Source organism: Phyllostomus hastatus, unplaced genomic scaffold, assembly GCF_019186645.2.
Source record: "Phyllostomus hastatus isolate PE091 unplaced genomic scaffold, TTU_PhHast_1.1 phas_contig_17, whole genome shotgun sequence".
Lineage (NCBI taxonomy): Eukaryota > Metazoa > Chordata > Mammalia > Chiroptera > Phyllostomidae > Phyllostomus > Phyllostomus hastatus.
Window position 1 is genome coordinate 8387933 of NW_025333664.1, and position 59836 is coordinate 8447768.

The 59836-nt window shown below is 54.8% G+C and overlaps 1 protein-coding gene and 1 pseudogene across 1 annotated transcript; both read left to right on the top strand.

The window, feature by feature from the left end:
• The first annotated feature begins 9942 nt into the window (after positions 1 to 9942).
• On the top strand, positions 9943 to 10402 carry LOC123814993 (annotated as a pseudogene).
• A 3878-nt stretch (positions 10403 to 14280) lies between these two features.
• On the top strand, positions 14281 to 53704 carry PTGIS (prostaglandin I2 synthase). The gene is made up of 10 exons (XM_045833410.1): positions 14281 to 14506; positions 25088 to 25211; positions 26930 to 27108; positions 29340 to 29483; positions 31830 to 31981; positions 40102 to 40283; positions 45693 to 45861; positions 46901 to 47082; positions 48396 to 48547; positions 51385 to 53704. The coding sequence occupies exons 1-10, from the start codon at positions 14433 to 14435 to the stop codon at positions 51527 to 51529; spliced, it is 1503 nt and encodes a 500-aa protein (XP_045689366.1). The 5' UTR covers positions 14281 to 14432; the 3' UTR covers positions 51530 to 53704.
• Positions 53705 to 59836: the final 6132 nt, after the last annotated feature.

Sequence of the window (59836 nt, forward strand, 5' to 3'; positions counted from 1 at the left end):
TTGGCCATCGCCCCTGGGGGAGGGGTGCTCTTGGCATCTAACAGGTGGAAGCCAGGGGGGCTGCTAGACATCCTACGAAGCCCGCGGCGGTCCCCCCGGAAACGCGCCCTCTAGCGGCGAGTGTCCACGGCGCCCTGGCTGAGGCCTCGTTCTGTGCAGCCACACACACCAGCTCAGATGGACTCGCGGGAAACACCGATTTTGGGGGGGTATGTGTTTTTAAATAAATGATGTCATGCTGTATATATCATTCCGTGTTTGCTTTTCTGTCTTAATAATAAATCTTGGGGTTTTTTTGTGCATGTCAGCCTAGGCAGACCTCCCCCCGTTTTCAGCAGCGGTGCATTCCAGAAGATGGACCAACCGCCGCTTTCTTGGCCAGCGCCCCCCACCCCAGTTGACACGTCGATTGTTCCCGGGTTTCGATGATGGAAAAACTGCCTCCATGAACGTGTTTGGATTTTCATGTACACGAGCCAATCATTTATTTTATTTTTTTGTTTTATTTGTTTTTTTTTTTTTTTTTCAGTTCAGCCAGGATGAGCTGGGGTTTGAGCACTGCCACAAAAGCACCTGGAACTCTGAAGAGACTTGAACAAGATTATCTCAAAGATCCCTGTGGCCCAGACAGTCCCTGGATCCGTACGTGGGTAACCCCCCCTCCCCCGCCCCCCCCAGCTACAGGAGGTGCCCTCTCTGAGAAGCCAGGGAGCTCAGGGAGACGCTGGGCAGGGAGAGGGAGGGGTGCCGGGTGCGAGGGACAGCCAGAGCCAAGGCCTGGAGGCAGGGGCGTGGGGGGTAAGCCTGGCTGGGTCACGGCAGAGGCGGTCCCCAGACTTGCGAGGCAGCAGCGTTGCTTAGAGACAGATCAGAAAAGCGGGAGCTCAGGCCCCGCCCCAGACCTACTGAGTCGGAACCTGCTTTTTAACAAGACCCCCAGCGGTTTCTGACGCGCCGTCCCGAGGGAGAAGAACCAGTCTCAGCTTAGACACACCCAGAAACACGTTTTCACCCCGCCCGAGGTAAGAGTGGCCCGAACGGCCGCGTCCCTCTGTGTGCACAGCTCTCGCACACCCTCCCACACTCCCCCCCCCGCCCCCGTGGAGGATCAAAGAGGGGGACGAAAAGGCAAGCACACGCTCGTGCTCCCAAGCACACACGCACACAGCGCTGACGTCATGAACCCTTCGAGGGATGGCTAGCAGGCACGTATCTCTTTTGTGAACTCAGTTTCGTAGCCAAAACAGGCGTGAAGGCTCCAGGCAATTCTCCCACCCAGATGTGCAAGCTCTAGGGGTCACGCAAGCCCAGAGGTCAAAGGTGACACTGCAGCCGCGTCAGGGACAGTCGGCAGTAAAACCGGATGAAGGATGAGGGCTCTTACCCTTCTCCAGCGTCTGGGGGAAGAACCCCTCCATGGGGGCCTGTCATTTCTCATGGAGAGCCGAGGTCGCTGCGGCTTAACCTGCCAGGACCTTGACCTCGATTACTCAGCTTACCCAGAGGCCACCCTCTTTGGCGGCTCAGAGCCAGGCCTTTCACGGCAGCCACCTGTACAAACAAGCACTTTTGGGTCTATAAGTGGCTTCTTCTCTGGGCAAGATTTTTTTTTACTTAATTGTCCCCTCACTCCAACTCCCATGCTTCAGAGGATCACGGCCACATAAAGGAAACAGTGTTTTACTCCGTGCCCCTCAGAACCCCAAACCCCAAACCTCCCCTGAAGGAGATGACGGCGGCATTGCCACCGGGTCCCGAGCTGGGTGGCTTTGGAGGTCAAGCTGAGGGGACAGGCGTCCTGGGCTTCAACTATTTCCTTCTGATCGCTGACCTCTGGCCTCTGGCCTTGACCTTTCCCTGGAGTCTGTCTCCCCAAATCTCACGGATCCACCTCTAAGCGCCCCTCTGCCCACACAGGAAGGAAAAGAGCGCTCACGGTGTAAACATTTAGCCTGAAGGTCTTGGAGGGAGTTCCTGAGAGGCCCCGGCGGTGGGGTTCCAGGCTCGGCCGGCCTCAGAGCCCCTCCCCTTGCTGCCATCTTGGTCCTTCTTGCCTGTCCCCAAGGCCCTATCTCCCCGGCCCCACCATCCGAGGTAATGGATGGTGGCTCCTGGGGGAGGCTGGGTGGTGGTGGGTGAATTTGGGTCCCCTACCATCTCCGTCACGGCCCCCAAGGCCGTTCCCAGGAAGCGCACAGTCAACGTGAATGCAGTTCACCTCCCTAGCAGGCTGCCCTTGGACCAGACCGCTGCCCAAGTCCGCCCCATAGAGACAGCCTGGGTCTGCGGCCGCAAAAGCCGACCCCTGCGCTGCAGAGGTTAACTAACACCTGGAGCTCCGGGCCAGAACCGGGTCCAAGTCCTGCTGCTTCCTAGCCAGGTACGCGTGGGCAAGGTGCCTGGGCTCTGTCCGCCTGCGTTTCCTCCGTGTACGTAGAACGAGGCTAAGGCAGTGGGTCCTAATGGGGTGATTTTGCCCCCTGGGGACATTTGCAGTGTCTGGAAACATTTTGGCTTGTCACCTCTGGGGAGAGACCAGGGATGCTGCTAAATATCCTACAGTGCCCAGGACAGCCCCGCAACACAAAAGTGTCCAGTACACTGGTCAGGGGTGTCCAGGTTATGAAACGCCAGGGTCCAGTGACCCCCCCCACCCCATAGGGATGTTGGGAGGATGAAGGTCACACAGCAGTTGACACAGGCAGGGGCTTGCGCTGCTAAGTGCCGATCCGTGGCTGCTAATCCGGTCATCCTCCCCATCCCCTCAGACGGCATCCTCTTCTCTCCGGCCCCACGCCATTTCCTAGCACAACTCCAGGGGGCGTCCTTCAGGGTGTGGTGCACAGAAATGGTGCCACCTGGTGCTGTGCAAAGGACACACCTCGCCTAAGCCGGTTTCCACACCTCAGCGCCACAGCCCAGCCCCACAGCCCAGCCCCAGGCCCCTGGCCCAGAGTCCTGCAGAGCCAGCTGCTCTGGTCTCCCTGCCTCCCGGCTGGCTGCCCTTCATTGCATCTTCCATACCACGGCCACAGTGAACCCCTCACTACCAGTGGGGCTTTTTCCCAAAGGATTTATTTACTTTTAGAGAGGGGGGAAGGGAGGGAGAAAGAGAGAGAGAGAAACATCTATTTATGAGAGATACATCAGTTGCCTCTCACATGTTCCCAAATGGGGACCTGGCCCTGATTGGGAGTCGAACTGGTGACCTTTCAATTTGCAGGCCCATGCTCAGTCCACTGAGCCACACTGGCTGGGGCTCATAACCTGTGGTTTTTGAGCGCTAAGAATGTCCTAACTGCTTTTATGTGTATTATCTTACTTAATCCTTAGAGGGACCCTGAGAAGCAAGTACTAAGACCATCTCCTTTTTAGAGGAGGGGAAACTGAGGCTCAGAGAGGCGCAGTAACTGGCCCAAAGTCACACAGCAAGTTAAGTGGCGGAGCTGGGATTTGCAGCCAGGCCTGACTGAGTCCAGACCTTTGAACAGGAATCATCTCTGTACTCAGTACAATAGTGGGTGTGCTTCAGAATCACCTCGGGGTGGGGGTGGGGTCTGTGAAAATGGAGACCCCAAGAATGTGCATTTTGACAACCTCCTCCCAGTGCCCCCTCACCCCCACCACCCTGGGTGATTCTGATGCTAATGGTCTGTGCGCCCCACCTGGGAAAAGACTCCCAGAGCCTGTTTTCCCTCCTCCTAAAACCATCAATTGTTCCCTTTCCCCCCTGGGAACCATGTTTAAAGTTCTGGGCACGTAACTCTCGCTCCTTCGCCTTAGTTTCTGAGTTTGCGGCCTGTCTCTGAGGCCTGGGCACCGGCACAGGCTGCACCCCCTGCTCCCCGCCTGCTTGCAGCGCACTGCACGCCTCCCCTCTTCCTCTGGGGTCTCTGCAGGGGCTGGGCTGGCGGTTAGCAATCCTGGGTCTCAGCTTCATCGGCAGCATCACGCAGCAGAAACTTGGACGCGGCCTTCACTCGTGGGGGGCCTCAGCCTCCCCACTGGAGCTGCGAGGATTTGACTGGAGGCTGGCTCGGGGAGCAGAGCTGTCCAGACGAGGGTTTTACCACCCTTCCCGGCAGGTGCTCAGCGCTAAGCCAGGCCCCCGCCAAGTTCCTGGGAAGTCCTGTCCCGCACAGCAACTTGTTTTGCCCCGTCAGTTTTCCCCCGCCTTATTTCCAGCTGGCTTGTTCATAATATTTAGACACTTGGCCTCGAGCTGAGAAATCTAGTGACTCAGAGAGAAAGCAGCTACGGCCGGCCCCTGACCCCTGAATCCTCTGCCCCCAAAGGGATGTGCCCTCCCAGCCAGAGAAATGTGCTCTCCGCACCAGCAGCTCCCCGTGGAGGGAGGAAAAAGCAGGCCCTTAGAGGAGCAGAGCCTCCCTAAAGCCACACCGCTGGCCCGGCCAGCAGCATGCGCGCATTAAATGTTTACCGAGCACCTGCTTGGCGGGAGTCCCGTGACAGGTGCTGAGAGACAGCGGTGACCAGGACAGGGCAGGGAGCTGTCCTCGTGGGGGTTTTAGTCGTGGCTGAAGGGTCTTGATCACATTCAAAGCTGACACAAAGCTCTTTCCATGAGCCGGTCACCACTGTACATGCTCTGTGTGACTGGTTTGTGTGGCCCTCCTGCTGGCCCAGTGAGGAGGTTTGCTGTCCTTTTGCAGTAAGGAGACAGAGGCACCGTGGGGTTAAGGCAATGGCCGAGGTCCCACAGCTAGTGTAGTGGGCTGCACGGGGGACCTCCAAGATACCGGGTCCTAACCAGTCCCCGGACCCAGCGAATGTCACTGTGGATGATAAAATCTTGGCAGATGTGATTAGATGAAAGCTTTTGAGATGAGAAGACTATCTGGATTGTCCAGAGGGGTCCCAGTGCCACCACGTGCATCCTTTTTAGAGGAAGGCCGAGGAAGACTAGGCAGATGCACGGAAGAGGAGAAGGCGGCGTGAAGATAGAGCCCGAGATTACAGTAACGACAGCCAGAGATGACAGAGATTACCGTGATGTCGCAAACGAAGGAATGCGGGCGGCCACCAGGAGGCGGGAGAGGTGAGGGATGGTTCTCCCTGGGAGCCTCCAGAGGGGGCACAGCCCCCCGACACATCTCGGTTTCGGCCCCGAGAAACCGACGTTGCCCTTCCGGCCTCCAGAACTGCGTGAGAACACGCTTCTGCTATTGCACACCACCAGGTCCGTGGTGATTTGTGGCAGCTACAGGAAACCAATACAACAAGTAAATGGTCAAGCCAGGATTTGAGCCTTGGCAGCCTGTTAATTTTCAGTTTTACAGACACACCTTACTTCTGTTCCTTTGGCTTTTGTCAGTCCTAGTCTTGCGAGGTGGTAAATGTGATTACTCAAAAGTGAATTCTTGCTTTTTCTAATTTTTTTCTGCAGCTGGGAGGCAGGCGTGAAGGCAGGAGCTGGAGCAACTACCTTGTGCCCAGGGACTGGAGTTGCATGTTGGGTATGGCTGAGCCTTCTCACCAACCCTGGATGAGTGACCTCTAAATTGTTACACTACAGGCAGAAATAAACTTCTATGTTGTTGAAAAGGAAGGAAGGAAGGAAGGAAGGAAGGAAGGAAGGAAAAGGAAAGGAAAAAAAGAAACTTCATTATCCGAGTTCCTCCCACAAATGCCTGAGTTCATAGCTGTCTTCAAGTTTTATGGAGAGTGAAATGAACAGCACCTACCTTAACAACCATTTTTTTGGTTAGTTTTCTTGTGTAATGAGCCCTCAGTTCCATCTTGGAGTCAAGCAAGACAAACATGTGTCTCTAGACAAACTTATATAGACCTTCTTTTTCTTTTTCTCCTCCTCTTCCTCTTCCTCCTCCTCTTTAAATATCAGGGAATAGGCTGATGCATCTCAGTACATTTCCCTTTTTATCTTAGCTGCCAGGAAACTCAATTAAAATCATTCAGCTGTCATGATTGTCTTGTCTCAGGTGCATGGAAACATCCATGTGTACGCCCCATTGGACCAGGGTGCGTCACTTAGCATTGTGGTTGTCCGGGGAGACTTGGTAAAATAGGCCAAGGTTCAAATTCATCTCTCCCTCCCTCTCTCCAGTTTCCCTGCTCTAACACGGGGATGATAATCACAGAGCAATAGCTTCCCAAGATTCATCCTGCCCTTCTGGTAATAGAACCCTTCTCTCATTTTAGGAAGCGCCCCTCCCCCACTCAGCCCTCAAGGTCTAGGGCGGCCCCTGCAGGGGCCTGGGCTGTCTTTCATACGGTTCCTTATCCTCAGGCAGACTGGCCCCGGCTTGTCCTCACCATGGCTCTGCAGGGTCCAAAAGAGAGAGAGGGGAACCGGTGAGGACTCTTGAGGCCAGTGCTGGGGACAGGCGCAGCACCACTGCCCTGCGTTCCATTGGCCGGAGAAAGTCTCGAGGCCAGCCTGGACTCAGCACATGTGAGTGAAATAAACTCACATGGCAAAGGGCTTGGGCCCAGGGAGTTCATTAATTAGGGGATCAATGCAGTGAAACTACCCCCATCCCCACCCCCACCGCTAGAAGTGGGCGGGAGACCCCGGCCTGGCCAAATGAGCATCCCAGATGGCTCCAGGGATTAGTAAAGGGGGCTGCATCTGACTTAAATAAGGCAAACCCCATACAGCCCCAGACTTTCACTTAGACAACTGACAAAGAGACTCCCCCTCCAATGGGGCTGCTGGGCTGGCAGGGTGCCGGGCTGCTCAGAGCCCTCTCATGCAGCACAGGGGGAGGCTGCCTGAGGGTGGAGCCAACACAGAGGCAAGCAGAGCTGAGAGATGGAGTGACAGGAGTCCCAGCAACATCCTTGGAGCTCCTGGATCCTGCTGTGCTTGAAGCTGCATTTTCCCCAGCTCCCTGAAGCTAGGATTCTACTCCTGGACTTTCCCTGCTAGTGCCAATAAATGATAGGTTTTTTTGTTTTTTGGGGGGGGTTTGCTTAAGCCAATTTTGAGTTGAGTTCCTATCACTAGCAATTACAAACATCTTAACTATTACTTGTAGACGAATGGCTCTTATACCGAACCATAAGGTAGGGAGAGGGAGTTTTTCCTTTCAGGATCAAGTGACAAGGGTCAAGTGGAGCACAGGACCTTTGGAATCGTGTCCCCTCACTGGGAATGGGAACACACGGTTGATCGGAACGGAGAAAAGCCAGGCTCCAGAGTGGGACACCCTGGAGTCTCATGCCGCCGGCCTTGCTTGCAAGCTCCCCAACTTTGGGTAAGAGGGTTGTGATTCCGCCCGCCCCAGGTGGGTATAAGGGTTCCAGGAGCTCACACACCTGCACGAGTATAGTGCAGAGGGGGCACGCTCTAAACGGCAGTAACGAGCCTCAGTCTGTCTCCCTGGAGCTCCGTTTCCCTGGGACCAAGGTGGACGCAGGCAGGCACCTTCCTGGAGAGAATGGGGGTGGGGTGGGGGGACGCTTGCCCCCGCAGCACCTGCGTGAAGCTGGTCCTCCCCCAGTGGTTATGTTATTGGCCTGGCTTAAGAGTTTGTATTTCTTGCCACGTGAAGCTCATGAAAAGATCAGACAGTGGACAGGGGACAGTAGGTGAACTTTTGGTTGTGTTTGCGCTATACCAGACACTGGTTACAGGAGTCCTCCCCCAGGGAAACTGAGGCCCCAGGAGGTTAAGTGACTTGCCTGAGGCCACGCTATCAGTAAGTGGCAGAGCTGGGATTTGAACCCAGGCCCTCTGTCTCCAGAACATCCCTGCTCCCAACCACTGTACTAGATGACCTCTCTAGAGACTATAAAAAGCTTTTCTTTGCCTGGCCAGAGTTAAAGCGAGGACATTAGCAACCCTACTCATGTCCATGTAAATAGGGCCTTGATTTTTATGTGTACGAAGGAGCATTCCAGCACTTACCGACGAGCCATCTCGGGCTGCCCCCAACCTGGACATGTTTTATTTGGTCCAGGCAAGGGTTTTACATATTGGAAAAATAACCTTTTTCCCCCTGGCTTCTCTTAAACACAGGGGTGGGGCTGAGGGGCAGGGCTGGATCTGAAGGGGGGTCTGTTCGTTGCAGAGGGAGGGGGAGGAGAAGGCCTCGACCCCTGAATGAGGCTCAGTCTGAGGCGGTTTCCTGTGCTCTGGGGAGACCTCGTCTGGTCCCGGCACAGCCCCCAGGAGCCAGCCCTTCATCCTGCGGGAAGCACAGTGCCCTCCTGTTCCCCCGCCCGCCCCGCCCGGAGCCCGGCAGGGGAAAGGCGGTGGCGGGGGGGCGGGGGATGCTGGGATGCTGGCTGGAGACGACTCCGGGGTTCCTAGGCTCTGTGTCCCCGCCAATCCCCTGTCCCCCTCTGGGCTTTCCATCTCTCGTCTGTCTGTAAGACGGGCTTGCGGCCATCCCTGCCCGACTTCCCACCTGCCCGCCCCACTTTCCGATCCTCCTCCTGGAATCTCCTTTAGCACTTTGTTTGTCCATCAAGGTCAGTGGGTGGGCACATGATCCAAACTCGGCCAATCGAATTCTCTCTCGGGATAACCAGGCACTTAAGGGGAACTAAGGCTAAGATAGGGAAATAGTTGGTGCCCCGAAGGTTCTGCCCGCTCCTGGTTCCTGCTCCCAGTGCCCTTGGTTCCAGCTTCTCACTCCCTGGAGGTGACCTGCGGCTGTCCTTTCCAAGTCCCAGCTGGTCAACTCCTTCCTCCCTCCCTCCCTCCCTCCCTCCCTTCCTTCCTTCCTTCCTTCTTTCCTTCTTTCCCGCCCTCCCTCCCTCCTTTCTTCCCTCCCTCCCACCCTCCCTTCCTTCCTTCCTTCCTTCCTTCCTTCCTTCCTTCCGCCCTCCCTTTTTCCCAGCCTCCTCTGGCTTCCTCTTCACTTTCCTCCCTGGCATTTTCCCCGATACATTTTGCCTCTCTGAGCCTTGGTTTCACCATCGGAACACTGGGAATAACGATGGTATCCGTTTTATAGGGTCTTGTGCAGATGAGAGGGGTTAATACAAAAAAGTGTTTCTTTCAGATGGCCTAAGATACCAGCGAAGTTAGAGCTTTCATTGGAAAAATATTTTAAACAGCCCCTCCCTTATGGGTCTGGTGTTCGGCTTTGAAGGAGACCGCACGCATAATATTTTCCTTTCTTGACACAACTTGTTTGTGGCCTTTAAGGATGCAGACACGAGCCAGATCTGGTTCCTGGAAGGGATGAGGCGGGGGGTGGGGTGGGGTGGGAGGAAAGGGCTGACCTTTCCCAGACACAGCCCCCCGTTTTCTGAAGGAGTCGGGTCTTGACATGACCCTCACGGCCCTCCAGAGGCCCGATAAGAGGGCGGAAGCTTGGCAGGGTCAAAGGGCTGTGCAGACGTCTTGTCTCTACTGGGCCGGGAACCTCTGGACGCCCTGAGACTCCCGCAGGAGGACGTCCAGGTGATTGTCACTGGGTGGTGGCCTTGGTCCAGCTGGACAGAGGAGGGGATTTCCTGCGAGTCCACCTGCCACATGGGCTTTGCCGCCCCGTGAAGCTGTGGAGATGTGCCCATGGCACGGATGAGGCCAGGCAACTCGCTGAGGGTCACGTGGCAAATGAGCGGCAATGTTGGGGTTTGCATGCAGCCCTCAAGCCCTCGGATGTCCCCACCCTTTCTCCTTGGGCTCCTCGGGGCGGGGGGAGGAGGCCTGCTCTCATCTCCACTCCTGAGGATGTACCAGTCTTGCCCCCAGCAGGGCCCGGTCTGTCCTCGTGCATCAGGGGAGTTTGGTGCATCTGCTACTTTCTAGACCCTGCCTGTCCCTGCAAGACGTTGTAGCCAAGACAGCTGGACACTGTACCAGCATGAAAATGCAGAAAGCCCGAGCTGTAAAAGAAGAAGCAGAAGAAGGCAGCAAAAAATAATAAGATGAGGCAACATCGCGAAAGCGCGCCGGGGGCCGGCACTGTGACAGGTGTTCAGACGTGTTATTCGTTATGTCACATGGTCCTCACCACAGCCATAACTGGAAGATCATCTTGGCTAGAAGTGGTTTTGGCTGCATGTAAGAGAAAATCTGACTCACGGCGTACTTACTTGATTATCTCATTAAACAAGTCTAGCTCTTCCTGCGGGCGTACCCACGGTGGCCAGCGCGGCAGGCGCGACCTGCAGAACGCCGCGGCCGGCAGGTCTGTGAACCTGTACGCGCCGTGGAAATGCTCCGCCAGCAACCGCATCACCGGCGCCGAGGGCCAGGCGGCCATCCAGGTGATGAACGTGGCCCGGGTTGACGAGGAGACACGCGGGTTCAAGGGCCAGTTTAAAACCTCTGCTATCTGCCATGGGCGGGCTGGGCGCGTCCGGTGACTCCCTTCTCCGACTGGCCGAGGCCCATGGCATCATCTCAAAGGACTTCCGACGGGCGAGCATTACAAATGTGAAATTTGTCATAAATAAATAGTGAGTCATCCTCCCACCCCCAAAAAAGGAGTCTAGAGGCAGGTGGTTCCAGGGAGGGCTGCCCTGCCGCTCTGGTTTGGGGCTGTGCCGTGTTCCTTGCCTTACCTCCTAATACCCCCACCACCATCACGTCCCCACACAAGGGCACCCCAAAAAGAGGGAGCAAACAGGGTGGGAAAATGTGCCAGAAGGCACCCCGTGGCCACCCTGGGTCAATCCTCAGCAAAGAGGGGTTTCCCTGGCTGGCTCACACCGGGGGTAGTTCATCTCCGGGGAAGGGGAGGGGCCACCTTCCTAAACACCCACCCGATTCCTGAACAAAAGCGGGGTCTGTTAGCAAGGCAGAAGCCGGGGGCCCTGGAAACACCCTCCCCTTGGTGTATGAGCGCTGGTCTCCTTCCCTGGGGGCATTTTGCCCCCGGGTGAGGGGGGAGGAGGGACATGCTATCTAGGACCCCGGTCTGCACACAAGCCAGGGGTGTGGGGTAGAAGAGTTAACATTTATTGAGCACCTACTGTGTGCCAGGCCCCTCAGTGGGTGATTTCATCCTCTCCTCATTGATTTCTGTCCTCACAGTAGCGCTGTGAGGAAGGAACTTGTTCACCCCATCTCACAGATGAGGAAACTGAGCCTGAGCCCGAGCCCTGATCACGCGTGAGGGGAGAGTCTGAACTGGAATAAGCCCCGAGCGTGGTCCCTTCACTAACACTTAACTGTGTGTCAGGCACCCTGATAGGCATGTCACCTCGATTAGGACATCTGCCTAATGACGATTTACCTAATGAGGCGCTGAAGCTTGGGGAGGTGCAGCAGACTGCCCAGGGTCCCACAGCCTAGGACTGGCTGAGCCGGACTGTGAGCCCCACTGCCAGAAGGTCGCCCGTGGGCCCCCAAATTTGGGGAAAAGCCCCCAGCCTGTTCTGTAGCCTTTTTGGGACTGTTGGCTTCAGCAGACAAGCTGGATATATAAACAAGAGGTTCGGGGAAACTCCTTTTCCCTTTTGAGGTCCCGAATCCGCTGAGACCACATGCGCGTCACCTAGCTGCCTTGACACCCATCATTAAACAGGTAAACAATTAAACCTTTGACATGATAGCAGGAAATGTTAAGTACTGGACAGGAAAATAAAACAGGGTAAGGCAATAGAGAGTGATGGGGTGACCGCTTTAGGCCGGTGGTCACGGAGGGCTTCTCCGAGGAGGTGACAGTCGAGCAAAGACAGAGGGACGAGGGATGTGATGGAAAGGGCCCTCTGTGCAAGTCTCCAACAGAAGAGCACTCCAGGCAGAAAGAAGAGCGAGTGCAAAGGCCCAGCGGTGGGAGCGAGTCTGGCACGCTCACGGAAGGACGGGAGAGGTGCGTGGGTGAAGCTGGGTGGGTGATAGGGGGGGCCAAGAGGCCAGGGAGGTGAAGGTGGAGGAGGCAGATCGTGCAGGCCCTTGTAGCACCTTGTAAAGTCCTCAGCTGTGCTCTGAGTGAGCTGGGGTCATGGAGGGCTCTCAGCGGCGCTCAGGGACAGGATCTGACTCGGGTGCTAGTGATTTAGCACCTGACTGAGGCAGGACAGTAAGCGGCTAGGAAAATTCCTGGGCGAGTGGAATGGGGAAACTGAGACAAGGAAATGAAAGAAGGCCCATCAGTTGGAGCAACTTACAGCCACCCGGTGAATCACGACACCTTATCTCCCCTAACCGAGGACACAGGAGAGCAAGTGGTTTATACTTTTCCTCCCTAATCACAGGACACATACCCTCCCTGGCCGTAAACCGCAGGTGTCCGGGAAGAGAGGAAGGCTGAGGCAAATGGAGAGATAACACGAAACAAAGGGAGCCAGCCTGGGAAGAAGCTGCGGACGCCCCTTTCAGCTCCCCTGCCCTTAATCTCCAAAGACACCGCACGTCTGTGCTTCTCCTTGGAATTCCCCCCTCCCCAATTCCCACGTTCCCCCTGTGTAAACCTGCCTCTGAAAGCTCAAGGAGAGGTGGGTGTTAGGGTTTTTACCTGCCACCTTCTCAGACTGCTGGCCTCTGAGATTAATAAAGGCGAGATTATAATCCAATCTCTGTCTCTGCTTTTTGGCTGAGCGGCGACAGGCAGCATGAGGCCTGGACCCAGAGCCAACCTCCCCCCCATTTCAAAACCGGAGAAGTCCGTGAAGAGTCCGGGTTCACGCTGCCCGTCGCTGCCAGAACCAGTACATAGAGACAAGCAGCGAAAGCATCTTCATGGGCTGTTCAGCGGCCAGTGACCTGAGAAGATGGCAGGCAGGCTGTGTGCCCTCAAAAACCGTCCTCACATTTCCTCTCCAGTTGGTCCCTGTGCAAGAAGACGAAGGGGTAGGTGAGGGGTCTGGAAGAAAGTTTAATTGGGCAAGAGCTGCAGCCGGGTTTTCTGGTACTTCTTTATCTGTCCATCCACAGCTTGTGATCTGCATTCCTTCTCTGGAAGGCAGTGGCTCCGTTGCGGGGCTGTCGCCTGCTCACAGACCCGTGGGCGCACAAAGGTTGAACTGCTGGTCCACCTCCCGGAGTCACGTAGGTCCTGTCATTCTAATTCCCGGAATAACAGCTTTCCACAGGCATTAATCATTTCAGCTTATCAACTCCGGCGAAGGCTACAACCTTTAACTCTTGAGTCCCGCCGTCCCTAACATGATCCTTTTGACTAGGGGGTGGGTGAGGGGGGGAGCATGGGCTGTGGAGAGAGGAGGGCTGAAGCCAGCAGCCTGGGCAGGAGTAGCCGCTCCTAAGAGGTCTATTGGGAAGAGGACAGGACGCCTGCCTACGTTCCCCCGCACTGAGCAGTAGACACAGGACTAGAAGCAAAGCTTCTGGGTCCCGGCTGCACACTCGGCCCACGGTCTCACAAAACTCCACCGTCCCGAGCACTCAGTGTGTGTGACTCCCTCTTACAGACGAGCGCTCCTCAATTCCTCGCACCCACCCTGAGCTAAATACACCCCCGTCAGTCTGGTCCCAGGGAAGTAATTGGCCCCAGAAAGGGTAAGTTACCTGTGCAAGGTGGGCCAGGGTGGAAATGGGGGCCAGCGGTTGCAGGGAGTGGGGAGCGTGCCACAAACCTAAAAAAACCACCTTGGAGCTAGGAGCCCGGGTTCTCCCCAGCACCCAGGAGTGGTCTCCTGTGCAGCCCACGGAGGCGCCTGGAGGCTGGCACCTTAACTGCCAGGTGATGCTGACCATGGCTCCCACACCCGGAGCCCCTGGAAGGCCCAGGTACAGGGCTGGGAGCTTCACACTCACTGGTGCGGCCCTCACAGCAGGTGGGGACTGGGGAGATGGAGCCCATCCAAGAAGCTCTAATAACCCCCTCCCCGCAGTGATGCGGGTAGTACACCTGTGGGTAGAGTCCAGCCTAAACGCGCCCACCACACCCCGGCGCCACAGGCCCTCCACAGTACAGCCAGCTAACGGTCTCTGAGTGGTCCAGGTGGGGATGGATGAGGAGGGGGCTGGGTAGTGGAGGCGGTGTAGGTGGAAAGTGATGGGAAGTCCCCCATGCATCCACCAGTCACCCTCCCATCCTCGTACTCCCTTCCCTGTCCCCATATTTCCCCTCCCCCTCCCCCACACCGCCTTTCTTCCTTCACACAATTTCCCCCTCCTTGCACATCCTCCCCCTTTCCGTCACACCCCCCCCACCCCGCCGCCCCACCACAACCCTTCCTCCCACCCGCGTCTCCCCTTTCCTCCATCCCACATTTCCCATTCCCCCCCCCCACACACACACATTCCTGGCCCGGGGGGTGGGGGCCTGTGTCGGCCCGAGCCGGGAGGAGGGGGCCTCTAAGAACGCCCACAGCGACCCCTCGGGACCTGGGAGGGATCGACAGCCCCACCCCTTACCCCTAAATGGGCCCGGCCTGTGGGCTGGAGAGAGGGCGCAGGGGCGGGGAGAGGCACCTGGGTGGGCCGGGCCGCCCCCGGGCCGCCCCCCGGCCGTCCCCGAGCCCGCCCGCAGTCTCTCGTGCTGGGTCGCTGCAGACTCGCCCTGGACTGTGCTCCTCGGACCATGCCCTGGGCCGTGCTCCTTGGCCTCCTGGCTGCGCTGCTGCTGCTGCTGCTGCTGAGCCGCCGGCGCACACGGTGAGTGTCCCCCAGCCCCCGGCGGCCCGCGCCGCCCCGGCAGGACAAACGGGGCGTCTTCGATCCCGGGCCCGGGCTGCAGCTGAGGGTCCCGGAGCCCGCGGCAGCCCTAGCCGGAGCGCCTTCCCCCTCGCCCCCGCCCCAGTGCTGGGGAGGGGGCTTCCACTGCCACCCACACCCCCCGAGCGAGCCCTTCCGAGTTGGGAGTCGAGGCCCCTAGCACAAGGGGCTCCCGCGCGTATCCCTCGGAGGGCTTGGGCCGGGCGCCACCCCACCTCTGCAAAGCAGTGGGGTGGGACGGCTCAGGAAGGTGTGGGGACCCGGGCTAGGTCCCAGGGGGCTGACACCCACAGCATAGGCTCGGTCCCGAGCGCTGGGACCTGCGCTGGGGGTCCAGGTGAGGACCAGGGTCTGTGGGTCGGGAAAGGTGCGTGGACGGGCTCGGTGGAAGCAGTCCTCTCCCGCTCTCCAGCCGCTACCTGGATCCAGCACCTACTCGGCTGGCGCAGACCCCGGCCTCGCTCTCTGCGGTCGGGCGGTGTAGCCGCCTCCTCCTCCCTGTTCCACGGATGGGAGAAACGGGGCTGGGGGAGGCCCTCTGACCAGCCCCGAAACCGGCTTCCGCGGGAGTCCCCGACCTGGACCAGGGGGCTGGGTGTTTCCCTCTGCCCTGGGAGAAACGGAGGCCCGGGAAGGTGTCTCCCCTGCCTGAGGGTCCCGCGGGCTGGGCAGAACCAAGGTGAAATGTCCCAGCTTCCTAGTCCCAAAGGTTTTTCTGCTCCATGGAGAATCTGCAGCTTAGGCAAAAAAGGAAAGAACTCATACCCCTCGAGTCAGGGAGGTGGCAGCAGGCCTTTTTCCATCTCCGAAACACTCAAGAAATGAACTTGCACAAGGAATAGCTGAAAGCCTTTGACTTAAAACAAATATCCCGTTAGGGATAAGCCTGTCTAACCGCCCTTCCGACAATTCTGGACTTCTGCTGTTGATCTGTCTGGGGCGCCCTTCCAGATTTTTAGAGTACACTTTTCATCTTAGACCAGCGTTCTATTTACAAAAAAAAAAAAGTTGCAAAGAATAGTGCAGAGAGTTCCCAAAGGCCCCTCACCCAGTTTCTGCTCTTGTTAACATTTTCGCCGTATAATATACACTTGTCAAAACTAACAACCAACTCTGGTCTGTTACAACTAACCAAACTGCAGGCTTTATTTGAATTCCAGCAGTTTTTCCATTCATGTCTTCTTTCTGCTCCGGGATCCAGTCCAGGGTATCATATCACCTCGGCCTCCCCTGCTGTTTTTACAATTACTCGTATGCATGTTAGGCCGTTGGGCTTGAGCCAGTAGATAAGACAGGGCAGTGTAAGAGAGAGAGAGAGAGAGAGAGAGAGAGAGAGAGTGTCTGTGTGTGTGTGTGTGTTTAAATCAGAGTGCCTGAAAATTCCAGAAACCTTCTGGAAACTTTTTAACCAGTAAGTTAGCTGAATTTCCAAACAAGAAGTTCGTGATATTTTTCTTCAACCCTCAGACGCATTTCCAGGTGAAACTGAACACTGCATATTCAATCATTGGCCTGGAAAAAAAAAAGAAAAAAATAGTGCTGTTACTTCACAAAAAAGAAAGGGGAAAAAAAAAGATAGCAAATACGTTTCCCTACGATGAACTGAATGATTTTCTCAAGTTGTCGGGCTCTCCGGGCGCTCTGTGCGGAGGTGTGTGCAGACTGCGTGTTGACTTTCCTCTCGCTCCAGATTTCAGCGCCGGCATCTCTCCAGGTTGCTACGTGGAGACCTAACTCAGCCTTTTGATTTTCCGTGTAGGATTCCGTAGTATGAACAGTGGCTGCCTTCTTTATGCCTTTCTACTCCTGTCCCTACTGGTGGCTTTTTTGGTTGTTTGCCGTGTGTTTGCGATTTCAGATGCTGAGCTGTGGTTTTCCTGTGGGGCGTCCTGGTCTGCGCTTTTCTTGGGGTGACTGCATTTTTCTTGGGGTGATGGCGGCAGCCGTGGGAAACAGGGGACCTGGGTGCTCAGTGGATGACAGTTTCCAGCCCCTAGGAATAAGAAGTTGAGAACCACTCTCTGCCTCAGTTTCCCAGTCTTTAAAGTGGGGCTGATGATAATGATAGTAGAGAGAGTGGAATTGCTGGGTTAGCAGGAATGCCAATTAAACATTACTTTAGCTACTGCTTGCTAGATCCAGAGAACTAACTTATCTTTGAGGGTGAGTTGCTTATTTTGATACCTGTTGGCAGTTTAGGGTGGTCAGCAAGTGGGTTCAGGGGAGAAGTATGGGTGCAGGGGTCACTGACAGCTGGGGGACAGTTGCATGGACCCTGGGGAGAACCGACAGGGACCTCAGTTTAAGCCCCCAATCTCATATCCTCCTCCCGACTCAGTGAGGGGTGCTCTTTGACGCCCATTGGACAGAGGAGGAAACTGAGGCTGACAGAGGCCGAGCAACTTGCCCAAGGTCTGCCTGGATTAACAGTCTGGGCTGCATGAAATTTTAATTCCCAGGAAAAATGACTTCTCACTCTTTGCACACATTACATTTGTGATCTGAATGCTCAAAGGCCTTAGAGCCCTGATGTCATGGCTCAGTGGGATGGGTGTCGTACTGTGAGGGCACCGGTTCGATTCCCAGTCAGGGCACATGCCTGGGTTGCAGGCCAGGTCTCTGGTTGGGGTCGTGAGTGAGAGGCGACTGATCGATGTTTCTGTCCCTCTCTCTCTCTCTCTTCCCCTCCCTTCCCCTCTCTCTAAAATTAAATAAATACATGGCTGGCGTAGCTCAGTGGATTGAGCGGGGGCTGTGAACCAAAGCATCGCAGGTTCAATTCCCAGACAGGGCACATGCCTGAGTTGCAGGCCACGGCGCCCAGCAACCACACATTGATGTTTTTCTCTCTCGTTCTCTCTATCTCCCTCCCTTCCCTCTCTAAAAATAAATAAATAAATCTTTTTAAAAATTAAATAAATAAAATCTTTAAAAATCGTGTTAGAGCCACGTGATGTTAAGATAGTGAGAGGTACAGCCTCTGCCAGAAGATTCTTCAGACAGGACACATAACCAGGTGCTGGAAACAGAAGTGGATGACACTGATGCTGTGTAGACGGCGGTCCAAAGTTTGGGTCAAAACGGGCAAGGCCCCGCACTGCCCTGGGGTCACGCCTTCCTCCTGACTGACCCCCGATGTAACTAACACTCATCACCCCGTCTTGCAGCCCGGGCCTCGAAAGGCTGAGCGACCTCCTGAGGATCACACAGAAATCCTTTTCCACATCTAGCCCGTTCCCAAGTTTATGCTTTTTCCGGTAAAAAGAAAAAAAGCACTACTTCATTCCATCAGCAACTCTCTACGCATGGCTTTGTTCTGTTTACAGTGAAAACGATTTACTTATGAAAAATTTCATCTAAACGGAAAAATAGAAAGAATAGGATAAGAACCCCCATGGACCCATCCCCTAGATTTGATGGTTGCCAACATTTCGAAACAAAATACAGGTGTCACACTGTCTTACCATTAAATACCTCAGCGTGCATGTCAAAAAACAATGACAATCGCAATTCTGTTTTCTTGAGAAGATAAAAAATAATTCTTACTGCCGTCTAGTTCCCAATCCAAATTCAGATTTCTGCAGTTATGGCAAGAATTTTTAAGCCCCGCGTGCTAACCGAGAGAGCATCCGCCTGGGAGGGGCGGTGAGCTGGGAGTTAGGAATCTGACTTCAGTGCCCACCGAGGCCGTGGGCGGCCACGCGAGCATGAGACCTTCTTGCTTTCCCCGCCTGCGTTTCTCCATCTGTCCGTCCTCTGAGCTGGCTCACGTTGCTGGTCTCCCTCGCCCCAGCCGCTTCGCCAGGCTGAGTGCATCTCTTCCTCTTTGGGCTTGCGTGACTGCTGTAGGAGCCTTGGGAGAGGTCTCCTGGGCGGGACACTCCTTTTCGGGGAGACCGGAGGCCACAGGTGGCCTCAGGTGGGGGTTCCTGGTGGCTCAAGGGCTGATCTTGGCCCTTGCAGGATATGGAATTTCTAAGAACAAATCAAGCTGCCTCCTTCCGACATGTACTAACCAGAGGTCACCAAATGGTGGTCTGTGGCTGGATTCAGCCCCAGGTGGGTGTGGTGTGTACCACCCAGCACAGGGGGAGAGACCTGGGGACTCCACACACAAAACAGTTTCTTGTGAAAAAAATTGGAAGATCTAAAAATTTTTGCTTGGGATTTAATAGGAGAGTCCTTGCTAGACCTTGCCACAATCCCCACCCCTCTCTGTTGCCTCTCCAACATGCAGCTGTTGTATCTATCCCTGTACAGGTTTTTTCTTCTGTTGAGAAACAATTCTCTGAGTCTGTGTCTATTATATAGAGAAACAGGAAAACAAAACTAGAGCAAGGTGGCCACGTGCTTTTTCTATGCAGCGGGAGGCCGTGGGAGGGAGTAGTGAGAGGAGGTGAGGGAGGCCCTGGGCGAATGGCGACCAGCCCCCTTCTGTTCTTCCAGTAAATCCTCCCAGAGCCTGAGGCCCCGGATGGAGTTGAAACTACTGGACAGAGAGGTTGGGCAATGCACGGGCATTGCACAGCAAAGCGAGGCTGCCTCGGGCAAGCCGGAACGTGGATTATCTGTGAGCTGCTTAACGTGCGCTAGCTCCCTTAGCCCTCCTAGGGACTCTGGGAGGCAGGTGCTGCCACTGAGCACCAACTATGTACATGATTCGTTTGTCTGACGCATATTTATTAAGCACCTACTGCGGGCCCAGCATGCGGCCAATGACTGCTCGCCCTCATGGAGCTTCCGTCCAGGGAAGGTGCGATCCTTTGAGACACAGAGGTGGGGAGATCCACCCTGACCCTCTCTCCTGATGTGCAAAGGGTCAAGTGGAGAGAGACAGGACAGGTGGTGGGGTTGGCAGAGGGGCCTGCCAGGGAGGAATGGGCAGTTTTTGGAGGCCCGCACGTGATGGGAATTAAAACGCAGAAAAGGTGCCTTGGTGTCCGAACGAGGGAGGGCAGGCGGCAGTCAGCTCTGTGGGCGGGAGCCTGGCAGTGCGCGAACACAGTGAGAGTGTCGGTGGGAGAGGCGAGAGACCGCAGACCCCAAAATAGAGCCTCCTTCGCCCTCCCTGGCCAGGCTGAGTCACACTGGAATGCGGCCTGGGTCAGAGCTAGATCAGGAGCTGGCGGAGCCCGCGCCACGCCAGGGGTCAGACGCCTGGCCTCCCAGCTTCCTGCCTTTGTCTGCACCTCCTTGGGACTTTTCTAGGGAAAGATGAAAGCTGCCAGAAATAACACCTGGCTTGCTGGGGAGCTCAGGCCGGAATAAAGGGTAGGAAAGGGAGCCCCGGCCCCACCCGCCCCCAAAGACCTCTGAGGGGGAAATCTCAGGCCCTGCATGTGCGCAGGTCGCTGAAACCTCTCTGTGCCTTAGTTTCCTCATCTGCAAAGTGGGGGTGCAGATGTCCACTTGGGGAGACTGGGGCCAGGCTAGCCTCCCTGCAGCCAGACCAGCCTGGGTGAGAAACCCAGATCCTCCACAGCAGGGCCCGGGTGAGTGACTTAGCCCCTTGGCCTCAGTTTCACCTGCTGTAAAATGGGCTTGATAGTAACAATTCCCTCCTCATAGGGTGGCACAGCCAGGGCTCACGAAGTGTTGGCCATTATTACCAAGCGAGGACACCTGTGGGAAAACGCACAGCACCCCACAATTGTTTTTCCTCCATAAGCGGCGCCCGGGATTCTATGGGTCCGGCTCCTCAGGCCCCCAGCTGGTCCCCAGCGACGAGATACCGGGCATTTGCCGTTCCGCCTATAACCCCCGTGATCTGCACCCCAGCCTGACTCGGTCAGCCGTGTGGCCAACCCTGTATTGCAGAGGAGGCGACCGAGGCATGGAGAAGCAGAGCCACACAGCCAGCAAGTGTGTGGCTGGGATGTGAAGCCAGAAAGTGTGGTGCTGATGTCGGGCTCGTAACCCCCACGCCCTCCTGCCAGACACGCGGCTGCCCTGCCCGGTGTCCCTGGGCCGGTGCATGTCGGGCTAATGGGCTACTCCGACCCGGGCTCTGCCAGCATGCAACCCCACCTCTCAGTGGAGCCTTCTGAGAAGTGGCCTTGACCCAGGGGCTCACCAAGAGACAAGGGGAAAGAGAACGTCCTGGTAGGTCCCTGGCACCCCCTGAGGACCTCAGACCCATGACTTTGCAAGTTCCCTCGGTATGGGCTCAGAGGCAGCGTGGGAGCCAGGGAGAGAGGAGGGGGTGGCGGCGGGAGGCACTTCCCGGGCCCTCGGGCCTCTGTGACTCTGATCCCGTAATCCCCAAACTCCGGCTCTGCCAGTCTGACCAGTCTCTCCAGGCACCACCTGTCCCACGCTTTGGGTTACACTGGGGGACAGCCAGGCGGAGGGGCCAGGAGGCCACGATGATGGAAGGTGAGAGGGAGAGAAAGAAGGGGGAAGACAAGTGGGTGCTCCCCCGATGGCTGGGGGAGCCCAAAAGCCCCCAGTCCTGGAAGCGGGGTGGGGAGGGCGGATGCTCGGGCTGGCCTCCCCGGGACCGTGGCCTGCACTCCCCCTGTCATCGCTCTCCAGGCGGTCACAGTGGCCTCCTGACACCTCTCCCTGCTGCCTCTCTCACAGTTGCAACCTTTTAAAAGCACGTGACTTCCCAGTTCCCGCTTCCAACCCTCCAGAGGATCCCCATGGCACTGGACATACAAGCTAGACTCTCTCCTTGGCTTTTGGGTCCTCGTGGTCCCCAGGTCACCGCCAGCATCGTCTCCTACCTCTCAACGGCCCCCACCCCCCAATTCTCCACTCCAGCCACATCGGCTTCTGCGGTCGTGAAAACCTCACCAAGCGCGTTCCCACCCCAGGGTGAGGCAGCCACTGGTCTGCAGGGACCGTGAACACTGCAGATGCTCGAGACACGAGAAAGCGTACACACAGACTGCCGAGGCCTGTGGGAAACTAGGGACCGCATGGCCACTCTCTCAAGAGGGGAGTGCCCCGTCTTCCCGCCCGAGCAGGCTTTTATTAAGAATTCAGATGCAGTTTGCTGGTTACAGTCTAGCCTGGGAAGATCAAAAGGAATAGATAACTTTCAAAGGGCTGACAGAGCTCACGCTGAGATTTTGGGGTTTTATCACTTAAAAGGCTACAGGACCTAAAAAGCTAGTTTCGTTTCCTGCCCGTGACTTCATATTCTAATTCAAGAGCATCCTCCAGCAAGCAGGTCTCACAGGATCTTGCATGTTCTATGCCCCAGATCTAATTACCCCGGGTGTCCACTGACTCTGGTGTGGGCTGCACCGCTCCTGTTATTTCCGCAGGCCTGAGTCGGGCAGAGGAGATAAAGGCAGCCGGGAGACTTGGATTTCTCACAGCCAGAACAAGGACTCAGGCTTTGTCAGGGGGCAGCCCTCATTTCCACAGCCCCCTGAGTCTCTTCCCTGGGGCCTCCACGTGATTGTGCCTGTCTTAGATGATTCCACCCTTGGGGAATCTTACCCGTCATTGGCTAACTGGTCAAGCATTGGGGGCCGGCACAGAACAGGCAGCGTTCATGCCAGGGAAATAAGTTTTATCTCCCTAGTGTCTCCTGGTTCGGAGGTCTCTCACCCAGCCTTAGCCACGGGGGGTTACAGCTTCCTGAGACCAGGCAGGGCGGACCCCAACACCAGGGCCTTTGCACTTGCTGTTCCCTCTGCCTGCGATGCTTTTCCCTCTGCTCTTCCATTGTACTTCCTCCTCACCCTGGGGTCTTGGCTCACACGGCACCTCCTGGGAGAGGCCGGCCTCACCACCTTCTCTGAACCAGCCCTCACTACCTTGTATCACCCTTTTTTCTTTTCTTTTTAAAAAAAGATTTTTACCTTTAGAGAGGAGGAAAGGGAGGGAAAAAAAGAGGGAGAGAAACATTCATGTGTGAGAGATATCCATGCCCCCAACCGGGGGACTTGGCCCACAACCTAAGCACTTGCCTTGACTGGGAATCAAACTGGTGACCTATCGGTTCGCAGGCCGGCGCTCAATCCACTGGACCACACCAGCCAGGGCCTTATTTTCTTTAATGAGATATAATACACACAGTATAAAATTCATCCTTTTAAAGTATACAATTCAGTGGTTTTTAGTGTCTTCACGGGCTTATGCAACTATCACCACTATTTAACTCCAGAATATTTTCTTTGTTTATATGAAACGTTTTCATATTTAACTCCGGAAACGCGATGCCCGTGGGGAGTCACCCATCATCCCTCGCCCCTCAGCCCTTGGGAACCACTCCCCTGCTTTCTGTCTGTCGATTCGCCTTGTCTGGACCTTCTGTAGAAGCAGAGCCACACAACACGTGGCCCTTGGTGCCTGGCTTCTGTCACTCAGCACCGTGGCCGCGAGGTCCTCCCACACCGTGGTGTGATTTAGCGCGTCTCTGGTTTTGTGGCTGAATGACGTCCCCAGGCAAGAGTGGGCCCCGTGTGGTCTACCCCCTCAGCAGACATCGGGCATCTGGGCTGGCTGCGCACCGTTTGGCTCTTGGGAACAAGGCTCCTGTGAACAACAGCGTGCAAGCCTGTGTGTGAACATACGTTTTCAGTTCTCTGGGGCTGTAGCGCCGGGTCGCACACGAACTGTGTAACCTGTCAAGGAGCGGCCCGGCCGGGTTCCAAAGCAGCAGCCCCATCTTACACTCCTACCAGAAACAGATGAGTATTTCAGTCTCTGCACATCCTTGCCAGTACTTTCCTTTTTAAAAAGTTATTTTATTTTATTTTATGATGTTTGTCTTCATGGGTGTGAAGTGGTACCACCTGGTGGTTTGGTTTGCATTTCCCCAGTGACTGATGATGCTGAACATATTTTTATGTGTTTACTGGCCATTCGTGTGTCTTCTTTGGAGAACCGTCCGTGCGAATCCCTCGTGTATTTTTAAGTCGGGTTTTTTTTTTTTCTTTTCGTCGTTAAGTCGCATCTCCTGCACTGTGTTTATCACACTCCTCACTGTCTGGAGCGAGTTTGCTTTTTCGTGTTTTTGCCTCTCTCCGTGCACCCAGTGGGGTCAGGGGCCGGGTGTGTCCGGGTTGCTGCTGTGCCTCCAGCCTCGCCGTCACCGTTGGGCGAAGGAGTGAGTGAACCCACAGTGAGGAGAAGAGCTGGGACGATTCCCTCACCTGCTCAGTGGGCGGGGAGCTTTCTGCCTCCCTGGGGTTCTCAGGGCTCCGACACGGCAGCACGGGTCCCGGCCTGGGTTTAGGGGCCCCCAAGGGGCCCGCTGTGAGCGCCAGCCCTGCAATATCGTGAGGCTCCTCTGTGAGCCTGAGGCACCTCCCCTTAGCTGCCTCTCAAAGGGTGGGGGGAGGACAAGATGGGGTTCATATACCCCCTCATACCCACTAAGTGCTTGCTCAAGGGCAGGGCCCCAAGCAAGAGCCGCGTAAGTCTGAGGGAATCAATGGCCCCTTGCTGTGTAACCCGATGGCCACACACTTAGCAGCTTCCAGCAGCGCCGTGCATCCGCCCGCAGTCTGGCAGGTCGGAGGTCAGGCAGGGTGGGGCTGGGTTCTCTGTTCAGCGTCTTCCACGGCTGAAGGCAGGAGGCAGGCGAGGCTACCTCCGGTGGAGAGTCTGGCTGAGTTCAGTTCCTTGCGGTTGTGGGACTGAGGTCCCCATCTGCTGTCAGACAAGAGCCACTCATAGCCCCTAGACGCCACCGGCATTCCCTGCCTTGTGGCCCCTGCCACGGTCAAAGCCAGCGACAGAGACTCCCCCTGGTGCTGTGTCTCATGCTGAGTCTTTCGCCAGGAACAGCTTTGTCCCTTGCAAGCCCTGCGTCCACCTGATCAGGCCGGGCCCACTGAGGAGGAGTATTCTGCCATAACGTCAGCCGCACGGTCGACCCCGCACCCTGTGGGAGGGGGCTGTACGAAGGCGTGGGCCGTCTCAGAGTTCTGTCCATCACAGGGAGCTCTATATATTGTAGTTAGACTCTCAGAGGAGTTGCTCTGCTCTCCCAGACCCTGCGCCGTGCTGGCTCAACCAGGCAACGCTGTATCTTTATGCTACGGGGTCCTGTAAAGCTCTCCCCCGCTTAGAGAGATGACCACCTCTGTCAACCAGTTCCCCAGCTTCGGCTCTCAGGCCCTTGAAGTCCATTCTCTGCTCAGCAACCAACAGGATCTGTTAAAAAATAAAACAACAAAAACAGAACCAGATCACGTCCCTGCTCTTCTCCAGGCTTCCATGGCTCCCACCCCCGTGAGATGAAGCGGAAGCCCTCACAGGCCTGGGCCTCCTTACCACTCTGGCCTCGACCTCCGCTGCTTTTCCTGCTCCCTCCAGTCTAGCCACACTGGCCTCTGTACTGCCATTTGAACACGCCAGGCGTGGTCCAACCACAGGGCCTTTGCACCTGTTCTTTCTGCCGGGAGGCTCTTCCTCCAGGTATCCACGTGGCTCCCTCTCCCGCCACCTTCGGGGAGGCCTGCCCCCCCTCCCCATTTGAAGACGCGCCCCACGCCCTACACACTTTATCCGCTCCCCTGCTTTATCAAACGGTGATCAGCGCTGTGGCTCCTGCAGGCGACCCGGAGAGCCTCCCCTGGACCTGGGCAGCATCCCCTGGCTGGGCTATGCCTTGGAGTTTGGAAAGGACGCTGCCAGCTTCCTCACGAGGATGAAGGAGAAGCATGGTGATATCTTCACTGTAAGTACCTCCGGTGCCTCTTGGGAGGGAAGGGGATGGGCAGCCGGGGCTGTCATACCTGATGTCTGCTGATTCCTCCGGTGCCCGTGCACACGCTAGCGCACTCATTCCACATCGGCCCAGTGGTCCTGCTCACGCTCTATCTGCGTCTGTGCAACTGTGCATCCCACGAGTGCCTAACACCCTTCCCTTCGTCGTCCCTCTAGCACCCTCCCACCATCGAGCTGTGCAGTCACTCAGCATCTCTCCAGTCCTGGGATACCCATCTAACCAACTTCCAGCCTTCCGTTCGACTCCCGTCTCCCCAGCACCCACCCCTCCTGTCACATCTGTCCTTCTGCCCACCGAGGCAGCGCCCCGGCTCCCCGATAGCCTCCCAGCACTCACTCGAGTATTCCATGCCCACTAAACCTCCCTCTCGCTGCTCACCCGCCCGTGTTTCTGTGTGTCTCTCCGGCATTCGTCTGCCCTCCAGGCACCCATCGCGTGTTCTTCCATAGGTCCGCCCAGACTTACTCCGTGCTGTCCCGCTCACGCGCCTAACACCCACCCAGCCTTCATCTCTACAGTCAGTTACCCCTTCATTCCATTCTCCCACTCATCTACCCATGTTTCCGTCCGTCCGCTATTCGCCCAACATTCAGCTCCCCATCCATTCCATGTCCATCTATTTATATCTCCGCCTATCCACCCCTTTAACATCCGAACAACCGCCACCCACCCTGGACCCACCTCCCGGGGATCCTCCAGCCTGTATTCATCCAACATTCGTCCCTCAGTCCATTTACCCCAAATCCACGTAGCATCCTGCCGTCCCTGTGCCCAACACTCATCCATACATTCAGCTTCCAGCCAACCTCTAGCTGCCTGTGCGTCCATCTTTCTGTGCAACATACACTCGGTGATCTGTCCCACCACTGATCCCTCCGTCCAAGGATCCCTCCAGTAGCATTTTCCCTCAGATACCGGCCTGTGTCTTGCAAGGCGGTTGATGAACGTGACTCACGGACCTCGGGGTGACCCCTGCACAGACAGCCGAGGAGAAAGCCCCTTCCCCCTGTTGTCCACAGGGCTGCAGCTCCCAGTGCTGCTGTTTCCTTCCCTTCTGGGGCAGCGAGCTGCGTGCAGAGCTCAGCCCCCCAAAGAAGTGGGTCTTGCACATCCACTTGCATTTACCCTAGAGTATCACCTGTCCGTCTGTCTTTCCCTCCAGCCATGTATCCGAACATCTATCGATTCATCCACCCATTTATAATCTGCCCACTAGCACTGATCCACCAATGTCCTTCTGTCCATCCGTCCGTCTGTCCGTCCACCTGTGATGCGCATGTACCCATCTGCTGCCTCCCGCGGGCAGACTCCCTCCCAGCTGCTGGAGGTGTGACAGTGACCCAGATAACCACGGCAGGTGCCTAAGGCCGAGGTGGTTAAGAGCACCACCTTTGGTTGAAAGAAGTGCAGAATTTCAGGGCCAGCTCTGCCGCTTCTCGGCTGTGCCAACTTGGGCCCCTTGCGTGCTTCCTCAAAACCTGACTTTCCAGCTGTGAATGGGGGAATGACGGTCCCTACCTCACAGGGGGGTCATGAGGGGCCGATGAAAGACCACCGTCTATTAGGTGCCCGAAGGGGCTGGTGCTTGGCACAGGGTGAGCCCTCCACCATGGACAGCCGCTGCTGCTCCGGGCAGCCCGCCTCACGCCAACCCGCCCACTCCCCAGGTGCTGGTGGGTGGCAGGTACATCACCGTCCTCCTGGACCCGCACTCCTACGACTCCGTGGTGTGGGAGCCTCGCTCGAAGCTGGACTTCCACGCCTACGCTGTCTTCCTCATGGAGAGGATTTTCGACGTGCAGGTTCCGAATTACAACCCCAGCGACGAAAAGGCCAAGATGAAACCGTGAGTGGCTGTGCGCAGTACCTGCGGGGTGGGGCCAGGGTGGGTGATCCGCTTCCCCCTGCTGGTTCCCGTCGCGCTTGTCTCAACAGGTGTCCGGTAAGGGCATTTTGTGTCAAGGAAACAAACAAAAACAAAGGGAGAACAACCCAAAATATTTGGGCCGAGGAAGGACTCTTTTCTTCGAGGCAGGCAGCTCTGATTTGAGGAGAAGGAGACCAGGGTGTGGGTCAGCCAGACCTAGGTTCGAATCCCAGCTCCACCCCTTCCTAGCCTTGTGACCTTGGAGCAGCTCCCCGCTCCCCCACACCCAAGCCTGTTTCCACTTCCGTAAAATGAAGGGAGGAGGGCGGGGTGGCTGATATTTTCCAGTCTATGCTCTGTGCCAGGCATCACGCAGGACTGCTTTAGTCCTCAGGGCATTGCTAGAGGGTGACTTACAGCCCCATTTTATAGATGAGGACACTGGGGCTCAGAGAGGTGACTTGCTCTGGGTCGTGCAGCTAGGAAGGGGTGCATGTCCTAGAACATAAGGGAGTCTTACGTCAACCACATGACATTAACTCTGTATTCAGTCGGCGAACATCTGGGGCCCCGCTGTCCCCTGCTCACCAGCCTGGATGCCGGGGGTGCGGAGGGATGCCAGCCACCCTCTGAGGACACCTCCCCATGCCAGGTGTTCGATAGGCTCCCCCTCATATTTGTGCAATTGCCTCAAGGGGTAGGTATTTTTATTCTCATCTTATAGATGAGGAAACTGAGGCTCAGAGATGTGAAGTGACTTGCCCAAGGTCTACCACTAATAAGCGGCAGAGCTGGGATTTGAACTCAAGTCTGCAGACTCCACAGTGCATTCTTCTCCACCCGAGATACTGAGGACATGAGACTCTGCATCCACCCCTAAGGGCTGCAAGGTCTGGGGTTAATCTTTGCTGCTCTGTCCCCGGGAAGGGGAGCCTCCTCGAGTTAGGGCAGGCGCCTGGAAGGCTGGGGTTTGCAGGACTGCTGAACTGAGGAGAGGCCCACACTGTGAGGTGCACACTGATGAGCGCAGTGCCCTGTCTGACCTTGGCTTTGCGGGACCGCTGCTAGGAGCGTTTCTGAGCCTGAGTGTCCTGGGTCCCGCCGTTCCAGGGGGATCATGAGGGCTCATCAGCAACAGGAATCCACAGTTCACTGCATCCTGCTCCACTGCCCGGGGAGGACCCTGGTTTCCTCCAGTGTCTGCCCCTAAGAGTTTCTGGAAGTTTCTTCCAAGTTGGCATGATGTCTTCTGGGCATGGCTGCCACATCCGCTGTCCCTGTTGAGAACTAGTGCCTGGAGTGGGGTCGGGAAAACAAGGTCAAGGTCAAGGTCAATCACAACCTCCCGTTTATGGAGCAATCACAATGGGCCAGGCTCTCTTATGCCCTTTAAATACTGTATTGCACGTGGGTCGTGTCTGCTGCTTTCTGACAGTGTTCCGACTTGAACGTGCAAAAGGTTTTATCACCTGCAAGTTCACGGAACCCCTCTGGAAGTTTCCCACTCTTGATGTATCCAAGAAACTAGGGGTTTATTCAGACTAGTGGGCTCCTCATCCAAGCTTGTGTGCCCTGAGGAGAGATAGACTATCGTGGAGAAGATTCCAGACTCTGGCCCCGGCTGGTGTAGCTCAGTGGGTGGGGCGCTGGCCTGTAAACAGAAAGGTCACAGGTTCAGTTCCAGGTCAGGGCACAAGCCTGGTCTGCGGGCCAGGTCCCAGGCCGAGGGCTCGTGAGAGGCAACCAGTCAATGTTCTCTCCCTCTCTTTCTCCCTCCCTTATCCTCTCTCTAAAAATAAAAAAATACAATCTTAAAAAAAAAAAGAGTTCAGACTCGGGGGGTGGGCAGATCAAGGTTCCAGTCACAGTTGTGTCACCTATTGGTCGGGTGACCTTGGGCAGGTCACTTCCCTCTGTGTCCCCGAGTTTGTCTATCTGTAAAATGGGTACTGTAATGGTAACTGTTAACGATTAGAGTTGCCAAAAAATGAAGCGAGGTCATTGTGCTTCGCACGATAAATAGTATCGGTTGTCGTTGTCGTTGATGATGACAGCAGTGAGACCAGCTGGTTAGAGCCAGTCTTCCAAAGGCCCCCCGCTGCCAACGAGGAACTGGCGCCGCAGCACCCTGAGGTTTGGGGTGGGGGGCACCTGTACGTGGATGTCACCCTTCGGAAGCTGCTCTCTCGTTTCTTTGTCCCCTGCCCCAGGACCCTCCTGCACAGAGACCTGCAGGCGCTCACGGAGGCCATGTACACCAACCTCCACACCATGCTGCTGGGCGACGCCGCAGAGGCGGGCGGTGGCTGGCACGAGATGGGTCTCCTCGATTTCTCCTACAGCTTCCTGTTCAGGTGAGCCCGGGCGGCCCCCGTGCGCCAGAGGGGAGCCCCGCACACTGGGCCCGGCTCAGCCATGCACAGTGGCTGGGGAACCAGGAGGACTTTATGTGAGGGGCGAAGCCGTTGGGGACCCTGAAAGCAAAGACCGCAAGGTGACATTTTTGCCTCTGGGACCCCGAGTATTTCCCTGGGTCAGCCTGTGAGTTGTAAAGGAGACAGAGACCGAAAAAGGGGGGACCTTGTTGGCCTTGGGATTTGTTCTAAGTAAAATGAGTGGCACTGGGGGTTTAAGCAGGGGCTGGACACGATTGGACTTAGAGCTTTAAAAGCGCTCTTTGAGCCCTGGCCAGGTAGCCCAGTTGGTTGGAGCATCATCCCAACACGCCAAGGTTGTGGGTTCGATTCCCTGTCAGGGCACATACAAAAAACGACCAATGGACGCATAAAGAGGCAGAGCAGCAAAGCAGTTTCTCTCTCTCTCTCTCTCTCTCTCTCTCTCTCATCAGTAACTAAGAATTTAAAATAAAGCCAAAGTGCCCTTTGGCTCCTGAAGGGGGACTAGGCCACAGAGCAGCTGTGTGGCAATGAGAGAGAAGCAGGAGGACCCACGAGGGGCTGCCGCAGTTGCCCACGTAGGAGATAACAGAGGCCTGGAGGGCCGAAGTCATTTGCCCGGAGTCGCCCCACAGCTGGGGTCACGGCAGGGCTGGCCGCAGAGCCTGCAGGGTCTCGAGTGTGACCCTGGGTGTGTAAGAGAGCCGCATTTTCTCTCACTTTTTCCCTGAATGGAGCAGCCGTCATCCAGGGCCGTGACTGGTCCAGGTGCCGCTGGTCTGGCCCACCCCGTCATTGTAGAACGGACTGAGGTCCAGGAAGGGGCAGCTAAAACCACCAGCCAGTTCACGGCAAGGCAGCTCCAGGTCTCCCGGCCCCTGCCACCCTGTGTCCCTGTGTGGACCAAGAAGTCCGAGGAGGCTGTGGCCTCCTGTCTGTCCGTCCATCTGTCATCTGTCCAGCTACCCTCCCTCCTACCCATCCATCCATTCATCCATCCACCCACCCATCCCTCCATCCCTCCATCCATTCATCCCTCCATCCCTCCTTGCATCCTTCCAACCCTCTATCCAGCGAACATTTCCTGAGGGCCTACTACGTGCCTGCACTGTGCAGATAAGGGACAGAGTCAGGACTGGACAGGCCTCTCTCGGCCCGCAGCCTCCCCCACTCTGGTGCCCACCCTCCTTCTCAGGAAACTCCCTCTCCGGGGAGATGCAGGGACCAGGGGGCACTCAAGGGGGGCAGTGGGCTTCCGTGGTGTCTCTCTGCAGAGGCACCTCCCACCTCACGGGAAAAGTGAGAGCCTGCGGTTTCTCTCCCAGGACGGAGGCCCGTGGGCCTGGGGCTCCTGAAGTGTTTGAAAGTGACTGCTGGCGGAAAACACTTCCTCCAGGACCCTTCCTGCGGGGGTGGGCGGGGGAGTGTGTGTGTGTGTGTGTGTGTGTGAGTGTGAGTGCACGTCCCAATGCACACTTGCTCTTGTGCTTCTTCCTTTCCCCACCCCCGACCAGGCCCTGTCCCTCTTCCGCCTGACCCCTCAGGTCAAACCCAGCCTTCTCATGGTTGCAGGCCCCTCCCCGCCCTGCCCTGCACGACCAGCCCTGCCAGCTCCTGGACCGCTTCCGTCCTGTCCCTGTCCCCTCACGCTCCAGCTCCCGCGCCTGGACCAGCGGCACCTGGCAGCTCTGACCAGGCCGAGTTGCTCCCTCAGCCCCCAGCCCTTCCCCAGGCTGTGACCCTTCACCCCTCTTTTTTCCCCTGCTCACCCCACAGGTCTCCGCTCAGACCCTGCCTCCTCCAGGGAGCCTGCCTTGACTCCTTCTGCAGGGGCAGGAGCCTCCTCTCTTGGCCTGTGGCTCCATCTTACCCCACTGTCACTCTGCTTCGGCCTCACCTGCCTCCTTGCTGCTCCTCAGCCCTCCCACCTCCGCCCCACCTCGGATGTTGGCACCCACGGATCCCTCTGCCCTTCCCGCCAGGTGTCAGCCCATTGGCGAGCCCCTTCGCCCCCTCCCTCCCACACACCTCGGGGCACCGGCTGACACATCAGTCGTTCATGCACTTCCCTTGTCTCTGGCCTGTCTCCTGCACGTGAGTGCCCACCCTAGGAGGCCTTGAGCGTTTTGTCTGTCTCGTTCACCGCGGCTCCCGGCCCGAGCAGCCGGGGCAGCCAGTAGGAAGGGTAGGTGCTCACTGGGGGCGTGAATGAAGAAAAGCTTGTAGGCTGCTGGGTGGGGGGGCGGCGGGGTCTGGCCGGGAGTGACCAGGGAGGACCCCTGACCCGCTGTGTGCCGTCCCCAGAGCCGGCTACCTGACGCTGTACGGAGTCGAGGCGCTGCCGCGCACCCCTCAGAGTCAGGCCCAGGACCGCGCCCACTCGGCCGACGTCTTCCACGCCTTCCGCCAGCTCGAGCTGCTGCTCCCCAAGCTGGCGCGCGGCTCCCTGTCCGCGGGTAAGCACCGGCGGTGGGGGCGCGGGGCCACGGGGCCTGGGGAGGCGAGGCAGACCGCAGGACACACAGGGCGCGTCCCAGCTCAAGGTGAAGGACCTCCCCTGTAAAATGGGGAGCAGAGTAGGACTTTCCTAGACGGTCAGGATTGGCTGAGGTAACAAGAAAAAAAATGTTTTTTGAGCATTTTCGGCGTGCCTGCTACCAGGTTAACACAATGTTGTCTCGTTCAGCGCCCACAACGGCTCATCACTTCATTTCCCTTATTTATATTTTGTTGTAAACCAGACTTGAACACATTAGGTTGTTTAAATTAGGAAACATTATTGGGGGTAAAAATTCATGGGTGTAGACGGTGAAAAGTAATAACATTCACTCTTCCAAGCCCAGCTTCCTACAGAGACAGATGTTAACATGCTCACATATATCCCTTCAGTATTTTGCAGGGATATTCTATTTTGTAAATACAGACATATATACATATCTAAAGTGTATAGTATTTATTTTATTTTTTAAAAATATTTTATTTATTTATCTTTAGAGAGAGGGAAAAGGAAGGAGAAAGGGAGAAAAACATCAACGTGGTTGCCTCTCATGCGCCCCCTACTGGGGACCTGGCCCACAACGCAGGCATGTGTCCTGACTCGGAATCAAACCAGCGACCCTTTGGTTTACAGACTGACACTGAATCCGCTGAGCCACACCAGCCAGGCCTGAAACTTGTTTTTTTTTTTAAGCTTACAATATAGATACCTTTTCCCCTGTCAATAGAAACATCTTCTAGGTGCTAGCCAATACAATTAGAAAAGAGAAATCAATTTCTGGTATAAGAATTAAAACTATCCCTATGTGCAAATGATCTACTGTGTCTGGAAAACCTCAGAAATCCATGATAAAACTAACTGAAGCAAAAAAGAATCCAGCAAAATGGAAGGACAGAATTAACAACAACAACAACAAAACACTCTTCCAGCCCTTACGTGTCAGTATTTAGGTAGCCACGCCCCTCCAAAGGGTTGTTATAATTGCTTCCTTTCATGTGTCCGTGTGACTATTATCATATCTTGGACTGTTATCACTTCGGCCATTTGGCGGCTTTATTTCTTGATGACATTTTTTTGGAAGTGTGTTTGCCAGGTCAAAGGGCATACACATTCAAATATTTACTACTTACTACCGCATCATTTCCAAAAAATGGAGCAATTTCTACGCCTCCCCGAAGGGAAGGGGTCCACGGGAGGTTATCAGTCTTTCCACTTGTTTGCCAATCTGATGGGCAAAGCTGGGTAGCGTGTTTTGATTTGCATTTTCCCACAACCTTCTCAACAAGCAGTTATCAGCCTTTAACTCCCTGCCAATCCGATGGGTGGAAAAGGGCCTGTGGCTTCATAGGCATTTATTTCCCTGGCAACAGAGATGAAATGTGTTTTTATGTTTTCCCAGCCATTTGCTTTTCCTCTGTCAGTTGTCTCTTCGTGTCTCTGAACGTCTTTTTAGAGGCAAATCATTATCTTGCTGACTCCTGCCGTCAATGTTGGAGGTTTGGTGTCATTATACCCACTTGGCAGGTAAAGAAATTGAGGCTCAGAGAGGTCCCTTGTCATAGACACAGCTACAGCTGGTGGGCAGCACAGCCAGCAAAATGGAAACGTAGCCCATTTGATTTGCAAAATGCTGTGCATAAATCACCTGGCACACTCCAGCCCCGACGGCTTCTCCAGAAGAGAGTGGTTTCTGCATTGCCCTTTGCTCCACTCTGACGCTCCCCTGGAGGCTGGGTAGATGCGGAGGGGGGCCCTCGGTCCTTCTGGGAGCAGACCTGGGCTGGTTAAAGGAAGGCTGCACTTCCCAGGACAGGCAGCAGGTGGCAATGTTGGGAAAGGTTTCTCAGTTCCGAGCAGGAGGCTGTAGGGCAAAGCTGTCCCTATCAACATATAAAATGCACGTTCTTCGAATCCTGAACTTCGATTGCTAAAAACTGTCCCACAGACATGCTTGCACATGTCTACAGACACACCAAGATCTTCCCTGCCATGTTGCGTGTAATGGCAAACACTAGAAACAGCCTACATGCCCACCGCGAGGGCTGGTGAAATAAATGACGCATTCACAGAAGGGGATGGATCGCTGCAGGACGAAACCCACCGTTCTGAAAAAGGTGTGGACAGTGGGTATGTTGTGCTGTTTATTTTTCTTTTTATTTTTTTCTAGTTTTATTGAGATATAACTGCCATACGTCCTGTGTGAGGTGTACCTGACTTGATTTACATACTTTGTGAAATGATTACTAGGAGAAGCTTAGTTAACATCCACGTGTTTTAAAAGGTGAGAACATGCACAGATTTTTGCTTCCGGGAAAGCTTAGATGGGCTGAAGAGAAACTTACTTTCATGGTATACCCGTTTGAACTTTTAGAATTTCTTTTATTATTATATTTATTATTATTATTTTACCATGTACATGCATATCTCCTATGCTGTAACAAAATATAAATATATTTAAAAGAAAACTGACCCTCAGACCATTGAGTCTGGTGTTTCTCTTACAGTAGGGCATTGAGGGCAGGGACAGTTAAATAAAGCCCCAAGCTAAGCTAACTGCTTCTTTCTAGAACATTCGTTTTACTGATTACTGTGTAGGGAGGCTATTTCATTTGACTTTTGTTTTGGGGGAATAGACATTCTTATACTAAAGAATCAGAGAGTCTAATACATAAACCTAATTCATTTTAAAGGGAGAACACAGACTTTTTTAAAAAAAGATTTTATTTATTTATTTATTTATTTAAGACAGAAGGGAAGGGAGAGAGGAAGAGAGGGAGAGAAACATCTGTGTGTGATTGCTTCTCGTGCACACCCTACTGGGGGCCTAACCCGCAACCCAGGCCTGTGCCCTGACTGGGAATTGAACCAGCGACCTGTTGGTTTGCAGGTTGGTGCTCAACCCCCTAAGTCACATCTGCCAGGGCAGGAGAATGCAGACTTGAAAGGCCTGTCTCCCCAAGGGGGCCTTTCTGTGCCCCCAGGTCTCCAGCGGACAGAGGCACTTCCTAAGAAAAACCCTCTTTCTACAGATGGGGAGAGTGAGCAACAGAGGTAGATGCGGCCTTAACCACTTCCACACAGCATGGGAGGTCTGGGATTTGAACCTGCTTCTGCTGCATCGAATCCTATGACCAGCCACATGGGCCCAGAAGTTCTGATTCACAGCTTTGAGTCCTTAAACTGTGGCTGAAATAATACATACCTTATAACAGTGGCTGGAATATAGCAAGGGATTTACCAGACCCCTACCTGTATCAAGCATGTTCTGTATAAGGTCTTTTTTAATAAAGATTTTATTTATTTATTTTTAGAGAGGGGGGAAGGGAGGGAAAAAGAGAGGGAGAGAAACATCAGTCGACTGCCTCTTACATGCACCCAGCTGGGGACCTGGCCCACAGCCCAGGCATGTGCCCTGACCAGGAACCCAACCGGTGATCTTGCCCTTCACGGGACTAAGCTCAACCAACTGACCCTCGCCAGTCAGGGCTGTGTAAGTTCTTTTTATATCCTCCTAATGATCCTGTGAGCCAGGGTGCCCCCATTTTACAGATGGGGAAACTGAGACTCAGGGATACACAGTGGTTTGCCCAAGATCATCCTTCTAGGAAGGGGCAGAGCAATGTATCATTATTTCTTTTTTTTTAAGATTTTATTTTTATTTATTTTTAGAGAGGGAAGGGAGGGAGAAAGAGAGAGAGAGAGAAATATCAATGTGCGATTGCTGGGGGCCGTGGCCTGCAACCCAGGCATGTACCCTGACTGGGAATCGAACCTGCGACGCTTTGGTTCACAGTCTGCGCTCAATCCACTGAGCTACGCCAGCCAGGGCTTGTATCATTATTTCTTAATCATAGAAATAATCAATACGTGAATGCACTCTCCTTGGACTAATAATTTGCTGGCATTCATTAAGCACTATGTAGTAATATACCTGATGTTTATTGGGACTACTGCAGGTATCACTTTTTGTGTGTTGTATGTTAACGCAGTCGATCTCCGCATAACCCTGCGGGGTGGGGGCTCCTACCATCCCATTTCACAGGTGAGCAGACTGAGGTGCTGAGAGGGAAGGTGACTGGTCCAAGGCCAGGTGCTCAGGCCCAGAGCTCCAGCTCTTATCTGGGCTCACCTGTGTCTTATTAAAAAAAAAAGCTAAATATCACAGAAAAGGGAAATTCTCCTCCCAAGGTGACTGTTGTTATCAGTTTGGTGTTGTCTTTCTAGAACACTGCCGTTCCTTGAATGCAAGCCACAGAGTTATCTTTAACTGTTCTGCTAGACGCTTTTAAAAAGGAGATGAAATCCATTTTAATAATACATTTTCTTCAGCTCAGTAGATCTAAAATTAAATCAGCATTTCAGCATGTCATCGATATAAAAATTATTAGTGACATCATTTACATTTCGTTACTCGTGCTAAAACTTTGACTCCCAGCGTGTCCCGGTCTGGGCAAGCCACGTTTTAAAGGCCCCGTCACCGTGGTTGGCCTGTGGCTGCCTTATTGCACAGAGCGGTTCTAGACCATTCCCCGCGCGTTGAAACACGGCGCAAGCCCAGATTATACTGCGATCCAAATATACAGCCAGCCCCTGTTTTCCTGGTGGGAAGGTATTGTTTTGGTTTGTTTTTTTGTTTTTTGGGGTTTTTTTTGGCCAACCCAAAATATAGAAATAATTAAGAACGGAAATGAAGTTGAACTTTCCCCTCACTGATTTTGCTGAACATCTGTTGTTAAGCTCACATGCAATGTGAACTTTTGCCTTCTTCTTACACTTTCATTTCGGGCAATGATTCTATTCAGACTCCACCCTCGATGCCAGCATCTCGCCCACCAGGTGGCTGAACCGCCAGGCTCAGCTTCCCAGGTCCCTCTTCTTCACTCCAGTATCGTCCGTACGAGACTCGGAGTGAACTCACTGAATCTCAGAATCTGCGACACTGTGGTCTTTTCTCTGGAAACTGTCTCTGGTGGGGGTTGGGGGGAGTGTGGGCATTGCCAGGCTTTGACTATATTTTATGTGGTTCGTCCATTGGAAATAGAAAATCATGGTAGTGAAATGTCTCCCCCGCTTTCTCATCATAGTGTCTCCCACCCAGTTCTCACTCTCCCTCCCCAGTTGGCTGGTTTTATCAGTTTCACATGGAACCTTCCAGAGTTCCTGTATGCAAATGCAAGCAAAGTGACTGTGTTCTTAATCATTCTCTTTTTTCCGTGAATGCATCCCAGACACACTCTTCTGGGCACTTCGCTTTTTCCTCACGACATACGTAGAGCAGCAACGACTCTGTCTCGTGTGTGGTGCATGCCCCGTGCTGTTCCAAGGGCTCTCTCTACAAATGGGGATTGATTTGAGGATCAAATCACTGCGCTAAATTTTTAATTTTTTGCTAGTCCTTTTTTATTATTATTATTATACAACACCATCTTTGGCTCATTTGCCAAATGACATTCACATACTTCTCTCTGTTTAACGGTGGCCACATATACAAACTATAAAGTTTACTATTTTAACCACTTTTAAGTATACAATTCAGTGGCAATAAGCCCATTCACAATGTTGTGTAACTATATCGTTATCTGTTAGCAGAAATTTCTCATCGTCCCAAACAGAAGCTTTGTATCCAGTAAACAGTAACCACCATCTCCCTCTCCCTCAGCCCCTGGTAACTTTTTTTTAAGATTTTATTTATTTATTTTTAGAGAGGGAATGGAGGGAGAAAGAGAGAGAGAGAGAAACATCAATGTGCGGTTGCTGGGGGTCATGACCTGCAACCCAGGCATGTACCCTGGCTGAGAATCAAACCTGCAACACTTTGGTTCGCAGCCCACGCTCAAGCCACTGAGCTATGCCAACCAGGGCCCTGGTAACTTTTTATTCTACTTTCTGTCGCTTTGAATTTGCTGGGTATCTCATATAAGTGAATTATACTATATTTCTCCTCGTGTCTGGCTTATTTCACTAAGCATAAGGTTTGCACGGTTCATCCGTGTTGCAGCCTGTGTCAGCATTTCCTTTTTTAAGGCTGAGTAATAGTCCACTATATGGAGATACTGCATTTTGTTCAGCTATACATCTGTTGGCTGCCACCCGGATTGCTTCCACCTTTATTTGCTGCTAACAGTGCTACTATGAACTATACGAGTGTTCAAGCGTCTGTCTGAGGTCCTGTTAGCTCTCTGGTGCACACAGCCGGGAGTGGGGTTGCTGGGGTCAACGGCGGTTCTATCTGTATCTTTTTGAGGACCTGCCACACTTTCCCACGGTGGCCCCACTGTTCTGCATTCTCACCAGCAACATGCAGGGTTCCTCCGGTTTTTCTACATCCTTGCTTGTTATTTAGCTTTATTTTTGGATACTAGCCTTCTTAAGGGGCAGGAGATGGTCCCTCACTGTGGTTTTGATGGGCGTTTCCCTAATGAGTCGTGGCGTTGAGCACCTTTTCCTGTGCTTGTTGGCCATTCGTACATCATCCCTGGGGAAATGTCCGTTCAAGCCCTTTGTCCATTTTAGGGTTTTTTTTGGGGGGGGGGGGTATTGTTCTTGTTGAGTTACAGGAGTTTTTAATATATTCTGGGTACTAGACCCTATCGGATAGGTGATGTGCAAATAGTTTCTCCCCCTCTGTCGGTTGTCTTTCACAGGCCATTGCTCTGTCGAGTCCTCCTTAAAAGCAGCATTTACAGTAATATTTACAGCAATACCTGCAGCGGCGCCGTCCGAGCTCAAGGAATGCCAGTCATTGTTAGTCTGTGCTGAATTCCCGGGCCTCCTTTTCAGAACTGTCGCACCCGGTGACTTTTGCAGGCGCCCAGAACTGGCATCGGTGGAGGCGGCGGCGACGCCACCTGCACTCTGCACTCCCCTGATCCAAATCTGCCCGAGCCTGGGCCGGTCCCCAGAGATTCTGACGACAGTGGCCTACGGTGGGACCTGGGCAGGGGATTCACAAGCACCCGGGTGGTCCTCCAGTGCCTGAAAAGTTGGGAAACACAGGAAAATAATGCATTTCAGATCAGCAATCGGGCTCACTGCATGCTATTTGAAAATGTAACTAATATACTTTAAAAAGATGTTTATTTTACGCCCTCTTAAGTACCCTGTAGTATGCGGCTGGGCTGAGAACCACTGGGTGGGTGGGTCTTCCTGAAACACTGTTTTCTGGCTCACACACATTTAAAAAGTCCACGAGAGAGTTCCTAGAACTTGGGGATTTCGTAGTGATCCCGAGTAACGCCCACTCTTCCACGGGGCGATCTAGGGAAAACCGAACCTTATAGTCGCACGCATCTGTGTGAATACAGCATCGTCTTGTAGCGCGCACACAGTGTTTGACCAGTGCCCACCTGGCTGCGTCCCCCCGGCGGCCCGCCCTCGTGGGCGCGTCTCACCGGTTTTCCAGAGCAGAGCAGGCCGAGGCTTATTTGACAGTGATCGCAAATTGGCGATTCCTGGGCCGGAGTTGAGCCTTCGAGTTGCTGGTGTGACCTGCGCAGTGATTACACACTTCTTGCTTATGTGCTAAGCTCCCTGGCTGGGGACAGATCGGTCCCGGGGGCCAATTGCTGGAGCTGCATCGAGGCCACCCCTGACCCTCTGCCCCCCACAGCTCCCCCCTGGCCCTCCTCCCTCCTTCACTCTACCCCCTTCCCGGGGGGCAGTTCAGTTTGAGAGCTCTGTCCCTTCTTGATGGCAGTTCGTTCATTTCTGGGGACTCCGAATGGAGCTGGGCTGAGTCTGGGGAATGCTGCTTGGTGTGTTTCGTGTTCCCTCCCCTGCAGGGTAAACAACCACCGTCCATGTAACACGTGTTCATTGAGCACCTACTGTGGGCCAGTTGCTGGGGACACAGAGGTGAATAAAACAGACAAGTCCCCTCGCCCCTGTTCTCTGGGGGCGAGACAGACAATACATGAGTCAACTTGTAAAGGGCTTCCCTGTAGCCTCCTTCCCTCAGGAACTGCCCACCCCCAGGGAGTGACGCCCAGAAGACCCTTGGCCTCACGGGAGGTCAGGGCTGAGCGGCCCTGGGCTGGGCACGGGTCTGTAACCCGCACCCTCCGTGCTCTGTTCCTGCAGCAGACAAGGACCGCGCATGCAGTGCGAAAGGTCGCCTGTGGAAGCTGTTGTCCCCGGCCAGGCTGGCCACCCGGGCCCACCGCAGCAGCTGGCTGGACAGTTACCTGCTGCACCTGGAGGAGATGGGTGTGTCAGAGGAGATGCGGGCGCGGGCGCTGCTGCTGCAGCTCTGGGCCACACAGGTGGGCACGGCGTGCAGGTGTGGGTGTGTGGGTGTGCACACATGAGTGTGTGCGTTTGTGAGTGTGGGTCTGGGCTGTGCGCACAGGCTGTGCACGCAGGCCCAGTCCCCTGACTTCCTTCACTGGGAAAGAGCATCGTGAACAGGATCCTCTGTGAAGCGGAGTGAGGAGGGGGCGTGGGGCTGCGGGAAGAGGTCACAAAGGGCCCATGAGTCCTGGTAAGGGAAGACTTGGGGTTTCTCTGGGTGAGTCTGGAGTCCGGGGTGCAAAGGAGGGACAGGATCTGGGGAGCAAGGGCAGAAGAGGGACACAATGAGGAGACACTGGTGGCAGGGCCACGGGAGGGACGAGGATGCGGATAGATTCTGGAAACACCCAGGAGACAGCGCCCGCCCGTGGGTTCAGGAAGGGGCCCGGCACTGGGGGCAGAGGAAGCGGGGCTGAGGGTGCCGCCTCCCCGGGCCCGGCTCCTGCCCTCACCCAGCCCCAGGGCCCCGCCTTCTCCTGGCCCCGCCTCAGTTGTGACCGTGGCTCAGGCTGACATTTCAGGGTAATTCCTCTCCCATCGACGCACAACTTATTTTTAGTCTTCTCTCGGAGCCATTAACTGTCCCTGTAGGCAGAGGGCTGGCAAGGGCCGGGGGCCGGGTTTGATCAGCAGCGGGGCCCCATTAGTGCCTAGCAGCACATTTATGGGCAGAGATTGGAGCTCCAAACTCTCTCCAGAACCCCTTGCGGAAATGACCTCCGTCAGCACAATTGGATGCTGGCCTGGGGGCTTGAGTGACAGGAAGTCCGGGGAGCAGCCCGTGGCAGGGCCAGGAAAGCTGCCCAGGAGCTGGGGACAGGACATCCTCTGAGGTTGAGTCATTGGCAGCATCCAGAGCGCAGGCAGGTGGGGAGACCCTTGGAGATCACAGGTCTCGAGAGCGCGGCCAAGGTGCTGTGCTGCAGCCCAGTGGTTTCGGGCCCGGGCTCTGGGAGTGACCCGCTGTTTCCTGGCAAGTCGGTCGCTTCACTCTCGGTGCCTCAGTTTACTCGTCTTTAAAATGGAGGTGGCGGCGCCTTTCTCAAGGTGCGGTGGAAAGGATAAAAGGATGAGAAGGAGGGATATCTGTGCTTGGCAGGTAACGAGAGCTCAATAAATGCATTTCACAAACATCTAGTGAGGGCCCCCTGAGCGCCGGGCACCGTTGCAGAAGCTGGTTGTAGAGCAGAGAGCAGATCCAAGACCCCCGCCCTGGCAGAGCTGGTGTCCTGGTGGGAGAAGACGGACTGTCCACAAACAAGCGTGTAAAGCGTCCTAGAGGGGATGTTCGGTGGAGCACCCATAAAGCTGGGGAGGGGTTCGCAGAGGGGTGTGGGGAGGGCCCACTTTAGATAGGGCGGTCAAGGGAGGCCTCGCCAGGTAGCTGATATCTGAGCAGAAACTGGAAGGAAGTGCGGGAGCAGCCACGCAGGTGTATAGGAGGAGGACATCCAGGCGGGGCAGCAGCACGTGCAAAGGCCCTGAGGTGGGGCGGGGATGGCGGGGCAGAGGGGCCTGACCACTCCGGGCCCTGGGGGCCATGGGGAGGACTTCGGCTTTTCCTCTGAGATGGGAACCCTCTGAAGGCTCTGAGCAGAGGGCCAGCATGGCCTGTCTTCTTCTCGAGAGGGGTCCTTCTGGCTGCGTTGCTGGGAACTCTGTAGGTCGTGGCGGGGGCGGAGTGCAGGCAGGGAGACCAGGGAGGAGGCCACTGCAGTCACCAGGCAAGAGAGGATGGTGCTAGACCAGGGGCAGAGGGGACGGTGGCGGGACTCTGGGCGTGTTTCCAGGTGGAGCCAGCAGGATGGCTGTGGGCGGGGGCCGGGGAGCGGGTGTGAACAAGGATGCTCTGGGTGTGGCCTGAGCGGTGGGCAGAGGGACGCTGTAGTTACTGGGCGAGGTGGATGGTGGAAGCAGCGAGTGCGGGGGAAGAAACCGGGGGTTTGGTTTTGGGTGTGCCGAATTGGAGATGGAGAATGGGGGGAGGGTAGCATCTAAAGAAAAGAGTCCGGAGTCCAAGGTTAAGGTCCGAGCTGGAGACGTCTGTTCGGGGCTGTGAGTGTAGACACGGAGTGGGCACCGCTGGGCTGGAGACCACCGGGGTGGGAGTGGGTGGGGAAGGGGCCCAAGCTCTGGCCTCTCCCGTTTGGGGGAGGAGAAGATGAGGGGGAGACAGCAAAGAGGACAGAGGAGGAGGGGCCTGGGGGGTAAAAGGGAGTCGGGAGGGAGCGCCCTCCAGAGGTCAGATCGGAAAGTATTCCGAGGGGTTGACAAAGGGCACTTGGGATTGCTATTGTCAGGTCCGAGTGGAGGCACGAATAATCTTTTCGGAAGCGATCTCATACATGCCGCGTGCCAGCCATCCTGTTGGGTACTTTACAGACATAGGGTCCTCACAAAGGCTCCATGAATCCAGAGCTGCAAAGCCTAGAATTGGCCGGTGCAGGGGTCAGCGGGAGGCTCCCGCACCCAGGGACCTGGAGGAGGAGCAGTGGCCTGAAGCTGAAGGTCCAGGCGGGAGAAGAGGCCGGGTCTCAGGGAACGTGGGTCGGGGTGGGCAGAGGAGGAGAGTCCCCGCAGGCCCATCCCGGCACAGGCGTGCCCCCCTTCGCACCCCAACACCGCCCCTCCCTGGGCCTTGGACTATGGCCTCAGGGGGGCACTGCGGCCAGGCCAGAGTGTCCTCCTGGGTGAGTGAGGCGGGGCCCCAGCGGAGAAAGCTGCACTTCCAGGGCATCGGACTCAGCGTCCTCTATGGTTGTGCGATCGATCACACAGCACGTGTGCGTGCACACACATGTGTGTCCACACCCACGCACGTCTGTGCAGTGGAGTGGAAGGCAGTCCTTGTCACCTCCCTAACTTGCCCCAGCTTTTTCCCGAAAGCAGAGACAAGTGAGTGGCCTCGTGTTCCGCTCCTGCTTGGTAATTAATGAGCCGCGGCCCCCATCGGGCCATCCTGGCAAGAGGAAGTGGCCTTGGCACCGAGTTAACCCAAAGCTGAATTATTTATCACCTGCATTCCCCTGGCTATTTAAGTGATGAGCAGCAACTGACCTTGCGTGTCTCCGCCGGACCCGAGGTGCTGGAGGAAACCTCAGAGGGAGTCCCGGGTCCCCGCCTGTTCTCAGGCCGGGGGGAGGGGCCGGAGGGAGGGAGAGACCTCTTCTGAGAGCCTACTCTGTGGCCAGCACGTGGGGGTCGCTAGCATCCAGTCTCAGTGGACCCTTGCGGCTGCCCCGGAAGTCGGCATATTGTTATTTCGGCAAAAGGGAAGTTCTAAGACCCAGAGGAGAACATGACTGACTTGTCTGGAGTGACAGGACGTGGGGAGCTGGGATTTGAACCCAGCTCTGCCTGGTCCCAGTTCAGGGCTCTGCCAGCCTGTCTGCCTTGCAGGCTGACTTGCAGGCCCCACCCTAAAGGGACACAGATGTTTATTCGACAAATACCAAGGAGCCTCTGCTAGGTGGACCGTGGGTAGAGACTAGGACCACGGTCCTAGTTTTCCTCTTCAGTGAAAGGTGTGATAATGGTGCACACTCAGCAAGGAAACGGAACAGGGGAGCGTGGCCCCAAGGAGGGGCCCCACTGAAACCATCACGGTAGCTGGAGAGGAAGAGAGGACAGGAAATCCGTTTCACCCTCACTGATGCTCTGGTGCGTTTGTTTACTGACTTTTCTGTATGTTTTTCTTCAGCGGTTAAGACCATGCAGCTCTTTAAATCCCACTTTTAATATGACCTAATATTGTGTCATAGGTACTTCTGCGTGACCTTGCAGATCCCTATAAAAAATCACCCACTTTTGTTTTGCTTAAAAGTAATACATTGTTTTTAAAGTCCAAGCAGTTGAAAAAGACGAGGGCAGTGAGGAGCCAGGCCCCACCTCCCTTCCCTACCCTCCCGCCCTCAGTTACCAGCTGCCTGAGTCCCCTAGAGGGTCTGTGCTTCGGCACACCTGTGCTCTTCAAACAGACACCCCCAGGGGCATGCCGAGCACCGCTCTGCGTCTCGCCGTTCGCATGCTCCGGTGCGCCCTGGGTCCGGTCCGAATCAGTATCCACGGGGCTGGCGTCTGTGCAGCGACTTCCTGTATCATCCGCAGGGCGGATCACCATTTATCTCTTTGATAGCCACGGAGCTGGCTTTCAATCTCGCCAGTACATCAGCAGCACTGCGGTAAACACCCTTGTACAAATAACTTCTCGTCCGCGCGCAGTTAGGTCTGTGATACGGTTACTGGGTAAACGTGGTATTTAGTGGCTGTTGAATATTCCATTGTTACGACTGGCTGGGACAGTCATTTATGGCAGGACGAGAATCTTCCCCCCAGGTGAGGTTAGTGGGTGTTCGCCCAGGCCTCATTTAAAGGGACCCCGTACACATTTCAGCCACAGGCTGGATATGCGGGCATGAAAATGTTCAGCCAAGGGAAAAGTCTTTTTTCCTAATTATTCAGCTAATGGGAAGTTTCAGATAACTTTCGTTCAAGACATTCATAGTTTCCACAGTCATCATTGATCATTGCTGCTGCTTTGCTTTATATGTACACAGTTACTCACATTTTTTAAAGCAAATGTGTGAGGTGTTGTACCAATGTGCTGTTGTTATACAACAAACAACCACAAAAACTCAGCGGCAGACACTGATGCGCCTTTATTGAACTCACACGTCTATGGGCCCGCTGCGAGGCAGCTGGTGTAGATGGGGCCCAGCTGGACAGTGCACTCTGTCCCATGTGTCCCCCGCCCCCCCACCTTCCTTGGGACCAGTGGACTAGGCAGGCAAGTGGAAATGCACAAGGTCTCTTGAGGCCTAGACTTAGAACTGCTGTTCTGTCAATCCCGCCTCATTCTATTGGCCAGAGCAAGTCACATGACTGAGGCCAAATCCAAGGGGCGGGGAAATGCACTCCTCTTTAATGGGGGCCGGTGCAAAGTCAGTTAATGGTAAGGGGGTGGATGCCCTTGGAGGGGTAAAGAATTGGGGCCAAGGGTACAATTGTCCTCAGATGTTAAGTCATCCCAGATTGGCACACCTTGTTGCTGTTATTAACACTGTTTTGCTGGTTAGCTATGAAGATCGCCTATGCAACCTCATACCAGTGATTTTGCTCAAGGTCGGGGATGCCAGGAACGGCCTTGAGGTGGTAGCCGTTGGACTCTGCCAAAACCACAGCGCAGTTCTCGGCCATGTTGTGAGGCTGAAGACAGACAGAGGCCATGCCTCGGTGTTTGGCAGGGGTGGGGACTCAGGCCTCCTGCTCCCCCTCCCCCCAGACCCCGGCCTCAGCCAGGGCTGCATCCGTGGCGTGGACCAGGCAGCTCTCGCCCCAGCCTTGTCCTCGAGATGCTGCACAGGGGCTCTTCCTCACTGCAGGGCAACATGGGTCCGGCTGCCTTCTGGCTTCTGCTCTTCCTCCTCAAGAACCCCGAGGCCCTGGCCGCCGTCCGTGGAGAGCTCGAGCAAGTCCTCCGCCGAGCAGAGCCGCCTGTCTCGCAGACGGCCACCCTCCCGCCGAAGGTTTTGGACAGCATGCCTGTGCTCGGTGAGCCGGTCAGACTCTGCAGATGGCCCCAAAGCCTGGGTCACCGTGGCCCCCTGAGCCTTGCCCTACGTGAGCGCCCATCGTCCCGGTTCCACCAGTGTCCTGGGGTCTAAGGTCCCCGTGAGCCTCCTCCCTTCTTAGACCTAGCGTCTCCATGCCTCTGTCTCAGCTGTTCATAGTCTCAGTAGGAGATTTTTGGTTGCAAATGGCAAAAAAACCCCTAACTTATGCTGGCTAAAGGGGGGAAAAAAGACTTTATTTGGGGCAAGTAACTAGAAAGTCCAGAGGTATCTAGCTTCAGGTACAGGTGGATCCAGGTGCTCTAACAAGGCCATCGGAACTCAGTCTTTCTCCATCTCCCAGCCTCGCTGTCTGCTGGGTCAGCTCCAGTCTCAGGCTGGTAAGATGGGCACCAGAAGCTCCAAGCCAATGTGCTCTTGGCCCACGAGGGTGCGCCTCTCTGCAGCATTCCTACCCAAAGTCCCAGCAGTGTGTCTCCTTGGCTCTCTTTGAGGGTCATAGGCTCATCTTGACCCAGTTGGGGCTCAGAGGGTTGGGATGCTCTGATTGGCCAATCATGACACAGCCTGATCCCAGGAGTCGATAGTGGAACCAATAGCCCAACCCCTGATCCGTAGGAGAGGGGTGGCCCCTAGAGGGAAATCAGGGGGCTCTTTCCAGAAGGGGCATGTATGCTGGGCAGGCAGAAACAATGAATATTAACGGCCCTGCTCTCTGCCTTGTCTCCTCTGATAATCTCCATCCTCCCTGCTGTCCGCACAGCTTCTCTCGGGATCGGACCCAAATCCACCCATCTAAGGTCTCCGAGGGAACCGTAGCAATGGCCCTCCTAAGGTCTCTGACAGTCCACCACAATCACACCTCACGAGGTGGCCTCCTCGGCCTCCCTGTGGAATGGTGGGCACGTCACGCTCCCCTTCTGAGCCTCCTCATCTTCCCCTGTAAAGTGAGAGCCAGGGTGGCATTTGGGTGGCTAAGAGGACAGCTGCTGACCCTTCCCTGTCCCTGCCCGGTGCAGACAGCGTGCTGAGTGAGAGCCTCAGGCTCACGGCCGCGCCCTTCATCACCCGAGAGGTCGTGGTGGACCTGGCCCTGCCCATGGCGGACGGGCGGGAATTCGCCCTGCGACGCGGTGACCGCCTCCTCCTCTTTCCATTCCTGAGTCCCCAGAAGGACCCGGAGGTCTACACAGACCCAGAGGTGAGTGGCATCGCAGGGACCGTGGGGAGAAAGCAGTGACTTCCAGGTCAGCCAGGTCTGAGTGGCATCCTTGCTCGGCTCTTTGCTGTGGGACCTCGTCCAGGCGACTTCACCTGTCTCTGTCTCTGTTTCCTCCCCTGTGAAGTAAACCTCATAACGGCACCTGCCTCACCGGGTTGTCAGGAAGATTGAATGAGATCGTGTACGGAAGGCCTTCAGCGTGCCTGGCACAGGGTGAATGCTTTTTAAACGATAGCCGAGTGGTTTTCCTGTTTTCAGAACGTTATCATGCCAGCTTCTCAACCCTTTTCCCTCTTCCTGGACTTTAGGAGGGGAAACTTGCACCATTTCTAATAGATTTGAGTGCGTACTGTATGCCCGGTACTGTTCTTTCTGTATGCTCGTCTATCCATCCATCAGTTTATCCACCCATCTGTTCATTGATACATCTGTCCATCCTCCATCCATCCATCCACGCCCCCACCCACAACCCTTTCCCCCGTCAGTCCACCCACTGGTCCAGCCACCGGGCACGGACCCTGTGCCAGGTCCTGTTCTCAGACACGGTTCTCCCCTTACCACGGCGCAATGAGCCAAATTGGCATTCTCTTTTTAAAAATAATTTCTTTAAATTACAAAAGTAACGTACACTTATAAAATAGAAATATATAGACATATATTTAAAGACAGGATTTTCCTTCTTTCCCTTCCTCTCCAGTTCTACAGAGTTCCCTAACAAGGGGTGGGAGCGTGTCCTTGAAACTATTTGGATGCCTTTAGAGACATACACACGCTCACACACATGTGAATGGATAGGCGTGTGAATAGGGTCATACAAAGCATGCTATCCCCAAACTTGCTTTTTTCACTCTAATAGTCTTAAAAATTCTGCCCTGGCTGGTGTGGCTCAGTGGATTGAGTGCCGGCCTGTGAACCAAAAAGGTCACTGGTTCAATTCCCAGTCAGGGCACACGCCTGGGTTGCAGGCCAGCTCCCCCCAGTGTGGGGCATGTGAGAGACAACCGCATGTTGATGTTCCTCTCCCTCTCTTCCTCCCTCCCTTTCTCTCTAAAAATAAATAAGTAAATAAAATCTTAAAAATTTTTTTTCTGTGTCAGCACACCCAGACCAAGCCCAGCCTTCTAAATAGCTGGTTAATTTTTTAACCAGTCCCCTCTTCATTGCCCTTTATATAGTTTCCTGTGTTTTTTTTTCCTCTTGTAAACAAGACCGCCGTGAACATCCTCATAGCCTTTCTCCGTGCATGAGTGTCGTGGGGGTGGAGTCAGACACGGACCTGCTTCCCCTCGCAGGTGTTCAGATACAACCGGTTCCTGAACCCCGACGGGTCGGAGAAGAGAGACTTCTACAAGGACGGGAAGCGGCTGAAGAACTGCAGCCTGCCCTGGGGAGCCGGGCACAACCAGTGCCTGGGCAGGGGCTACGCCACCAGCAGCATCAAACAGTGAGTGTCGGGGGGCTGGGGGAGGGGAGGCTCCTGCTCTGCCTGGTGGGCACGCGCCCCTCTCTCCAGAGGCAGCGAGGCCAGCCAGGGGGAGGGTTACGGCAGGCAGAGGTTTCCTACGGGCAGCCGCTGAGCCGTGTCTTGCCTGCAAATCTACTTATTTGTGTTTTTAAAAACGAGTACTAACTTGTAAGAATCAGAAGAGCTCATGTAAAAAAAAAAAACCAGCTTTCTGATTTCCTTTGAAATAATCAGATCTGGCAACAGGTTCTTCCTGCAAGCCTAGCGTCCAGATGTCAGACTCGCAGCATTCCAGACATGGCGTCTGTGCAGCTGACCGTGGCCGTCTGTCTGCCTCTGCGGTGCGGCTCAGAGCCTCTGGGCAGGGGCTGGCCCAGGGTCCTCATGCCCTTTGGTGCTTCTAAGGCCTTCTTCATTCTCCTCCCTCCACCCCAAGAGCCTTGGCCCCCGGATCAGTAACCGGCGGGACCCAGGGTTAGAACATCCGCCATGCCCCTCTGTCCAGCCCCTGTGCCATCGTAAGTTGGGTGACCTTCTGTGGCCCTGTTTCCTCAACTGTAAAATGGGGTACTGGTCATACTGCCTCCCGGGGGTGTCAGGACAAAGGAAAGGGATCTTCCTAAACTTAACCCACTGCCTGGCTCATGGTCGGCACGCAATGCACATGAGTTATTATTGTAATTACTAGTGTCGCCACTATTAACATGCAGGCCGTGTGCTGAGTGAACGGACGCACTGCATTAACCTCTCGGCCTCGGTCTTTTTCCAGCAGTAGAATGGAGATCATCAGACCGCCGGCTCTGCTCTAACGCCTCACGAGCGTTCCAGACAATCACTGGGCCGTGAGAACTCAGGCGTTGAACACCACGGGGGTGGTGGGAACAAGGGTAGGGGGGCCAGGGCCCAGCAGTCAGAAACCACCACATCAGTGACCCGGGAAGAAAGAGATAAAAACCTAGGGAAACAATGGTAGTACAGGCTGACACATGTTAAATGGTTAAGAAATATCCGAGCGCTACAGTAAATATGGTGCTTTATTCTTAAAATGACCTGAAGTTCGCAGTGGAAGTGGATGGTGGGTTGCAGCTGCGAGCTACTGTGAAGAGTGGGAGGAGGGTGATCTGAAACCGGGGGCTGATATGGCTGGTGTGGTGCATAACCCCCACACGCGCACGCCCGCACCGTGGACTGAGGCCGTTGGTGGATAGAGTTTAGGCGTGTGTGTGCATTTTGTGAGCTCCTGCTCAGCTCTGCTCAGCTGGGGGCAGGCTTTTGCATTCTGCTTGTGTTTCTTGACGATCAAAGTGTCCATAAACTGACGAGAAGTTTGCATTAAGCTTCACTCATTCCCTATTACATCAGCCACCTTGGAACAAACTCAGGGCTTCAAAACAAGTGTCACAGCAGAGCCGACTGGAGCTCCTGGTTCCTAAAGCTTCCGGATGGGCCAGAGAGATAATGGATGCTAAATATTTAGCACAGTGTCTAACACATAGTATATCAGCAAGTTAGCTCATTTGTTGTTCTTTTTATCCGACTTAATTGTCATGACAACCCCACTAGGTAGGTGTCAGTCTAACACTGAGGTCAAATCATTTGCCAGGTCACTCACCTGGTGAGTGGAGGTACCCGGATGCAAATCCAGGTGCGGGTCCAGGGCCCCCACGCTGCATAAACTCACCCACTAGCATCCTACCGCTTCAGAGCCGGAAGGGATACAGCCCACCTTTTTGAGCTTCTTTGACCAGACGGAGAAACTGAGGCCCAGAGTGGGAAAGAAACTCGATGAGGCTCACGTGTTTCCTTAAGAGGCAGAGCCCAGCTCTCCCGTCTAGAGCGCGGACTTTGCTCTGTCCTCTTTCCTCTTCCTCATTCATTAAGATTCAAGAATCCTGGCCGTGCGCTCTGGCCCACACTGGGCACCTGGCTCTCATTTGTGGGGGCAGTGGGGGGGGACAGAGTAGGTGAAGATCCCGTGCGCACCCTTCCTGACACAGGTGGTGCTAAGTGAGACCAGGCAGGTGGGCGGGGAGCAGCGAACATCCGGCAGGGCAGCCGCCGCCTGTACCAACACACCGATTACATCATACACACGGTGCGTTTCCTTACCGCGACGCATTGCCAGGAGATGGCAGTCAAGAGTGCTCCTTCTCGCGAAGCTGGTCCCTCCCGGCAGTTTTCCCACAGACTCGGTCCAATGTCTCCAGGGAGGGCTGCCTCTTTCTACCCTCGCAAAGGCAGCCTGGGGTTCCGCAGCAGCCCTGACCACGGCAGGCACCGGGGGTCCCAGGGCTCTGGGCGAGGGAAGATGGGTGGGTCCGGAGGGGAGTCAGGGAGAGTCATTGTTCACACTAATCAGGGGAAGCTGGGCTTTGCCGTGCCAAACGATCCCGGTCTCTGGCTTGTGACACCAAAGGCTTCGTCCCCACTCACACATGGGCTGTGGGTTTGGGGGGGTCACCTCCCCTCCATGCAGAGACTCAGCCTCTTTCCATCTCAACACGAGGCCCACACGGCTGCCAGGAGGAAAGGAGAGCTGGGAGTCCAGCCCCTGCTCCAAAATGCTTTGGTGTGAACTTGACAGACGTACCTCTGCTCACAGCCTGTCAGCCGGGACCAGCCCTCGTGTAGGAGCTCCTGGGCCACCTGTGCTCCGCTCTCTCGCTCTCCTTCTCGCCCTTTTCCCCCAGTGAGAGCTGGGGCCAGACTCCAGAGGAAGCCACTGCCGTCCTGCCGTATTCTGAACATGCGTCCCCCTCCTGTGCCCCCCCACCGCGCCTCCTCTCCTTCACACTGTCAATGCCGTCTCTTTGCAGATTCGTGGTCCTTGTGCTGATGCACTTTGACCTGGAGCTGGTCAGCCCGGATGTGGAGATCCCAGAGTTTGACCTCAGCAGGTATGGCTTCGGGCTGATGCAGCCAGAACACGACGTGCCCATCCGTTACCGCATCCGGCCGTGAGTTCCGGGGGCAGCCGGGGCTCCACGCGCTGCTCACCCCCACCCAGCCCGCACCCGGCTGATCGCCCAACTTCCTGTGTCCGCATCTGGCCTGGGCGCAGAGCTTCGAATCCCCGATGGCTCCAGCTTTCGCACTTTCCTGCTTTTGTTCCTGGAAGGCTGATCCAGGGGAGGGGGGAGAAAGGAAGCCGAGAGAAGGTTTAATGAGGCTCTTTCTGCTCCCAGCTCACCTTCCTCCTCTCACCTTGTGACACCCACAAAAGCTAGGGCAGAGAGGACAAACAGGAGCCCTGATTGCCGTTCCCCCGACTCCCAGAGGGGCCGCCATCCTAGTCCTTGACAGTGGTGTGGCTGAGGCCTTAACCACTCAGAGCAGCTGCTGGCTGTGAAAAGGCCAGCTGGGACCTAGCAGTGTGTCCCATGCAATAAGCTCATCCCCAAATTATGGAACTCACTGCCGCCAAAGGAGTCCTTAGCAGACCCGTTTCCAGTCCCCTCGTCTCTCCGTTCACACTGAGTCGTGAGGGAATGCAGGAGGGTTTCCCCGAGGCTGGCGCAGCCAAGAGTCAGGTCGTGAGCTTCCTGCAGACACTGGGCTCGCAGCAGTACAGCTCGCTGTTCTGGGGCCGTGGGCTCCAGGTGGGACAGGCTTTGCCAGTGCTGAGACTCCAGTCGGGAATAGGACAAAGACACAGGCCCCAGGGGATGGTGCGGACGGAAGGAGGCAACCAGGCCCGTTGGACTGGGCAAGCCAAAGGCAGAGGAGCCTTTGGGTTCCTGCATTCTGGCTCAGAAGCGCCAGCTGTGAGCACCGTCTGCAGGCCTGTTTGGTTCGGCCTACGCTCAGAAACTATTGTCCGTCGGTTGTTTTCCTACCCTCTTTGGGAGAGTTGATCCAGAGTGTCAGTGTCTCTTGAAAACGTGGACGACCTGGGCACCCTGGGCCTGTATCCCCAAAGGCACCCATTGGCCGCCTCCCAGATCCGGGACTTGTGTGCGCTGGCTCACCAGCGTTTCTACTTGGAGGAATTTTTTTCTTTCTGCTCCTCTCTCCATTCCCTGTACCTCCTGGCCCATGAATGCATTTGGGTTTGAGAACCCTGTTTTAACTCTTCCAAGTGACCTTTTAGGAGATGGTGGGAACCTTTCTGCTGGTCCTGGGCCCACGGGTCCATCTTCCTGCATGCACCACCCTTTGAACAAGCAGATCAATGATGAAAACTTGCCTTTATATTGATTTAGGGGGAAAAGCAGTTCAAAGAGAAAAGTTGCCCAGCCTAGAAACCTTGATGATGATAGTGTTATTAATATTAGGCTCTGTTTACTGAGGACTCTCCAAATGCCCATGGCAGGCGCAGCGGACATAGCGTTTCTGCTTCTCACAGCATCTCTGCAAAGAGGGGGTGGTTGTGCCCTTTTTGTCGACGAGGAAACAGGCTCAGAGAGGTGCAGTGGCTGCCGGGGTCACCCAGCTCATCAGCTGGTGGAACTCAGCAGACTTATTGTCCCAGTAGCAAATGCATCCCCGGGCTCAAGGGGGCGGGTGGTGGAGGGACAGTTCTGTTTGGCATCAGAGCCAGAGGCACCCATGGGTGGATGCATCTCATGAGATGCAGACACACGTACGTGCATACAGCTGGGTCCCTTTAGCTTTAGCTGAAGGAGGAGAGAGAGCCTGAGATCTCTGAATGTTTCAGGCATTAGTCTCTTCCTGGAGCAGCACTGGGGCTTGGGGGCTTCCCTAGCTCTCAGCTTCCAGGCGCCCCCAGGATTCCCAGACAGATACTGTGATTGGCAGGAGGCGGGATATCCCCAGGGAAACCCATCTTCACGCATGGGTGACCCCTGCTGCCGCCTGCTTCTTAACTCCGCAGGAAATCAGGGCTGGCGGCTTTCAGTGGGAGGATGGAGCCGGTTTCCATGGCAACCCTCAGCTGCCTCATCCTGGCTTGGCAGCGAAGGAAGAAGGCCGGCCAGCAGAAATAGCAGCAGGAAGGTTTCTTCGCGGGGCTGCTACCCTGGGGTGGCGGGGGAAAGCCCTTATGACTCTCCTCTTCCAAATCAGGGATCCTTTGTCACTGAGACTAGATTCTCACCTGTGTTCACAAAAGGGCCCATTTCCTGTACAGGTGGCTCACCTCCTTGCAGCCACAGTCATTAGGAAGAGACAATTCTCCCCCCCGAGGCAGCTCCAGCTGGTAGCAGAGATCTTAAAGTGCGGTTTAGCAGACAGCGACTTAAGCCTTCCTTTGTTTTCCTCTTTCTTTTTCTTTGCTTTCCTTATCTTCTTTTTTTAAAAGATAAAAAAAGACGGAGAGCTGAGTGGGTTAGCTCCTTGCTACAGGTTGGTTAGGAAGGTACCCGGACGCCATTGCATTTCTCCATACTTCACTTTCGGATCCCAAGACTGCAGGACCTGTGTTAAAGACATTCTTAGGTGGACCCAATGAAGTGTCTCCTTAACATCATCATTCATACTGTCTTTGCTACGTTTTATGCTGTTGTTGACCAGATATTTTCCTTTAAACAGACTTGTGTGTTTTTTTTAAACTTATAGTTGTTTGAAAAGGGAACCTTTATTTTGATCACTACCATTCACAGACTGCATGGACTGCTCATTGTCAAAAATACAGTGACTGGGGTCCCCGTGCTGGTGTCACCAAGGCTCAGAGCCTGAGACCTGTCACTTCTCGGTCACAAAATGAGACAAGCAAGTATTCGAGTGTGGCGTTCAAGCCAGGCCAGCACCACCCTGAGACTTTCTCCTTGACAGTCACTGGGTGAAAAGGACAGGAGAAGGACCGGGCAGCTCACCACGTGGGTCACCTGCGCATTCCGCCTGCTCCGAGAGCCACCCGGGGCCTTCGACCACCAGTGGGCCCCCAGCACGCCCAGCGGGCGACACCCCACCTGCCCATTCTCCGGATGAGAGTTGAAGTGTCTTGCCAGAAGTCATTGATTTCGATGTGTGTGTGTGTGTTTTTTAATAAAGAGTGTTTTGGGAGTAGCAGGGATTGTGACGCCTTGCTGTTTAAACGAGCTCTATTTTCCTGTAATATTGTCGAGCAGAAACGTGCCGAAATACACGAAGTCATCCTTGTTTGTGGAACTGCCTCCGAGCGTGACTCGGATTGGGAGAGCCAGCAGCGTGGGGAGTGGCAGCGTTAGCTGCTGGGACGGTAGCCTGGAGCCCCTTCCCCATGCCCAGCTCTGGGGCAGGGCCCTGGGGACAAGGCCGCGCCTCCCAGGCGAGCATCGTTTTCTCCATTGGTACGGCAGCGGAAGTTGCTGAGGGGCGGAGAGGAGAAGCGGCTTGCCAGAGGTCAGGTGCCTAGGAAGTAGTACATGCAGGATTCAAGTGCAGGACCCCTTGCCCCCTGACACCGTTCCCATCGCTGGTCCTCCTGGTGGCAGAGAGGGACAGGGGACCCATGGAGGGGCCGCCAGGGTGGAGGCTCACAATCCCAAAGCAAAAAGGCTGTCTTAGCCCTGGCTGGCATAGTTCAGTGGATTGAGCTCGGGCTGCAAACCAAAGTGTCGCAGGTTCGATTCCCAATCAGGGCACATGCCTGGGTTGCAGGCCACGGCCCCCAGCAACCGCACATTGATGTTTCTCTCTCTCTCTTTCTCCCTCCCTTCCCTCTCTAAAAATAAATAAATAAAATCTTAAAAAAAAGAAATCAGTATATATCTTATTTTTTAAAAAAATCATCCTCATCAGCTAGGTAAATAAAATGAAGTATAAAATATGTCATGATAGTAAGTCCCATAGAGAAGAATAAAGGCGGGAAAGGGGGTGGGGAATTGCAATTCTGAGTAGGGCGGCAGGGACGACCTCTCTGAAGTGACCTTGAACAGAGACTAGAAGGAGCAAACCATGTGGGCATCCGAGGCAAGAACGTTCCAGAAAGAAGGAACAGCAGGTGCAAAGGCCCTGCGTTAGGAAGCTCTCAGGCGTTTTCCAGGAACAGGGAGGAGGCCAGTGCGGCTAGGAGCCATGGAGGGTTCTGGGTGGAGGAGGGACGTGATCTGACTTGAATTTGAGCAGGATCCCTCCCACTGTGTGTGTGTGAAGAATGGGCGGTGGAGGGGCGGGCAGGAAGCGGGGAGACGGGCAGGAGGAGACTGCAACCGTCCAGGGAGGTCCCCGCGCTCACAGATGTTACCCGCACACAGAACAGACGACGCGACACAGAAGCGAGTCAAGGTGAACTCGGTGTCGGGCACCGAGGGGACCCTGAAGACAAGCAAACAGCACAGTGGGATGCGGAGGAGACATGGAGGTGGAGGTAGCCATGGCCTTGGAGATGGTTAGGGAGGACCTCTCTCCAAGGAAACGACAGGTGAGCTGAGGCTTGAATAAAAAGTAGCCAGCCTGGAGAAGAACCAGGTCAAGAACGTTCCAGGGAAAAGAAACAGCACGTGCAGAGGCCCTACAGTGGCAAAGGGCTTGGTGAGCCTGAGAAACAGGGCGGCCGGGAGGCTGGGGCCCGCGAGGAGTGGCAAGAGATGTGCGTGGGGCGCGCCTTGGCAGCCGGGGCAGGCGGCCTGCTCCCATTCTAAGTGCTCCGGGAAGCCATTAGAGGGTTTAAGCAGGAAAGTCAACAGCAGCTTTCCTTTCAATGCAATCAATTTAGCTTTTTAAGATCCTCGTTCCATCGTCCCTATTTTTCTCATTCCGTGGTGGACCGACGAACCTTCGAACACCTTTAATGCACTGGTGTTTGGGAACCGAGGCCATTTGAGATGTGATCCAGAGGGTGTGTCTGCAGGGAAGGAGGGTGATGACTGGGGAGAGCGGGCAGGGTGCTGTCCTGTCACCTTGGGAACCGCCCCTGGGGCCTCGGGGTGGCCTGGGAGGGACAAGGCCGGTGCACCCACTTTGCACACCTGGGGCAGTGGACCCTTGCAATGATCAGGATGTCTGTGTGCCTTTATTTCAGGTGTTCCGAGGGCTGCCCACTGTGGGGAAAAATGCTCATCTCCGGGCCAAGAACCAAACCCCCAACCTCTTTGCTAAAATAACCCTTCCAATATAGGCAGCCATGTGCTCAGCCCAAATAGGCCCAACCTCCTAATCAGTCCAGCAATACGTCTCAAGCCTCTCTCGCCAGTGATTGGGCTGGTGGTGGTCATGTGACCCAGTGCAGGCCAATGAGGTGGTTGGGGAAGTCTGGGGGGAGCTTCGAAAGTGTGAGAGAAGCTCCATCTTCCTCCTCATCTTGGAGTCGTCATGTGAGAAGGGGGCCATGGCAGCCATCCTGTGATCATGAGGGTAAGACAATCCCAGAGAAATAACCAAGAATCCTGGGGCCTGGGAGCTGCTCCTGTGACAGACCTGGAGTCACGTGTGTGTGGGTTTTGTGTTACATGGGGTAACAGGGGTAATAACTGTCATTACTGTTTAGACTCTAATGAGAGGCCATGTACCCTGGTGGTTCTGAGCACAGGCTCTGCCTGGTTTGAATGTCTGCTGAGCCACAAAATACCAGGGTGATCTGGGGCATCTCTCTGCGTCCCAGCCGCTGCACCCATAAAATAGGGATAATGGATAATAATAACATCTCCCTCATAAGCTTTTTGTGAGCTTTAAGTGCATTAATATTGTCATTCAAAGCCAATGGAGGAGATGGGAAAATGAATATCCTCAGGTGGCCTCATAATACAGTTTCCCCGAGGAAATAGCATCTGACCCAGACAGACCATGAAGAGGCAGGAAAAGTGACACTGGATCTGGGTTTTGAAAGGTGATTGGAGTGCTGCCTGGTGTAGCCCAGTGGATTGAGTGCCGACCCGTGAACCGAAAGGTTGCCAGTTCAACTCCCAGTCAGGGCACGTGCCTAGATTGTGGTCCAGACCTCTGGTAGGGGGCACGCAAGAGGCATCCAGTTGATGTTTCTCCCCATCTCTTTCTTCTCTCTCTAAAAATAATTTTTAAAAAATTAAAGGGTGAATAGGAGTTCACTGTGTGGGAAAAAGGATGGTTGGGGTCAGGGAAGCATTCTAAGCAGTGGAAGCGGCCTGAGCAAAGACTCTGTATCAGTTATCTGTAGCTGTGTAACAAACGCATCCCCCCCTCCCCCGCAAATGACATTATTTTTATAGTTTCTCATGGTTTTGTGGGTTGACGGGGACTTGGCTGGACAGTTCTTCTGCTGGTCTCACTTGGGGCAGCTCTCAGGTAGCTGCAGTCAGACGCCAGGGTCGGAGGGAAGCCTGCAACATCAAAGACGGTGTCTGCTGGGGCGGACGAACAGGCTGTGCTCAGCTGGAACGCTGGAGTGGCCGGGTCACTCTGTCTCTCTGCGTAGTCTCAGGGCTTCTTCTCACTCTCCCAGTGGCCTCCCTGTGTGGTCTCTCTGGCTGGGGAGCACAGTGGGGCTCAGCCTTGCGCCTTCACAGGTCCTGCTGGTAGCTGGGGGAGGTCGGGTTCGAGCCAGGATACAACTGAGGGAGGGAGATCAGCGAGGAAACAGGTGAGATCAGGCAGTGGGGGACAAGGGCGACAGAGGGGAGGCAGGAGAGACATCAGTCCCCGAAGACTGAACCGCTGGATTTTAATGAAATCTTGTCTTAGGAGAATCAGTTACTTAGCTCTCGATCTACATGGCTTCAATTCCTTCCTTTTGCTGAGTCACTCCTTTTCCATCCTGTCTTGGAGTTCCCAGCCTCCTCTGCGGGGAAGACGTATTCGTTTACCTCTAATTGCTCTGCTGGAAGCCCGTGCCCTGGTCCATCCTCGCCTGCATTTCATCACTGTTTGGCCGCTAACCCTGGGAATTAATGGCTTTGGCAAAGTCCAGGCCGCAAAAGGGCTCAATGGACTACATGCAGGTTTACCTATGTCCCTCCGCGGGACCCTCTGGCGGCAGCCACATTTCCTCCCAGGGAGGGAGCCCAACAGACCATTTCAAGGCTTAGCACAGAACATTACAGGCAGTAAACACTCAAAAATGTTAGGTGATGGCCAAGTGAGTGAATGGATTCAAGGGCAGCTGGGCAGGTGGGTGGGTGGGTGGGTGGATGGATAGGGGAGTGGGTAGATAAGGGGTGGATAAATGCATGGGTATTTGGGGTGGATGAGTGACTGGGTGGGGGGGTAAATGAGTAGATAGATAGATGCATGGGTGGGTGAGTGGGTGAGTCAGTTGATTGGCAGGTGATTGGGTATATGGATGGGTATATGGATGGCTGACGAAGGGGTAGATAGATAGGTCAGTGACAAGATGAATGATATATGGATGAATGGATGGATGGATAGACGGATGGAGAAGTAGTAGGTGGGTGACTGAGTGGGTAGAAAGATGGTTAGTGGTTAGAATATGTGAATGAATGGGAAGAAAGATGAGTGCGTGGTGAGTGCATGGATCAGCGGGTGAGTGGGCAGATGACTGGGTGGGCGTGTAGTTTGGAGAGTTTGGTGGCTGAGTGTATGGATGGGTGAATGGATGGCTGGGTGGATGAGCAGGCAGGCAGACCAGCACAGAACAGGCGCTAGAATCAGACATCTGGTCACTCAAGTAACACCCAACAGCTAATGGGTCCTCTTTATATTAGAATATTCAGCCCAAGGGTAAGAAAGCTAGATACAATTTTAAATAATGTCAGACACATGCAAAGCCTTTAGTACAGTACCTAGTATTAATATTAGTATGTAGTAACTATTCAATCAACACGAGCTGCTATTATTGCTTGTTAGTATTGTGCCACCACTGTTAACATTAATATGTATTTACTGGTGTTAGGCACGGTGCTAAGCACTTCATATGCATTATCTCATTAGTCCTCCCAGCGACTGTAGAAGGCAGACTCTCTCTAACCCAATTTCCCCCATGATTATGATGATTATTATGGGGTGTGGCAAGAAGAGAGATGGGCAAGGAGACTGAAGTCCAGGCTGATGGAAACACCCCTGGGGCTGCCGGAACTTTGGGTAAGACCGCAGCAAAGGGCAGTGGTCCTGAGTGACTTCCACTTAGAGACGTCAATGATTTCCCTTGAGCCTTTGGGTCCCCCGATACCCTCCCTCATAAAGCAATTATTCCCTCCCAGGGGTCCACGGAGGAGAGGGAAGTGGGGATTAATTAGTCTTGCTCCGTGCCCAGAGTGTCGAGAAACCTGAGTAGGACACTCGGTGGGATTATAAATAAGTAATGGCTGGCATTATGGAGTCCAAGAAAAAAAATCTGACTTCAAATGGACACGTCTCTTGCCAGCACAATGTAGAGGGGGGGTTCACTTGTATTTACATGGATGAATTGCGCCAACTTGCCCTCGCTCAGCTTCGGGGAAGTCTCAGAGGCCTGAG

Bases quoted from the DNA above. Each gene is read 5' to 3' on its own strand.
- PTGIS (XM_045833410.1), top strand. From the start codon at position 14,433: ATGCCCTGGGCCGTGCTCCTTGGCCTCCTGGCTGCGCTGCTGCTGCTG. The intron at 40,284-45,692 runs GTGGGCACGGCG...TCCTCACTGCAG, and splicing joins TGCAGCTCTGGGCCACACAG to GGCAACATGGGTCCGGCTGC. The intron at 48,548-51,384 runs GTGAGTGTCGGG...GTCTCTTTGCAG, and splicing joins GCCACCAGCAGCATCAAACA to ATTCGTGGTCCTTGTGCTGA.